Source organism: Hemiscyllium ocellatum, chromosome 6 (assembly GCF_020745735.1).
Source record: "Hemiscyllium ocellatum isolate sHemOce1 chromosome 6, sHemOce1.pat.X.cur, whole genome shotgun sequence".
Taxonomy (NCBI): domain Eukaryota; kingdom Metazoa; phylum Chordata; class Chondrichthyes; order Orectolobiformes; family Hemiscylliidae; genus Hemiscyllium; species Hemiscyllium ocellatum.
This window is the reverse complement of record NC_083406.1, coordinates 2393178-2465266: the sequence shown is the minus strand read 5'-3', so window position 1 is coordinate 2465266 and position 72089 is coordinate 2393178. Positions and strand designations below refer to the sequence as shown.

Below are 72089 nucleotides of genomic sequence, written 5' to 3'. Positions count from 1 at the left end.
GGCCAACATGGTCCCAATTGTTAAAGTTCTGTTGAGAATGTAACTTTAAAATATTCTGGGATTTACATATAGAAGAACTGAAACCAACATGGTCATTCTAAAAAATGAGAGACTTAATATACAATCCAGGTCTTTTTCACAGTATAATTTCAGTTACATCACACTGTAAACTTTTGCTATAAATTCTGCGTTTTACAATTGTGTACACCACGACCACTTGGTGAAGGAGCAGCGCTCCGAAAGCTAGTGCTTCCAAATAGTGTGGTTTTTAACTTTGTTCACCTCCACCTGCATTCAAAATCATTCCTGTAACCTACAATCATCATCTTCACTATCAACCACTTGAACAAACTTGGTAAAAACCAAAAGAACTGTGGATACTGTGAATCAGAAGCAAAAACAAAAGTTATACACCAAGCTTGTTAGCAAAAATAAAAGTTGCTGGAAACGCTCAGCAGGTCTGGCAGCATCTGTGAAGAGAAATGAAAGTTAACATTTTGCATCCAGTGAGCCTTCCTCAGAACTGAGTTAACTTTGATTTCTTCCACAGATGCTGCCAGAACTGCTGAGCTTTTCCTGCAACTTCTGTTTTTGCTAACAAGCTTGGTGTATAACTTTGCCCCTACACTTTCATCAATATGATTTATGTATTTAGCAAAGGCATTTTACACATACGTGAGGAATAAGAGAATGATCAAAGAAAGAGTAGGGCCGATCAGGGATAGCATCGGGAACTTGTGTGTGGAGTCTAAGGAGGTAGGGGAAGCCCTAAAATGAGTTTTCTGCTTCTGTCTTTACGAAAGAAAAGGACCTTGCAGTGAATGAAACCTTTGAGGAGCAGGTGAGCATGCCGGAACAGACAGAGATGGAGGAAGCTGATGTGCTGAAAATGTTGACAAACATTAAGATTGACAAGTTGCCAGGGCCAGACCAGATTTGTCCTCGGCTGCTTTGGGAAGCGAGAAATGCGATTGCTTTGTCACTTGCGAAGATCTTTGCATCCTCGCTCTCCACTGGAGTCATACCTGAGGACTGGAGGGAGGCAAATGTAATTCCTCTCTTCAAGAAAGGAAATAGGGAAATCCCCGGCAATTACAGACCAGTCAGTCTCACGACTGTCGTCTGCAAGGTGTTGGAAAGGATTCTGAGGGATAGGATTTATGACCATCTGGAAGAGCATGGCTTGATTAAATGCAGTCAGCATGGCTTTGTGAGGGGCAGGTCATGCCCCACAAATCTTATTGAGTTCTTTGAGGATGTTACTAGACAAGTTGATGAGGGTCAAGCAGTGGATATGGTGTATATGGACTTCAGCAAGGCATTTGATAAGGTTCCCCATGGTAGGCTCGTTCAGAAGGTCAGGAGGAATGGGATAAAGGGGAACTTAGCTGTCTGGATACAGAATTGGCTGGTCTACAGAAGACAGTGAGTGGCAGTGGAAGGAAAGTATTCTGCCTGGAAGTCTGTGGTGAGTGGTGTTCCACAGGGCTCTGTCCTTGGGCCTCTACTCTTTGTGATTTTTATTAATGACTTGGATGAGGGGATTGAAGGATGGGTCAGCAAGTTTGCAGATGACACAAAGGTTGGAGGTGTCGTTGACAACATAGAGGACGGTTGTAGGTTGCAGCGGGACATTGACAGGATGCAGAGATGGGCTGAGAGGTGGCAGATGGAGTTCAACCTGGATAAATGTGAGGTGATGCATTTTGAAAGGACGAATTTGAAAGCTGAGTACGGGATTAAGGATAGAATTCTTGGCAGTGTGGAGGAACAGAGGAATCTTGGAGTGCAGGTACATAGATCCCTTAAAATGGCCACCCAAATGGACAGGGTTGTTGAGATAGCATATGGTGTTTTGGCTTTCATTAACAGGGGCATTGAGTTTAAGAGCTGTGAGATCTTGTTGCAGCTCTATAAAACTTTGGTTAGACCCGCACTTGCAATACTGTGTCCAGTTCTGGTCGCCCTATTATAGGAAAGATGTGGATGCATTGGAGAGGGTTCAGAGGAGGTTTACCAGGGTGCTGCCTGGACTGGAGGGCTTATCTTGCAAAGAGAGGTTGACTGAGCTTGGACTTTTTTCATTGGAAAAAAGAAGGAGGAGAGGGGACCTAATTGAGGTATACAAGATAATGAGAGGCATAGATAGAGCCGAAAGCCAGAGACTATTTCCCAGGGCAGAAATTGTTAACACGAGGGGTCATAGTTTTAAGCTGGTTGGCGGAAAATATAGAGGGGATGTCAGAGGCGGGTTCTTTACACAGAGAGTTGTGAGAGCATGGAATGCGTTGCCAGCAGCAGTTGTGGAAGCAAGGTCATTGGGGACATTTAAGAGACTGCTGGACATGCATATGGTCACAGAAATTTGAGGGTGCATACATTAGGTTTACCTTACATTAGGATCGATGGTCGACATAACATTGTGGGCTGAAGGGCCTGTTCTGTGCTGTACTGTTCTATGTTCTAATAAGGGTGCCAATGCTGATCCACATGGTACAACGCTGGACAGCAGCTTCCAGTCACTCAAACAGCCTTCACCATGACCTGTTGGATTAGTCAGGCAATCAATGATTACAAGGAGAAAGCAGGAGAATGGGATTGAGAAACTTACCAGCCATGATAGAATGATGGAGCAGACACGATGGGCTGAATGGCTTAAATCTGCTCTCAGGTTTCACGCTTGCTTGAGCTTGGTATCAAAGTCGGGAGTGTGGTGCTGGAAAAGCACAGCCGAGGAGCAGGAGAGTCAGGAACTTCCTGATGACAGGCTTATGCCTGAAACGTCAATACTCCTGCTCCTCGGATGCTGCCTGACCTGTTGAGCTTTTCCAGCACCACACTCTCGACTCTGATCTCCAGCATCTGCAATCCTCACTTTCTCCTGAGGTTGGTATCAGGTGTGAGGTTTTGTTTACTAAATCTCAGTTCCTCAGATGGTCAGAAGCTTCTCTGGAGATGGTGTTCCATTTCATCACTGGCTCTGCCCTCACTTTCAGCAGTTGCTGGAGCCCACAGAAATTGATGCTCACTCTTCAGAGCCTCACTCTGGAACATGATAGTGCTGTTAGAGAGCCTTTCTCTTCCAAATGTTTATTCTAAGGCTTTGAGATCTTTCACATGTCTCCTCTCTTGTTGTTATACTCTTTCTCTTGTTTTTCTTTCTCCATCTCTGTCTCAGTCCAGAGTCACTGACTATGACTCTCTCCGCCCTTCAGGCACCCTGCCTCTATTCCTGAAATGTCGATTTTCCTGCTCCTCGGATGATGCCTGACCGGCTGTGCTTTTCCAGCATCACTCTACTCCCTGACTGAGAGTCAGTAAATCTATTCAAAGCAAAGTCAGTTCCTTGTATTTAGGTGTTAAACCTGGTACAGTCTATTCTGCTAGTACACATGTTTCTTCAGTGTGAACAGGCTTTAATATGCTTGAGGAATTAGACCATTATTTGTAGAATATGAATTTTCCTACCTGTGTTTCTATTACACGATTCCAACACCATTAGTTTAAAAGGCAGTTATTGCACACAAATGGGACTATCGCGTTACATCAGAACTGACTGTATCTATCATGGAAGTCTTTGATAATCAGGCCAGCTGTTTTAATCATCAAACAAAACTAGGGGTAGATCGATTATTCTATTTTATTTTGATGTAAAGAAGCATTCTAAAATGTATCTATCCTATAAAATGTTACACTGATAACACACTACGACTGCTGGATCCTAGGCATTGATACTGATGGACATTGTAGACTTTAAGCAGAGTGCACTTATTGCCTTTTGTGCCTTCAATGTTTCTTGATATTGGTATTCAGCATTGAAGAGTATTGAATCATCAACTAACTTGGTCGGTGTAAGTAATCATAAGGAGGTTTCTTTGTCTATGTTCAACCTCATACCATGAGGTCCATGGAGTCCAAAGGAAGTGCTGAGTATTCCCAGAATGTTACTTCCTAATTCGATCTAATTGCAATGCCATCTCGGGTTAGTTGGTGGTGCAGAGTATATTCAGGGACGGTGTGGGGAAGGTTGCTGAAAGGTCTGAGAAAACTTCAGATGAAATAAATTTAAACCGTCAATCAACCTTTCCTTCCATGTTCCAAATTATTGTATTCACACTTGACATTTTTATTTCATTATTTTTGTGAATTTCATGTGATTTAAAATGATATCTCTTTCAATTTAGGAGCCAACATTGTAACGGCAGAAACTACGACCCAGACACCAGACACACCTGCCACCCAGACACCAGACACACCTACCACCCAGAATCCAGACACACCTACCACCCAGACACCAGACACACCTACCACCCGGACACCAGACACACCTACCACCCGGACACCAGACACACCTACCACCCAGACACCAGACACACCTACCACCCAGACACCAGACACACCTACCACCCAGACACCAGACACATCTACGACCCAGACACCAGACACACCTACGACCCAGACTCCAGAAGAGACTACAACTGAACAGCCACAGACGTGTGACCCAGATCTCTTTGCAGATGCTGCTACTAAAATAGCATATAAATTACTTTTATTCAAGAATGGGTAATTATCATACTTCCTAAATCCATCTGTTATTTTTACAATTTTTATGTGATACACATCTGAATGAGAATCAGACTCAGGTGGTGATTTTAACTTCCAGCAGAGAGCAAGCTGATCTTGCTTTCTCAGCAGCAGGACACCACACCCCTGGCAGCAGCGAGGAGTAGTGGGCAGGGGCATTATCGTGTGTGTCTGTGTGTCTGTGTGTGTGTGTGTGTGTGTGTGTGTGTGTGTGTCTGTGTGTGTCTGTGTGTGTGTGTGTCTGTGTGTGTCTCTGTGTGTGTGTGTGTGTGTGTTTGTGTGTGTGTGTCTGTCTGTGTGTGTGTGTGTGTCTGTGTGTGTCTGTGTGTGTGTCTGTGTGTGTGTTTGTGTGTGTGTGTCTGTGTGTGTGTGTCTGTGTGTGTGTCTGTGTGTGTGTGTCTGTGTGTGTCTGTGTGTGTGTGTGTGTGTGTGTGTGTGTCTGTGTGTGTGTGTGTGTGTGTGTGTTGGGGCAGTGGGTCAGGTGAAGATCACGGCCTCAAAAGAGGTCACGAGAGGTTGTCTTTCTTTGTAATATAGGAGTATTGCTGGCTCTCCAGCATCTCTTACCCATCCCTAAATGTCCTTGAGAAGGTGATGGTATGTTGCCTTTGAACTGATACAATCATGAAGGCTGTGATTGTGGCTACTGTAGGTATTGTGCTGCCCATAATCTGTGCTACCTCTGGTTAGCCAAGTTGAGATGGGATTTGCTGAAACAAAAAACTCAAAATAATAATTAGAAACTCCTGACTAAGACGTTTAGATACAGAACTGGCTCAAAGGTAGAAGACAGAAGGTGGTGGTGGTGGAGGGATGGTTTTCAGACTGGAGGTCTGTGACCAGTGGAGTGCCACAAGGATCGGTGCTGGGTCCACTGCTTTTCATCATTTATATAAATGATTTGGATGCGAGCATAAGAGTACAGTTAGTGAGTTTGCAGATGACACCAAAATTGGAGGTGTAGTGGACAGCGAAGAGGGTTACCTCAGATTACAACAGGATCTGGACCAGATGGGCCGATGGGCTAAGTGGCAGATGGAGTTTAATTTTGATAAAGTGAGGTACTGCATTTTGGAAAAGCAATTTTTAGTAGGAATTATATACTTAATGTTAAGGTCCTAGGGAGTGTTGCTGAACAAAGAGATCTTGGAGTGCAGGTTCATAGCTCCTTGAAAGTGGAGTCTCAGACATGGTAGTGAAGGAAATGGTTAGAGCATCGAGTATAGGAGTTGGAAGGTTATGTTGATCTGTGCAGGACATTAGTTAGGACACTTTTGGAATGCTGCATTCAATTCTGGTCTCCCTGCTTTTGGAAAGATGTTGTGAAACTTGAAAAGGTGCAAAAACAATTTACAAGGGTGTTGCAAGGGTTGGTGGATTTGAGCTACAGGGAGAGGCTGAATAGGCTGGGACTGTTTTCCCTGGAACGTCGGAGGCTGAAGGGTGACCTTACACAGGTTTATAAAATCATGAGGGGCATGGATAGGATAAATAGACATTTTCCCTGGAGTGGGGGAATCCACAACTAGAGGACATAGGTTTAAGGTGAGAGGAGAAAGATTCAAAATGGACCTAAAGGGCAACTTTTTCACGCAGAGGGTGGTGTGTGTATGGAATGAGCTGCCAGAGGAAGTGGTGGAGGCTGGTACAATTGCAACATTTTAAAGGCATCGGGATGGGTATATGAATACGGTGTTGCACTGGAAAAATCACACCAGTACAGGCAGCATGTGAGGAGCAGGAGAATCGATGTTCGGGTAGGATCCTTCATCAGGCTCTGACTCTGACTCCCCAGTATCTTGAGTCCTCACTATCTCCGGGGCATATGAATAGGAAAGGTTTAGAGAGACATGGGCCAAATGCTGGCAAATGGGACTAGATTCATTTAGAATATCTGGTCAGCATGGATGAGTTGGACCAAAGGGTTGGTTTCCATGCAGTGTAACTCTGTGAGTCTATGACTCTATGGCTCCAAGTTTACAATATTGCTATACATAGCGAGCACAGATATTCTTCCCCCTTAAAGATCAGTTGAAGGATATTGAAGTCATTCCTGATTATGTAGTGATGGCTCAGAGTTCCAGCTATCAACAGAAATATGGAAAATTAGCCCATCACATCAGGTTAAACGTCAATGCAATTTTTTTCATTGTTTTGCAGGACCGTTAGAATTCCAAAGTATGGGATAGTCTCAGTTGACAAACTGTGGCCACGAATCAAGTCAAACATTGATGCTGCTGTGACTATCAGATTACGCACACGGAGATTCAGAAGACGGGCAATGAGATTATTTTTGTTTACAGGTGACACATTTCCTGTTGATTTTTTTGTAATGAACCTATTACCATGCCAGGAATATTATAAAGTCTCTGTTGCATAGTAGTCAGACATCGTGTAAAGATGGTTTACAGTTTTATACAGAATTTTCCTAAATTATGCATTATAGCTGGATCAAAGCTTGCTGTAGTATATGCAGTTAGTTTGACTTTTACCTTCATTGTTGAGTTTATATGTAGTTTGGATTGTAACTTACTGGAGCAAGGAGAAGATAATGGGCAATTCTCCATGTTTAATATCATGATGGCAAATCAACTACAAGCAGAAATCAGAGTCAATACTTCAAATCACTTCCCTTCTGGGCAGAGAAGATTATTTACAGAATCATAGAGTCTTAAAGATGTACAGCCCAGAAACAGACTCTTCTGTCCAACCCATCCATCCCAACCCAATCTCATCCCACCTGCCAGCACCCGACCCATATCCCTCCAAACCCTTCCTATTCATATACCCATCCAAATGCCTCTTAAATGTTGCAATTGTACCAGCCTCCACCACATCCTCTGGCAGCTCATTCAATACGCGTACCACACTCTGCGTGAAAAAGTTGCCCCTTAGGTCTCTTTTATATCTTTCCCCTCTCACCCTAAACCTATGCCCTCTAGTTCTGGATTCCCCGACCCCAGGGAAAATACTTTGCCTATTTATCCTATCCATGCCTATCATAATTTTGTAAACCTCTATAAGGTCACCCCTCAGCCTCCAACACTCCAGGGAAAACAGCCCCAGCCTGTTCAGCCTCTCCCTGTAGCTCAGATCCTCCAACCCTGGCAACATCCTTGTAACTCTTTTCTGAACCCTTTCAAGTTTCACAACATCTTTCTGATAGGAAGGAGACCAGAATTGCACACAATATTCCAACAGTGGCCTAACCAACGTCCTGTACAGCCGCAACATGACCGCCCAACTCCTGTACTCAATACTCTGACCAATAAAGGAAAGCATATCAAATGCCTTCTTCACTATCCTATCTACCTGCGACTCTACTTTCAAGGAACTATGAACCTGCACTGCAAGGTCTCTTTGTTCAGCAACACTCCCTAGGACCTTACCATTAAGTGTATATTTTGATTAGCATTGCAAAAACAATGATTACAATGTCAAAAGTGTGCCTGGACTGAGTTTAATGATCAAATAATTTCCAAATCTGTCAAGATCATAAAAATAGCTCGGGCATATGAAGCTAGTGATGTGAAGTTAACAACCACAAGACATGAATTGATCAGCAAATTCTGGAGATCGAATTGACAAAAAAACTAAAGTTTTGGAACAATGAAAGGTCTCTCCATCACCGTGAAAACTATGAAGGCCAAAGTGCAGAGTTCCAGCCCCAAACATGGACCACCATTCTTTGTCCAGGATGAGAATAGGAGTGGGCCATATTTTGTTCCTTTGTATTTTGTGGAGGTATTCCTCCATATCGATTAGCAGCTGCCTGGGGATAATTGAGGTCACTATTTAAGGTATAGTCCCATAAGCAGCTGAATCATCATCTGGCAGTGATTATGAAAGCATGTGACCTTGTCCTGCACAGTTCAAAACATGCGACCATGTCCCAAACAACGCTTTCAGCCAATAATGGTGCACTCGCAGTACACTGACCCCAATGTGTGACAGCAGTCCAGTGACAGAGCTTCAGTGGAAATGGCTGGAAACATCTCCCTTGGTGCCTCTGTTGCTGCGGGTAATTATAGGTGACTGTTTCACAGCTGATTGGTTCAAATCCCCTTTTCCCTCACAGGCATGTTACACTTATGCCACGTTTCAAACTAATGTACTGAAACCCAAAATATTATTTTGTGTAAGGCATCAGTCTTATTGTATTTGAATGAATCAACACTAATTTCCTCCATCAGCTCCCTAACAACTCTGTTCCACTTGCTGACACTTTCACACACAGTGCAAATGCTGAAGACAAGATCAAAGACTGATACACAACCATCTCTGTATAAATAATCAGCAACCAAGGTTGCCAGAGACAGTCTTGCTGATTTATTTTCCCATTATCATGGAGAAGGCATTGAACCACATGGATATTGCTGAATGCACAGGCATTTTAAGAGAGTTTATTAGTACATATCAAATTATTACAATTATCTTCCAGTCATGATTTCAAAGTTATGATTTGATGTTCCTCCTCATAGTGAATTATTATATCAGGTATGCCAAATATTTTGAGTACAATAACAGCCCATTGACACTAGTAATCAATGTGAGTTGATTTGTGTTTGAGTCTGAAATGTAGACCACTTTGTAATCTCTGTTTTGCGATAAGATGGGGTGATGGGTTTGACCAATCATTTTATGCTTATATTTTAAATAAATGCTGTTCATTATGCAGGATCTCAATACTGGAGTTCTAGATGGCATTTCAAATTCCCAAGAAATATCACTGATTTTGGTTTTTTACCAAATGTTAGTAAAATAGATGCTGCATTGTCCTTGAGAAAGAGAATACTGTTCTTTGTAGAAGATCATCTTTGGAGGTATTGGCTTTTTATAAAATAATCCTCAACCAGTTTTCTGATGCTTTTGCTGTGCATTTTGCCTGGAAGGCAAACATTACAATATTTTTGTGCTTTTTTTTAGTTTTAACATACGTACCAAACAAATGACCAGCAGCTCTCCAAGATTAATAGGTGATGTTTTTAAAGGGATTTCCAATGTTGATGCAGCTTTTCGACGTGGACGTAAGTTTGATTTATACACCAGCCACAATCGGGCTGTAATGTTCAACACTGATTTTGTAGATAATCTCCTTGGAACAGTATTAAGATGGCAACTGCATGTCACTTGGTACTTTAGTTTTGTCTCTTCCTGGCTACGTTCTTTAAGCTAAACCAAAAGGACCTGAAATAAATAATGCAATTTGTTTTCCTTATCTGCATATCTCTGAATTCTTTGCATGTAATTGTGAACTTCCAAACTGGGGACCTCTGGTCCTAAACTCTTCATCTTCTTGATTTGTATTGCTTTCAATTCTCAAATGAATTTGAGACCAGATGAAGTAGCCAGACGTTCTGTCAATAAAACAACTGAGATTTCCTCAGCGACATCTGAAACATAAATCTTGGCGTGGGCTTCGTTAGGGAGAATAGAGGCATAAGACTAATTTATAAATGGGGAAAGTCTTCAGATATCTGAAGTGCAAAGGGACTTGGGAGTTTTATGGTTATCATGTGAGTTCAATAGGCAGTCAGGAAGGTAAATGCAATGTTAGCATTAATTTTAAGAGGGGCGAGAATACCAGAACAACGATATACTGCTGAGTCTGTATAAGGCTCTGGTCTGATGACATTTGGAATATTATGAGCAGTTTTAGACCCCATATCTCAGGAAGGATATGTTGGTGTAGGATGGGGTTCAGAGGAGGATTACAGAAATGACCTCAAGAATGATGCACTTGGCTTATGAGGCGTGGTTCATGTTATGGATGTAGTTGGGAGTGTCTTACCCCTTTAAGGATCAGGTGATACAGAGAGGGACTAGGGGAGATGGTTGAAACCTGACTGTGAAGCTGAGAGCATGCGCAATAAAGTATTCCTCATTCATGTTTACCCTCCATCTACGTTGTTGCGGAGGAAGGACATCACGCAGATTTTGGAAATGGCATGGGATTGTGGAGGTAACATGGAGAGAGGTCGATGTGACGGCACATAGGCTGTGGTCAATACCAGTGAGGAACAGTCAGAGAGAGAGCAGCTAACAAGGACAGTGTTCACCAAGGGGACTCCAGCTGCAAACTGTTTTTAGACTTGAGTGTCAGAGAAACAAAAGGGTGAGTGAATTTGGCGTGATGGGGCTGTTTGGCGTGATGGGGCTGTTTGGCGTGATGGGGCTGTTTGGCGTGATGGGGCTGTTTGGCATGATGGGGCTGTTTGGCGTGATGGGGCTGTTTGGCATGATGGGGCTGTTTGGCGTGATGGGGCTGTTTGACGTGATGGGGCTGTTTGGCGAAGAGACAGTAAGTTGATTTGAACTTGGAGCATTCTTAAAGTTGAGTAATGTGGCTGAAGATATAGTGGTGCCAGTTTTCAGGAGTACTGTTGGGAGTATGCATGAGCGAGAGTCTCTTGCCCAATTTGTGGCCGGCTCAAATGAGAATTGCAAATTCAGAGGATTCCTCCAAGATTCCTAGCTGGCTATTTTCAGCCTCACATCCAATGGAAGCTACCAACAAGGATATACCTGCATTTGAAGGCAGTTTTCAAAATTACTGTCTCAATGGAGTCAGCTGCCAGCAAAGCAGCACTGCTGAGTGACAACACCTGGGACTAAAATTGAATTGAATTTATTGTCATGTGTCCTGAGGAACAGTGAAAAGCTTTATCTTGCGAGCAATGCAGGCAGATCACAGGGTTATATCGCATAGATAGTAAATAACAGGTAAACCAAAACACAGGTACAGGCGAATGTAAAGAGTTTGTGAGTCCATTCAGTATTTTAACAACAGTAGGGTACAAACTGTTACGAAACCGGCTGGTGTGTATGTTCAGGATTCTATACCTTCTCCCCGATGGTAGAGGTTGTAGAAAAGCATTGTCAGGGTGGGATGGATCTTTGAAAATGCTGGCGGCCTTTCCTTGACAGTGGGCCTGGTAGATGCAGTCTATAGATGGGTGTACAAAATACTGGATACTTGAGACAGTGCAGTAACAAACATTTGAATGTCATCGCTGATATGGTAAAGTGGTCACAAAGAGTCAATATACTGAAGTTGAGAAGCCCAGTGCCACAGGTGAAAGCAAGTGGGCCATGTTGCATGAAATTGCCAGGTACAACTCAAGCAAGACAAGAGGTATCTAAAGGAGAGAATTCAGAGGGCAAGGCACGAGATACACACCACCAGCTGAGCTGACTGGGTGTTAGCTGTGTCTGTGGGAGAAGCAGATGGCTCAAAGGTGGCAGAGTTTCAGTTAAACATCCTGTCAGTTGTGGGCTGACGCTGTTTGTTTCTCAATCATTCCCCAATTAGACAGGAACATAGTAAAGGTGGAAGTGGATACAGCTGCAGGGGTGTCTCTGATTCCCGAATCGATACTTAGGAGAGGTTAAAGGCAGTGCCAGGAAGCATGCCAAGATTACACTGTGGGCATACATTCAACAAGTGGTGCTACTGAAGGGATCAGTGTGCAGGACTGTCTCTGTACAGTGTGAAAGGGGATTACCCTGCATTTTTCAGATGTTCCTGAATACAGAAATTGGTGGACTCAAAAACAAGTTTGCAACAGCTTTTGGATGGGTATAAATCTCTCTTCAAGGGAAACCTGGGGGAAATGAAAGGGAAAATACCATTATCATTACATTATAATCATGATTTGGAGATACCGGTGATGGACTGGGGTGTACACAGTTAAAAATCACACAACACCAGGTTATAGTCCAACAGGTTTAATTGGAAGCACACTAGCTTTCGGAGCGACGCTCCTTCACTTGACAATCACCTGATGAAGGAGCGTCGCTCCGAAAGCTAGTGTGCTTCCAATTAAACCTGTTGGACTATAATCTGGTGTTGTGTGATTTTTAACCCATCACATTATATGAAGCGTGCGTCAATTACAAGAACAAATGTAAACTCCCAGATCAGCTGGAATTTGGCATCTGTTTGTTTTGAAGGTTTTCTCTGGTTTATTCATTCATGAATGTGGGTGTCACTGGCTCAGCCAGCATTTATTGCTCAGCTCTAGCTGCCCTTGAGAAGGTGACGGTGAGGATCTGATTTCTTGAGTTGCTGCAGTCCATTTGGTGTAGGTAGATTCACAACACTGTTGGGGAGGGATGATTTGGAGGTGCCGGTGTTGGACTGGGATGTACAAAGTTAAAAATCACACAACCACCCGATGAAGGAGCAGCGCTCCAAAAGCTAGTGCTTCCAAATAAACCTGTTAGGAAGGGAGTTCTCCTGGTCACCTGCCAGAGTTATAACACAACAATGATGAACCTCACAATGATATGTGGTTCCCATGTTTTAAGCAAATATTTACATTTCTTTTCCATTTGACAGGGAAACTTTACTTCATAAGTGGACCTTCTGTGTTCAAATTCAGGGGACGGCGATTGGTCAGGCAATTTGAACCACAACCCTGGCTAAACTGTGAATAACTGACCTGCCTTTCTCCCAGACTGCTGGGGTCCAACACTGAGAATGTTGTTTCAAGAACATAGAAATATAATCATTGGTATAAAATGAAATTAGCTACTCGATGAAGTTTAACCACTAACTCTTTTCCAACAAACCATTGCATTTTAGTTCGTAATTAATTAATTAACTGATTTAATTGTTCAATGTAATGCATAACTTGTACTAAAAGAATTCTGGATTAGTGGTGCTGGAAGAGCACAGCAGTTCAGGCAGCATCCGAGGAGCAGTAATAGCTTTTATTCCTGATGAAGGGCTTTTGCCCGAAATGTCGATTTACTGCTCCTCGGATGCTGCCTGAACTGCTGTGCTCTTCCAGCACCACTGATCCAGAATCTGGTTTCCAGCATCTGCAGTCACTGTTTTTACCTGTACGAAAAGAGTACTGTACTAAAAGTGGTCCGAAAAGACCACTCCCTCCGTGACTCCCTCGTCAGGTCCACACCCCCCACCAACCCAACCTCCACTCCCGGCACCTTCCCCTGCAACCGCATGAAATGCAAAACTTGTGCCCACACCTCCTCCCTTACTTCCCTCCAAGGCCCCAAGGGATCCTTCCATATCCACCACAAATTCACCTGTACCTCCACACACATCATCTATTGCATCCGCTGCACCCAATGTGGCCTCCTCTATATTGGGGAGACAGGCCGCCTACTTGTGGAACATTTCAGAGAACACCTCTGGGACACCCGAACCAACCAACCCAACCACCCCGTGGCTCAACACTTTAACTCTCCCTCCCACTCCACCGAGGACATGCAGGTCCTTGGACTCCTCCATCGCCAGACCATAACAACACGACGGTTGGAGGAAGATCGCCTCATCTTCCGCCTAGGAACCCTCCAACCACAAGGGATGAACTCAGATTTCTCCAGTTTCCTCATTTCCCCTCCCCCCACCTTGTCTCAGTCAAATCTCTCGAACTCAGCACCGCCTTCCTAACCTGCAATCCTCTTTCTGACCTCTCCGCCCCCACCCCACTCCGGCCTATCACCCTCACCTTGACCTCCTTCCACCTATAACATCTCCATCGCCCCTCCCCCAAGTCCCTCCTCCCTACCTTTTATCTTAGCCTGCTGGACACACTTCCCTCATTCCTGAAGAAGGGCTCATGCCCGAAACATCGAATCTCCTGTTCCTTGGATGCTGCCTGACCTGCTGCACTTTTCCAGCAACACATTTTCAGCTCTGTACTCAAAGAATGTCAATTTGACACTTGAGTATTCCAAGTATCTCAACATAAATGATCAATGCATGCAGTTTGTTTTAAGGTGAATGTTTGTGTATCATTTTTACATAATTATGGTGAAAGCAGAATATTCAGATTTTGGGGAAAATGTTGCTTTTTACTAACTCATCAGTTCAGTGCACTTATATCCCACTACAATGTACCAATGTATCCTGTTGAAAATAAAGTATGCATTAAAAGACACAGTGATTTTCATTTGTCTGTGCATCAAGGCAGAATTTAATTTGAACTCTCACTAATTCTTAACACAATAAATTGTGAGAGAGGAATTAGGAAACAATTCATCATACAGATGATAGCCGAAGTATGAAAACTCCTCTTAGAAAATAAAACTTATGCAAGCTTAATGATGATTTTCAACTGTATGTTCACATCTGTCTTAAATTGTGATCTCATAGAGCGCTACCATACTTCAGCTGACATCTAGAATTCTCTTAGCAAAATTCGGCATAATGTCCCCGCTCTTGTATTCTATGCACTGATTAAGGAGACTATTCCATTCTTCATTAATAGCTCTACACCGGTCCTACTACCAAACTGACTTAGCTACATATAAATCCAGGTCACCCTGCTGCAACATCCCCTTTAGAATAGTACACTTTATAAGGTCAGGCATAGTGGTTAAGCACAGAGACATTAGGCTGGAGTTGTATGAAACATTGATTAGGCCAAAGCAAGAATATTGTGTGAAATTCTGGAATTTACATTATAGGGGAGATGTGATTGCTCTGGAGAGAGTGTGGACCAGGGTGTTGCCGAGTCAAGTTTTAGTTGTGAAGAGAGATTGGAGAAACTGGAATTGTTTTCCTTGGAGTACAGCAGACTGTGGAAGCACGTGTTTAAGATGGATATGATGCAGGATAGACAGGAAGGAACCTTTCCTTTTAGTGGAGGGATCAATTTCTCACAAGGAACGGGAGGTTTAGATGCTTATCCAGAGGTTGGGGGAAGCTAGAACTCACGGTCTGTAAAGCATGGCAGATGGAAGAAGCATTTAGATGTGCACTTGTTATACCATGGTACACAAGGCTTTGGGCTAAGTGCTGGGGAAATGGAATTGGAATAGTTAGGTGATTGTTTTTGACTGGTGCAGAATTGTTGGGCTGAAGGGCCTGTTTCAGTGCTGTAAATCTCTGTGACTCCATGATACGATACCAGGAAGGCAAGGATTGCAGGGCAAACTCCTGGGGAGTTCCAGTTAAAAACCTCCTTACTGACCAAAAAATACCTATTAATTACAAATCTCTGTTTCCTATCTCTCAGTCAGTTTTACATCCACATTTCTACATCCACAATGACCCTTTAACTTTCCTACAAGTCTGTTGGTTGGCAGTACATTGAAGGTTTTTTGTAAATCCATGCGCACCATATCAATAGCATTGACCTCATCAATTCTCTGTGAAACAGCTTTGAAAAAACTCCAGAAGTTCATTCAACACAATTGTCCTGAAGACCCTGTTTTACACAGAGTGTATTGTGTTTGGAATGAACTGCCACAGGAGGTATAGTTAGTAAGTTTGCAGATGATACCAAAATTTGAGATGTACTGGACAACGAAGAAGGTTCCCTCAGATTACAATGGAATTTTGATCCGATGGGCCAATGAGAAGTGGCAGATGGAATTTAATTTAGATAAATGCAAGGTGCTGCATTTTGGGAAAGCAAATCTTAATAAGAACTTACACACTTAATGGTAAGGTCCCAGGGAGTGTTGTTGAACAAAGAGACCTTAGGGTGCAGGTTCATAGTTCACTGAAAGTGGATTTGCAGGTAGACAGGATAGTGAAGAAGGTGTTTGGTTTGCTTTCCTTTATTGGTCAGAGTATTGAGTACAGGAGTTGGGAGGTCATGTTGCGGCTGTACAGGACATTGGTTAGGCCACTGTTGGAATATTGTGAGCAATTCTGGTCTCCTTCCTATCGGAAAGATGTTGTGAAACTTGAAAGGGTTCAGAAAAGATTTACAAGGATGTTGCCTGGGTTAGAAAAAGTTACAAATCACACAACACCAGATTATAGTCCAACAGGTTTAATTGGAAGCACTAGCTTTCAAAGCGCTGCTCCTTCATCAGGTGGTTGTGGAGTGCACAATTGTAAGACACAGAACTTATAGCAAAAGTTTCCAGTGTGATATAACTGAAATTATACAGTGAAAAATCCCTTGATCGTTTAAGTCTCTCATCTGTTAGAATGACCATGATAGTTTCACTTCTTTCATATGTAAATCACAAAACCTTTTTTAAAAGTTACATTCTCAGGTTACAGCTACCTGTGTTCCCTGTCTGTGCCATAATGTTTAGACTGATTTTAATCTAAAAAGTGAGTTAGCAGTGTCTTACATGGATTCATGCCGTTTTTAAGCAAAGTACACTGTAATTCTGCAAGTACAAGTTCACCCCACAAACATATAGGGGGGTGTGTGTGTGAGAGAACATGTAAAGGGGGCATCCTGTGAGAGGATGCATATGTGAATTTGCGGGGGGGGGGGGGAGCGGGGTGTGTCTGGGGTGGGGGGTTGTGGGTTTCTGTGAAAGAGTGTATATGTGCATGTCAGTGTAAAGTGTCTAAGTCTGTGAATGTGTGTGTGTGTAGGAGTGTGTGTGTGTCTGTAGGTGTGTGTGTGTGTGTGTGTGTGTGTGTGTGTGTGTGTGTGTGTGTGTGTGTGTGTGTGTGTGTGTGAATGTCTGTGTATAGGAGTGTATGTGTGATCGCACGTGCATGTGTGTGTGTGTGAGTGTGTGTGTAGGAGTGCCTGTGTGTGTATAGTGCAATGTTGGTCACCTGTAATGTGACATGTCCCGGTTGAGGTCCTCCCTATGGGTACCGAACTTAGCTATCAGCCTCTGCTCGGCCACTTTCCTCTGGTGCCTATCCCGAAGTCCGCCTCGGAGGATGGTCACCCGAAGGTCCGAGGCTGAATGTCCCGGACCACTGAAGTGTTCCCCAACTGGGAGGGAACCCTCCTGTCTGTTGATTGTTGTACTATGCCCATTCATCTGTTCTGTTGCCTCTGCTCGGTTTCCCCAATGTACAATGCCTCCGGGCATCCTTGCCTGCAACATATAAGATAGACAACGTTGGCTGAGTCACATGAGTACCTGCCATGTACAAGGTGGGAGGTGTCCCTACGTGTAATGGTGGTATCTATGTCCACTCTGACACGTCTTGCAGCGTCTACCATGACAGGGTTGTATAGAGTGTCCTGAGAGCCGGGCAACTTGCTACGAACAACGATCTGTTTGAGGTTTGGCGGTTGTTTAAAGGTGAGCAGTGGAGGTGTGGGGAAGGTCTTGGCGAGGTGTTCATGCTCATTGATAATGTGTTGCAGTCACGAAGAACGTGGTGTAGTTTTTTGGCTCCTGGGAAGTACTGGACAACGAAAGGTTGGAGGCTTTGAACTATTGGGAGAGACTGAACAGGCTGCGGCTGTTTTCCCTGGTGCATCGGAGGCTGAGGGGTGACCTTATAGAGGTTTATAAAATTAAGACGGGCATGGATAGGGTAAGTAGACAAAGTCTTTTTCCTGGGGTCGGGGAGTCCAGAACAAGAGGGCATAGGTTTAAGGTGAGAGGGAAAAGATATAAAAGAGACCTAAGGGGCAACTTTTTCATGCAGAGGGTGGTACGTGTATGGAATGAGCTGCCAGAGGAAGTGGTGGAGGCTGGTACAATTGCAACATTTAAAAGGCATCTGGATGGGTATATGAATAGAAAGGGTTTGAAGGGATATGGGCCGGGTGCTGGCAGGTGGGACTAGATTGGGTTGGGATATCTGGTCGGCATGGATGGGTTGGACCGAAGGGTCTGTTTCTGGGCTGTATATCTCTATGACTCAAAGCCTCTCTGAAGTGGTGGGTGTGGGTACAGTTACAATGTTTAAAAGATATTTGGATATGTACATGGTTAGGAAAGGATTGGAGGGATAGAGGACAAACACAGGCAGGTGGGACTAGTTTAGTTTGGAAACATGGTTGGTGTGGACTGGTTGGACCGAGGGGTCTGCTTCTGTTGTTGGATGACTCTATGTCAGTCCTGTCATCCCGGGAATGAATGTGATAATGCTTGAACAAGTAAGTTCCAAGGCTGAGTGAGCGTGGCTTCGGTTGCAGTTGCATGGTTTACCAAACAAAGGCCAGACGTTTTTCTGGCTGATCAAATAAGAAAGCCGTCTCAGCAGATCCACCCAGTCTGGGCAGAGGGATCACCATGGTAACATCTCAGACAGACCCAACCAGCAGAGGCACAGGAATGCCACTGATCTGCTGTACTCCACAAGGGTAAGTGGCACCAACATCTCTCTGTCAGAAGGCCACCAATCTGCCATTCACATGAAGGTCATCAAGAGCGATTGACTGCAAATGTGAGGATCTCGTACCTCCTGGTGAGTCAGAGAGTTTACAGCCATCTCATCCTCACAAACGATGAGCCTTTGCTGCCCTCTATGCTCTGACTGGTGGTATCACATCACTCTTGCAGGTCTCAGGGTCAAGGAATGCTGCTGGATTTGCACTCAGATCTGCACTTGATTGTACTTGCGATGTGTTTTCATCCTCAATGGCAAGGCAAGTGGAATGAAGGGCCACAACCTCATTCCAGGCCTCCCATCCTTTCAAACATGAAGCTCTTCAGCCACGTCCTGAAGCAGACTCTGCCCTGATATCAGGAAGCACCGACAGGGAACAGGAGCATTAAACAGACATTCCAGGAGTCAATAGATATAGAGCTGGAAAAGCACAGTAGGTCATTTAGCATCCGAGGAGAAGGTGAGGCAACACTGACCTTCCTGCTCCTCGGATGTAGTCTGACCTGCTCTGCACTTTCAGCTTCCCATCTATTGGCTCTGACTTCCAGCATCTGCAGTCCTTACTGTCTCCAAGACATTGTAGTAGCTTCTTCTCAGACACTCCAAAGGGCCCTTGCTCTTCCAGCTGCCCCCTCCCCCACACTGTGATCCTAATCTCTGCTGGAGATCAAAGCCAAAGAGTGTGACCCTGGAGGAGGAGGATGAAGTAGCCGGAGGCATCTGAGGTGGAGTGTGATCATGGGACAGAGTTATTATCGCACCATGTACCCCCTCTAGCCTAGGTCCTTCCTGGTGATGTACTGGGGACGAATAGCAAGGAGAAACATTCAGGCAGCACATTTTGCAGCAGGGCGTTATTTTGTCATGTAAATTCCACACTTCTGAAAGTATTTATTCACATCCACTGTTTTACCTTATTGTCCCAATAAGACCAAGCTGAGTTAATCAATGTGGAAAATGTGCACTATTTTGGACCAGCAAAGAATATGTTTCATTCTAATTGGCATTCATTGGTTTGATCTGTCATAACTAACAAAGTGGGAGACTCTGTATATATTCTCATCTATTAGACAATTGGAATAATTTTGTCTCCAGCAGCATATTTTAAATGATGTGGCAACTGGCAATGCTTATGTTATTCCACATAACATTAGAAACTGATTGAGGTCATGGTATTGAAGAATCCAACAAATAGGTTTCTTAGAGATATCCTTATAAACAAACATTACACGGTTTTCAGACACCAAGGGTCTGGGCTGATATGAAGTTGTTTTTAGATTAGATTCCCTACAATGCAGAAACAGGCCCTTCGGCTCAACCAGTCCACACCAACCCTCTGAAGAGTAATCCACCCAGACACATTTCCCTCTGTCTAATGCATCTAACACTATGGGAATTCACTTGACCTGCACATCCTTGGACTGTGGGAGGAAACTGGAGCACCCGGAGGAAACCCGCACAGAGAATGTGTAAACTCCACACAGTCACCCAAGGCTGGAACTGAACCTGGGACCCTCGTGCTGTGAGGCAGCAGTGCTAACCATGGAGCCACTGTGCCGCCAGGCTACAACAGAGAAGCATACTTTGAGTTGTGTGTCATGGTTCCATTGATCACAATAAAATCTCCAAATGAATCAAGCAGAGTGAACATGGCTTCATGACCAGGTATGATTACATCCTATAACATTGGAGATGGTCTATTGGCATGGATAAAGGCAAGACAATAGACAATAGGTGCAGGAGTAGGCCATTCTGCCCTTCGAGCCTGTACCACCATTCAATATGATCATGGCTGATCATCCTTAATCACTATCCTGTTCCTGCCTTATCTCCATAACCCTTGATTCCACTATCCTTGAGAGCTCTATCCAACTCTTTCTTAAATTAATCCAAAGACTGGGCCTCCACTGCCCTCTGGGACAGAGCATTCCACACAGCCACCCCTCTCTGGCTGAAGAAGAATTGGCTCATGGGCAGGAAATAGCGACTGGGGGTAAGGATCCATGACCAGTGCAGTTCCACAGGGATCAGTGCTGGGACCACAACTGTCTTAACTGGAACACTGAGCTTCAGCAGCTTTGTCTTCAGCATTGGAGACTGCGGGCTCTGGGAAATGGTGCAGTGGGATTTTGAAGTGGGGGCAGCAGGACTTCAAAAGGACTATAAGCATTGACCATGAAGAGTGTAATAAGAGTTGGGGTGGAGAGGGGGAAGTGTCCGCAGCCAGGAGTAAGATTGCTTCAAAGGGGAGGGAGTGCAGTGCATGATCCCTCTAGGCATGGTCATGGTGTATGCTAGGGTCTGGGTGGAGACATTGAGAAGGGTGAATCCTGTGGAGCTGATGGATGGCCAGTTTCAAATGAGATGTCGATGTCTAGGGCATCTCTAACCTGGTCAGGAAGATGCTAGAAGCTTCTAACAAAAGATTGCTCACTGTCACTTTCTCTCACGCTGGAAGCTGAAGAATGTAATTAGAAGAAAATGGCTGTGAGTGGATGGGTTAAGTGTCTCAACCAGAGAGGGGCTACAGCAACAATGACAAAGGGACTTTTAAAAGGGAAACAACAGAGATCATCAGCCTATCAGAGGGCCAGAATACCCACTGTCTACTTCCTGCTCTTCCCCTAGCATTGTCTCTCCTGACCCATGGAAGATCTGAACATCTCTGAACGGGTCAAAATATACAACAGTCCAGTACAGGAACAAGCCCTTCAGCCCACTATGTCTGTGCCAACCATGATGCCAGTCTAAACTAATCCTATCTGACTGCACATGGTCCATTTCCCTCTATTCCCTGCTGGTCATGTGTCTGTCTAAATGCCTTGTGTAGCTAATGGATCTGCTTCTACCACCTCCCTGGTAATGCAATCCAGGCACTAACCACTGTCTGCGTCAAAGACTTGCCTCACACATCTCCTTTAAACTTGCCCCCTCTCACTTTAATCCTATGCCCCTTGATATTTGGCATCTCTGCCCTGGGAGAAAAAAGACTCTGTCTATCCACTCTAGCCACGTCCTTCAATTTTGTGCAGTTCTATCAGGGTCGCCTCTCAGCCTCTGATGCTCTGGAGAAACCAATCCAAGTTTGTCCAACCTCTCCTTATAGCTAAGACATGTTCATCCAAACACCATCCTGGTTAACTCTTCTGTATCCTTTCCAAAACCTCCAAATCCTTTCTATAGGTTGGCAACCAGGTCCACACACAATACTCCAAATCTGGCCGAAATAAAGTCTTGTACAGCTGCAACATGGCTTTCCAACCTGGCTTTGAAACTCACTGCTGATTGATGAAAGCACATATTCTGGATACCTTCTTACCCACCTGATTCACTTGTGTTGTCACTTTCAGGGAGCTATGGACTTGGACCATTGATTAAAAGCAAATAAGGCATTGACCCATTGCAGACCTCACTTTCTCCTGCACTTCTTCCTCAGACAGCTAGATTCAGTGAGATGTTCAATAGATTGTAAAATCAGACTCTCTACATCTCCATTTCCTACCGAGGTGTCTCTCTGTGGGGCTGTTGAGGCCTGGAGGAGGATGCTTTGACAATCTCCTTCTCCGAGACCTCTGTACTCCCATTCTCCGAGGGCCAGAACATCGGATTCTTCCCAGCAAACCTTTCCAGGAGATTGGCAGAATCACCCCATGTTTTAGGACACTCTTTACCATGTTCTGTAAAAAGAAAAAGGGAGGGAAATGATGGAGATGTCAGCGAGTGTCACATCAGTCAGGGCTGGTGCATCTGAGGGCTGTGCTGAATCACTGAGGAAGCAACACAAAGGGCATATAGGATTAGCATGTGAGACACTGAGAGGATGAACTGAATCTGCTGCTGGCAACAGTGAGGCTGGTGGGGCATGAACCTTGGCAGGAGGTTTGTTCAGTGGCACTGACAGACTGAAAGTGAGGTGGCAGATAGAAGAGAGTGGTCTATCGCCTGGAGAAGCAGAGAAGTTCACTGACCATCCTTCTACTTTATTGACCATAAGTTTGTACCAAAAGGCAGTACTGACTCAGGTGGTGACCTCAGACCAGGTTGGCAGCATCTGCTGGTGCAGCCTCCTCTACCAGTCCTCCAGGAAGAAGGCAATCAGCTTTTGCACTACCCTATCCAGCAGGACACGGAAGTCCCTGAGAGGAGCATGCTCCCATCTTCCATTTCTCCACAATATTCCAATTCTGTCGATCAACTTATAGGGCAGCTTTGGAATGGCAGTCTTTATCCAGATGCAATGCTGTGTTTTGAAGATGGCACAGGTGCAAGGGATGCTGGTCTTTAGATTGATAGCTGATGAGTAGCAAGTTGTTCTGGGAATGGTACATGATAAAATGGGGCAGAAATTAGAGATAAGAAATGAGGTTAGGGCAAGGTAGGTAATTAATAAGGTCAGATAATTAACTCAACACAACTCGGACTTAGCCAAAAGAATCTATGATTCAACCCAATTTTCCCCTTGTTGAGAAGTCTCGAATGAGGGAATGGGATTGGATAACAGGAGAAATGGCTTTTAAAATGGTGATTAGGAGAATGTTGTTTTTCCCACAGAGGTGTGACCCTGTGAAATTCTCTTCCCCAAAAAGCAGTGGAAGATGGGTCATTGAATTTATTCAAAGTTGAAAATCACACAACATCAGGTTATTGTCCAACAGGTTTATTTGGAAGAACTAGCTTTCAGAGCATTGCTCCATCATCAGGTGGTTGTGGAGTATAAGATCATAAGACACAGAATTTATAGCAAATGTTTACAGTGTGATGGAATTGTTTTTATACATTAAAAAAGACCTGGATTGTAAAAGTCTCTCATCTTTTAGAATGACCATGTTGGTTTCAGTTCTTTCATATGTAAATCACAAAACGTTTTTTAAAAGTCACATGTGGGCGGCACGGTGGCACAGTGGTTAGCACTGCTGCCTCACAGCGCCAGGGACCTGGGTTCAATTCCCACCTCAGGCGACTGACTGTGTGGAGTTTGCACATTCTCCCTGTGTCTGCGTGGGTTTCCTCCGGGTGCTCCGGTTTCCTCCCATAGTCCAAAGATGTGCAGGTGAATTGCCTGTAGTGTTAGTGAAGGGGTAAATGTAGGGGAATGGCTTTGTGTGGGTTGCTCTTCGACGGGTCAGTGTGGACTTGTTGGGCCGAAGGGCATGTTTACACACCAAACGTAATCTAATTCTCAAGTAAACTTCAACAATCGGTATCACATCAGCCCAGATTATGTATTGAAGGTGTAAGGTGCCCTGTATGAGGCTGTCTGTGCTACAATGGTTAGACTGATTCTAATCTAAAAAAACGGATTTACAGAATCTAACATGGATTCATGCGGTTTTTGAGCAAAATAAAATGTAATTCTGCAAGTACAAAGTCACCCCACAAAAGTATATGTGTATGTCTACATGTGGGTGGATGTGTGTGGGGGTTATTATGAGTGTCTGTGAGAGGGTGTGTATATGTTTGTGAGCGTGAGTGTAAAAGGATATAAATCTGTGAGAGAGTGGAAGTGCATGTGCGAGTTTATGAGAGAGGGTCTGCGTAAGTGTGTGTGTGTTTGTGTGTGCATGTGTAGGAATGTCTATGTGTGTGTGTGAGTGTACGTGTGTGTGCACACACACGCATGCATCCATCTGTCTGTGTGTGTGTGTGTATAGTGCAATAAGGTCACCCATAGTGTGACATGAACCCAAGGTCTCGGTTGTAGCCATCCCCATCGGTATCGAACATGGCTATCAGTCTCTGCTCAGCCACTTTTCATTGTTGGCAAAAGTGAGGACTGCAAATGGTGGAGATCAGAGTCAAGATTAGAATGGTACTGGGAAAGTACAGCAGGTCAGGCAGCCAGGAGCAGGAAAACCGATGTTTCGGGCAAAAGCCCTTCATCAGGAATAGAAGGGGGGAGCCTCCAGGGTGGAGAGATAAATGGGGCTGGGGAGAAGGTAGCAAAGAGTACAATGGGTGGATGGACGTGGGGATGGAGGTGATAAGTCAGAGAGGAAGGTGGAGTGGATAGGTGGGGAGGAAGATAGGCAGGTAGGACAGGTCATGAGGGCGATGCTGAGCAGGAAGTTTGGAGCTGAGGTAAGGTAGGGGGAGGGGGAAATAAAGAAACTGCTGAAATCCATATTGATGCCCTGGGGTTGAAGTGTTCCGAGGCGGAAGATGAGGCGTTCTTCCTCCAGGCGTCTGCTGGTGAGGGAGCAGCAGTAAAAGAGGCCCAGGACCTCCATGTCCTCGGCAGAGTGGGAGGGGGAGTTGAAATGTTGGGCCACGGGGCAGTGTGGTTGATTGGTGCGGGTGTCCTGGAGATGTTCCCTAAAGCGCTCTGCTAGGAGGCGCCCAGTCTCCCCAATGTAGAGGAGACCGCATCAGGAGCAACGGATACAATAAATGATATTAGTGGATGTGCAAATAAAACTTTGATGGATGTGGAAGGCTCCTTTAGGGCCTTGGATAGAGGTGAGGGGGGGAGGTGTAGGCGCAGGTTTTACAGTTCCTGCAGTGGCAGGGGAAGGTGCCAGGATGGGAGGGTGGGTTGTTGGGGGGCGTGGACTTGACCAGGTAGTCACGGAGGGAACGGTCTTTGCGGAAGGCGGAAAGGGGTGGTGTTTTGATGTTTTGCTCTACCTTGTGGGTACGGCTGATGAATCTGGCATTTACATATTTCCTGACGGTTTGAGCATACATGTCAAGCCCAGGGCAGCAGCATTCCAGTGGGATTCAAGTTGACTCCTTCTTTGGTCACTCCTCTATGGATCCAGTTTCAGTTTGACAACCTGTTCTTCATCCAGACACGTGGAACAGCCATGGGGACTAAATGTGCACCCCAATATGCACAGGCTTGAACAAGTCTTCTTCTCTATGCAGGATCTCCAACCGACATTGTACACCAGGTACATTGATGACATTTTCTTCCTCTGGACCCATGGCGAGGAGTCACTGATAAAAGTACACAGTGACATCACCAACTTTCATCCCACCATCAACCTCACCATGGTCTACTCTCGACCATCTGTCTCATTCTTGCTCACATGCGTCTCCATCAAGGATGGACACCTCAGCACAACACTCTACCGCAAACCCACAGACAACCTCACAATGCTACACTTCTCCAGCTTCCACCCAAAACATATTAAAACAGCCATTCCCTATGGACAAGCCCTGCGCGTACACCAGATCTGTTCAGATGAGGAGGAACATGACAGACACCTGGAAATACTCAGGGATGCCCTCACAAGATCGGGGTATGATGCCCAACTCACCGACTGCCAGTTCCAACATGCCAAAGGAAGGAACTATAATGACCTCCTCAGGAGACAGACACCTGCTGCAACCGACAGGGTACCCTTCGTTGTTCAGTATTTCCCAGGAGCCGAAAAACTATGCCATGTTCTTCGTGACCTGCTGCATTGGGGAAACCGAGCAGAGGCAACGGAACAGATGAATGGGCACCGCACAACAATCAACAGACAGGAGTGTCCCCACCCAGTCAGAGAGCACTTCAGCAGTCCAGGACATTCCACCTCGGACCTTTGGATGACCATCTACTAAGGCAGACTTTGGGACAGGCAGCAGAGGAAAGTGGCCGAGCAGAGGCTGACAGCTAAATTCGGTACCCATAGGGAGGGCCTCAACCGGGACCTTGGGTTCATGTCACACTATAGGCGACCCTATTGCACTATACACACACGTGCACACACCCAACCACGTGCACACACCCAACCCCATGCACACACCCAACCACATGCACACATACACATATAAGTTTGTGTGGTGAATTTGTACTTGCAGAATTACATTTTATTTTTCTCAAAAACTGCATGAATCCATGTAAGATTCTGTAAATCCATGCTTTTAGATTAGAATCAGTCTGACCATTGTGGCACAGACAGCCTCACACAGGGCACCTCAAACCTTCAATACATAATCTAGGTCAATGTGACACCAATAGTTAAAGTTCACCTGAGAAGGTAAATTTTTTAAAAAAGTTTTGCGATTTACGTATGAAAGAACTGAAACCAACATGGTCATTCTAAAAGATGAGAGACTTAACAAACCGATTTTTTTCAACAGTCTCTTTGGGAATTTAGAACAATGGGAATGGAGGTGAGGGCAGTGGAATGTTCCTCCTGCAGAATGTGGGAGGTAAGGGTCACCAGGAGTGTCCCTGCTGACTGCATCTGCGGGAAGTGCACCCAACTTCAGCTCCTTGAAAACAGCGTTAGGGAGTGGGAGCTGGAGCTGGATGAACTTCGGATCATTTGGGAGGCTGAGGGGATTATTAAGAGAAGTTACACGGAGCTCGTCTCACCTCAGGTACAAGAAGGAGGTTACTGTCAGGGGATGGAAAGGGAATGGCAGGCAGTGCAGGGATCCTCTGTGGCCACTCCCCTCAACAATAAGTATACCGTTTTGGATACTGTTGGATGGGAGTGGGGGACTTACCAGGGTAAAGCAGTGGGGCACAGGGCTGTGGTACAGAGTCTGTCCCTGTTGCTCAGAAGGGAAGGGAAGCATTAGTCATTGGGGACTCCATAGTTAGGGAGACAGATAGGAGGTTCTGTGGGGACGAGAGAGACTCACGGTTGGTGTGTTGTCTCCCAGGTACCAGGGTTCGTGATGTCTCTGATCATGCTTTTGGGATCCTTAAGGGGGAGGGGGAGCAGCCCCAAGTCGTGGTCCACTAGGCACCAACGACATAGGTAGGAAAAGAGATGGGGATTTAAGGCAGAAATTCAGGGAGCTAGGATGGAAGCTTAGAGCTAGGACGAACAGAGTTGTTGTCTCTGGTTTGGTGCTTGTGCCACGTGCTAGTGATGCAAGGAATAGGGAGAGAGAGGAGTTGAACACGTGGCTACAGGGATGGTGCAGGGAGGGAGGGGTTTGGGATTCTTGGATAATTGCGGCTCTTTCTGGAGTAGGTGGGACCTCTACAAGCAGGATGGTCTTCATCTGAACCAGAGGGGTACCAGTATCCTGGGGGGGGATATTCGCTAAGGCGATTGGGGTGGGTTTAAACGAATCCAGCAGGGGGATGGGAACCGAGATTGCAGTTCGAGTATAGAAAAGGTTGAGAGTAGGGAGGTCTGAAATCAAGTTTCAGGGACACAAGATGGCACCAACAAGCAAGAACGTGGTTTGAAGTGTGTCTACTTCAATGCCAGGAGCATCCGGAATAAGGTGGGTGAACTTGCAGCATCGGTTGGTACCTGGGACTTCGATGTTGTGGCCATGGATAGAGCAGGGACAGGAATGGTTGTTGCAGGTTCCGGGATTTAGATGTTTCAGAAAGAACAGAGAAAATGGCAAAAGTGGGGGAGGTGTGGCATTGTTAGTCAAGGATAGCATTACAATTGCAGAAAGGATGTTTGGGGACTTGTCAACTGAGGTAGTATGGGCTGAAGTTAGAAACAGGAAAGGAGAGGTCACCCTGTTGGGAGTTTTCTATAGGCCTCCAAATAGTTCCAGAGATGTAGAGGAAAGGATAGCAAAGATGATTCTCAATAGAAGTGAGAGAGACAGGGTAGTTGTCATTGTGGACTTCAACTTTCTAAATATTGACTGGGAACACTATAGTACGAGTACTATAGATAGGTCAGTTTTTGTCCAGTGTGTGCAGGAGGGCTTCCTGACACAGTATGTAGACAGACCAACAAGGGGCGAGGCCAATTTAGATTTAGTACTGGGTAATGAGCCTGGCCAGGTGTTAGACTTGGAAGTAGGTGAGCACTTTGGTGATAGTGATCACAATTCTGTTGTTTACTTTATTGATAGAAAGGGTTAGGTGTATACCACTGGGCAAGAGTTACAGCTGGGGGAAAGGCAATTACGATGTGATTAGGCAAGATTTAGGAAGCATAGGATGGGGAAGGAAACTGCAGGGGATGGGCACATTAGAAATGTGGAGCTTATTCAAGGAAAAGCTCCTATGTGTCCTAGATAAGTACGTACCTGTCAGGCAGGGAGGAAGCTGTAGAGCGCGGGAGCCGTGGTTTACGAAGGAAGTGGAATCTCTGGTCAAGGTGAAGAAGCAGACTTACGTTAGAATGAGATGTGAAGGCTCAGTTAGGGCGCTTGAGGGTTACAAGGTAGCCAGGAAAGACCTAAAGAGAGAGCTCAGAAGAGCCAGGAGGAGACATGAGAAGTTGTTGGCGGATAGGATCAGGGTAAACCCTAAGGTTTTCTATAGAAATTTAAGGAATTAAAGAATAACGAGAGTAAGATTAGGGCCAATCAAGGAGAGTAGTGGGAAGTTGTGTGTGGAATCAGAGGAGATAGGGAAAGCACTTAATGAATATTTTTCGACAGTATTCACTCTAGAAAACGACAATGTTGTCGAGGAGAATGCTGAGATACAGGCTACTAGACTGGGTGGGATTGAGGTTCACAAGGAGGAGGTATTAGAAATCCTGCAGTGTGTGAAAATAGACAAGTCCCCTGGGCTGGATGGGATTTATCCCAGGATCCTCTGGGAAGTCAGGGAGGAGATTGCCGAGCCTTTGACATTGATCTTTAAATTGCCATTGTCTCCAGGAATAGTGCCAGAAGACTGGAGGATAGCAAATGTGGTTCCCCTGTTCAAGAAGGGGAGTAGAGACAATCCAGGTAATTATAGACCACTGAGCCTTACTTCAGTTGTTGGTAAAGTGTTGGAAAAGGTCATATGAGATAGGATTTATAATCATCTAGAAAAGAATAATTTGATTAGGGATAGTCAGCACGGTTTTGTGAAGGGTAGGTCGTGCCTCACAAACCTTAGAGTTCTTTGAGAAGGTGACCAAACAGGTAGATGAGAGTAAACTGGTAGATGTGGTGTATATGGATTTCAGCAAGGCATTCGATAAGGTTCCCCACAGTAGGCTATTGTACAAAATGCGGAGGAATGGGATTGTGGGAGATATAGCAGTTTGGATCAGTAATTGGCTTGCTGAAAGAAGACAGAGGGTGGTGGTTGATGGGAAATGTTCATCCTGGAGTCCAGTTACTAGTGGTGTACCGCAAGGGTCGGTGTTGGGTCCACTGTTGTTCGTTATTTTTATAAATGACCTGGATGAGGGCGTAGAAGGGTGGGTTAGTAAATTTGCAGATGACACTAAGGTCGGTGGAGTTGTGGATAGTGACAAAGGATGTTGTAGTTACAGAGAGACATGGATAAGCTGCAGAGCTGGGCTGAGAGGTGGCAAATGGAGTTTAATGCGGACAAGTGTAAGGTGATTCACTTTGGTCGGAGTAACTGCAATGCAAAGTACTGGGCTAATGGTAATATTCTTGGTAGTGTAGATGAGCAGAGATCTCGGTGTCCATGTACACAGATCCCTGAAAGTTGCCACCCAGGTTGACAGGGTTGTTAAGAAGGCTTACAGTGTTTTGGCCTTTATTAATAGAGGGATTGAGTTCCGGAACCAGGAGATTATGCTGCAGCTGTACAAAACTCTCGTGAGGCCACACTTGGAGTATTGTGAACAGTTCTGGTCAATGCATTATAAGGAGGATGTGGAAGCTTTGGAAAGGGTGCAGAGGAGATTTACTAGGATGTTGCCTGGTATGGAGGGGAGGGCTTATGAGGAAAGGCTGAGGGACTTGAGGCTGTTTTCGTTAGAGAGAAGAAGGTTGAGAGGTGACTTAATAGAGACATATAAGATAATCAGAGGGTTAGATAGGGTGGACAGGGAGAGCCATTTTTCTCAGATAGTGATGGTTAGCACAAGGGGACATAGCTTTAAATTGAGGGGTGATAGATATAGGACAGATGTCGGAGGTAGTTCCTTTACTCAGAGAGTAGTAAGGATATGGAATGCTTTACCTGCAACGGTAGTAGATTCGCCAAGTTTAAGTACATTTAGGTCATCATTGGACAGGCAAATGGACGTACCTGGAATAGTGTAGGTTAGATGGGCTTCAGATTGGTACGACAGGTCGGCGCAACATCGAGGGCCAAAGGGCCTGTACTGCGCTGCAATGTTCTATGTAAACAATCCAGGTCTTTTTTCAATGTATAAAAACAGTTCTATCACACTGTAAACATTTGCTATAAATTCTCTGTCTTACAATCTTATACTCTACAACCACCGGATGAAGGAGCAGCGCTCTGATAACTAGTGCTTCCAAATAAACCTGTTGGACTATAACCTGGTGTTGTGTGATTTTTAACTTTGTACACCCCAGTCCAACACCGGCATCTCTAAATCAGAATTTTTTTCAAGCCTGAGTTAGATTTTTGACAGCCAGAAGTTATAGGAAACTAACAGAACTGTACGATAGATACAACAACCAGATCAGCCTTGACCTTCTGAAATGGGAGCAGTCCTAATTACTGAATGACCAGTTCCTGCTCCTCGAAGTTAAATTGCAACACCCTGTACTTTCTGCTAATAAGAATCAAGACTTAACAAAATTAGTCCTTTAATCTTTTAAACTGATTTTGTTTTATTTAAAACGTGGTTTATAGTTCTACATTTGCAAAGCTCATAATGTTTATTCATTCATGCAGAAAGAAGGCTAATTGCTGTTCTCACGTCACTGTTAATCAACTGTTAATGTAACCACAGAACTAAAGTTAGACAATGAAATAAATATTACATAACCTGGCTCAATTCCAATAGGCTGAGACTTTCCAGTACTGGAGGAAGCATGTGCAATGGCAGAGGGTTCATTTAATTGGGTGAGGTGCAAAAAGAAAATGTGTCTTTGAGATAGACGTTAGTGATGATGAACATAAAAATTAGGAGCAGAACTGGATCATTCAGACCCTTCGACTATTTAAACAGGATCATGGCTGAGCTGTTTCTGCTTTAAATTCTATATTTCTATTTACTCCCAAGAGCCTTTGCTCCCTTACCTTCCAAAAATCTATTGTTCTACATTTTAAAGATATTCAATTACCCTATCTCCACTGCCACCATATGATAATAAAAATAATACTTCTGAAGCAGAGCTTTCCAAAGTCACGCAACCCTCTCAGAGAAAAAATCCTTGTCCCTTATAAAAGGGTGAACCCTAATGTTAAAGCTGTTCCACCTCGTTCTGCATCCTCAAGAAAAAATGCCCTCCCAACCGATTAAGACTTTCCAGCCATTGGAGGATTTGAACAGGTGCAAGTGTAATCAACTGTACGCAGACTACAATCAGAACATTGACTACAATCAGACTACAATCAGACTACAATCAGAACATTGACTTAGGAGCCTGCAGTCTTTGTAAACAGGAAAGGACTCACTTCCATTAATGTGCATGTCGCCTATGGCCAGAGCAGGTAAATAATGCAGGGATGTGCATGTTAACTTGTTGAAAAAGACAGCCTCCTCAAGCCCTAGTTGATGACACATGCCATATTCTGAACATCCCTCAATGAGTTCAGGTAAACTCGTGAATCTGTCTAATTGTTCTGTTCTGAAGAGCAGAATCAGATGATAAACTGTCAGTGATGAAACCTATCAAGGAAACAGCTCACAGAAAAACATCTGCAGATCGTGGGCCAAGGACTGCCTTCGGTCACCCTGCACAGATAATTCCATACTTGTGGTAAACAGCCTGAAATGGAGAGGAATGCCCAATTCATATCATCTTATAAAGCTGCAGTATTAATGAGCACTATGACTCAGATCAGATATTCATACCTCACTGTAATTATTATTGGGACATTGCAAAACTTTTTTTTAATGCAGTGACTGAGTTGCTGTCAAGGGAAGTCATGGAGGGTACGTCAAACCACCAAGACCACTTTGGCTGACAATACTGCGTTGCACTAAGTGGTTGGTCCAGGTATCCAAATCTCTTTGTGACGAGGCATCTGTAGTGGTACGATGGCTCATGTGGAGGTTAGTGCAGTGCCCGCTTGGTACTGCTCATGGGTGCTGACCAGTGCTGAGAGGCCAGGCTGTCTTGGTCTGATGGGAAAGAGGACCTCCCTCCTTGCCAGTTGCCTGGGAGCATGAATCCTCGTGAGGCTTTGTCGAACCTTGGTGCTAACTTGTTCCTGTTCTGTGACATCTCCAGTAGTGGAGGGGCCAATAAATACAGGCTCCTCCATCGGTTCTGGTTGGTGATGAATGAAGAGGTGCTTGGGTGGCCTTAAAGTATAACCTTCAACCCTGAAAAGTCCTGATGAGGGTGAGAACTTATGCCCAGCCAGTGTATATGGAATTAGAGTTTAACCTGGGCTACAACTTGTTGAAATCATGTTAAGCAACAACTCAGTCACTGCATTAAAAAAAAGTTTTGCAATGTCCCAATAATAATTACAGTGAGGTATGAATATCTGATCTGAGTCATAGTGCTCATTAATACTGCAGCTTTATAAGATGATATGAATTGGGCATTCCTCTCCATTTCAGGCTGTTTACCACAAGTATGGAATTATTTGTGCAGGGTGACCGAAGGCAGTCCTTGGCCCACGATCTGCAGATGTTTTTCTGTGAGCTGTTTCCTTGATAGGCTTCATCACTGACAGTTTATCATCTGATTCTGCTCTTCAGAACAGAACAATTAGACAGATTCACGAGTTTACCTGAACTCAGATGGGAATTAACCTGCACTCTTGGTGTTCTTCAGAACAGTATGCTGGTATTCTAATCAACTGATCTAACTGGCACCATATCCCACACAGTAAACAGCTCAAATGAAAACAATGTTCCTTTACCTTCTTGCACTTCCAATTGGCTTAATGTCCTTTTTGTCAGCTGGACTTCCATTGTCTACAGACCAGTCATCTAAAAGAGGAACTGAGGTATGTACAAAACTCAAATATTTTAAGATAATCCAATACAATTATTTGTGGAAGATAGCCAAGAACACTAAGTGCTTATGACATACCAGAAGATATTCATGTTTTGTTTTATACTTGTTTTGTTTTCCTTGAAGTATTTGATTCAGCATTGCTAGTAACAACATGAAATATGAAGCATTAACCTCACTAAAACATGAAGTTAAGACAGGAGTGAACCAAGCTGCAGTTTTGCGATAGTGTGGACATTATGAAATTATCCACAGCTATTGTTTGTGAGAACTGCAAGTAATGATCTTTTGTTCATATTGCCACTGAAATGAATTTCTAGTCATTGGTGTAATAGGCAGCACATTCAAACACACCATTCATTCTAAACTCTCAGGAGCTTACTATAACATTTAGTTCAAACACATTCCAGTCTAAACATGGAGATATTTATCCTCAGCTCTTCACACTCTGGTGTTATGGATGGGGATGTCTGACTAAATTGGAAACAGCAAGTAGCTTTCCAAATTGGGTAAATATCTTCCCCCTTGGTCTCCTTGCTCCTGGGTTTTGTTTTCCTTATATAACATTGTTAGATTTCCTCCTCTCTTCTCCCTGATCTTGCATTAAAGTTGTACTTTCACCCTTCTGTTCTTTTTAATGCATACTGTGAGAGTGCAGATAAGTGGAGCTGAGTCCCCGAAAGGATCAGCAATGATTTTATTAAAGATGCCTACTCCTGCTCCTCGTTCTTATGTTCTTATATTCAAGGACTATGGCTCATTTTTAGCTGGTTGTGGTACATTCAGTTACAGCAACAGGTTAAAAAGAGTCTCCAGCTGTCCCTTCACTGTACCCAACCTGTGGATTTTTCTTATGAAGATCTCTCTCCCTAGCCTTCAATTGTTCCAACTGAAAATGTATTTTACTTTAACTGTTAGCCTCTCACCAGTAGCACTTTGATTGTTTTAAAGTCAGTTTCACTGTGGATTATGTGTCCGTACTTCATCAGTAAAAATGTTTTCTCACTCTTCCCAACCTCACTAACCATTTTGTCAAGTAAATGGGTCTGAGACCCATACTTCAGAGCATTTTTACCACACATTCCTTCAAATTAGTTAATCCAGATCGAACAATCATTGCTGTGTACTTACATCAGTAGCCCAACGTCATGTCATGCAATCTTGACTTTCTGGTGATCTTTGCCAGAAGGATTTCAAAGCTCTTGAGTCACTTTTAGATTAGATTAGATTACTTACAGTGTGAAATAGGCCCTTCGGCCCAACAAATCCACACCGACCCGCCGAAGCGCAACCCACCCATACCCCTACATTTACCCCTTACCTAACACTACGGACAATTTAGCATGGCCAATTCACCTGACCCGCACATCTTTGGACTGTGGGAGGAAACCGGAGCACCCGGAGGAAACCCACGCAGACACGGGGAGAACGTGCAAACTCCACACAGTCAGTCGCCTGAGGCGGGAATTGAACCCGGGTCTCTGGCGCTGTGAGGCAGTAACTAACCACTGTGCTACCTTGCCGCCTTACCTTTTGTGGTAAGGTACTTCTTTAGATCTGTATAAAAATACAAAAATAAAATCCACTGTGGTTCTGGAAGAAGTCCCATGGGTTAATAATGTCCACACATGTCTGCAAATTAGAAAGATCCAAATTTTAGTCCTGTTCAAAATCACACATCAGAGAAATGTGGTAAGGTTTAAAAAATGGACAAGGCCCAAATCAACAGGTGATACCATGTCAACCTTTGTTTCAGGTTTTCTCTCTTATCTTTTGTTTACAATTTCATTTTTGGAAAAACGAGCATACATGTTCACCTGGATGTCTGTCAAACTTCTGTTTGTCTGTATGTTTTGAGAACAAGTTTTGCACAGCACAACACAATATGTTAACACCATTTCCAAACTTTCGTCTGATTTTTTGATCTCTTTCTCAAATCAACTTTGAATCTTTGATGTTTCGGAACAACATTGTGCTTTAGCTAAGAATATAAGATGAGCTCTCCCTTGTAAATTCATCCCAATGTTCACTGGGGACCTTCGGAACCTAACTGGGCAATGACGACTTGTGTCAAATTGTGAGATTTTCTCGAACTATGCTGCTGGGTTGCTTGATATCTTTTCTGTCTCAGCCCTAACTCTGCCCCAGTGGCATTGAACTCCAGCTTCACCTCATTGTATTGGAGAGGTGGAGCCGAATGCTGAGGATTTCCAGCCACGTTCCTGCACCAGCTGGAATTGCCCACATCAACTCAGGAAAGTTGAAAGCTTCTTTTCCGAAACAGCAATCACAACTCTCTGCTGTTTGCAAATTTCTGTCTGATGATTTCTTTGTTCGTTTCAATCCCATCCATATTCAAATCAGTGGCAAGGGACCTCAATACTGAACCCTGCCAATGGAGATTGGTGACGAGCCATTTGTGAACACGGAGTAGGGATGCTGGATACGATTTGCAGGGAAGTCAGCTAGAATTAATTACTGGAGGCTTCCATTATCAACAGGACAGAAAGTTGATCTCTAAAGCCCATTATATTTAAGTCAAGACACCATCTCTCCCTGGAAACCTGTAGGAGTCATCACAAACTCTGGATTGTGGGTCCCAGCACAGCAACTGGCAAAGACCACAGACTGATCCTCATGCTCTCTATTGCTGCCTCTAGTCTCTGTACCCTGGAAATTCCAAAAACTACAAATACTGGAATTCTATCTGGGAAATATGAAACACAAAGTGAACACAGTTTTAAAGAGGACCCCAATTTTCAACAATAAATTGCATTTTGAATGTGCAGCAGTTCTATCTACATTACTTGGCTTTAAATCTATTGTTTTCCTGTTTCAGTCCACAATCGAAAGCACAGAGTAAGAAAAGGATCTGGTCTTTACGCCATTTTAACCGATGGTGTCTAGCAGCTCTGGAGCATTCAGTAGACAGAAAACACCCTCATTAATAATTCAATACCACGTTCCAATGGTGACATTTGAAACATTATCAAAGTTATCACCAACTCCCTGCTGTGTCTCAGCACCAGCATTGAGTTCAAAGGTTTTTCGACTCTTCATTCAGGCTGAGTGTAGATCAGGTATTTTAGTTCCTTTTTTTTCACAGGATGTGGGGGCCAGGATTTTTTTGCCCATCCTTAATTGCCCAGAGGGTAATTCAGAGACAGCCACGTTGCTGTGGGTGTAGGCCAGACTGGGTGACGATGGAAGATTCTCAAAACCATGTTCCCAAAATATTAGCCTGGGGCTCAGGTTTACTATTCCAGTGACATCACCACTATGTCAGCACCACCACAAACACTACCTTATGGAAAAACCAGAGATTGTCAGTCCTGAGGATTTGCAATCTGAAGGAAGCTGTTGAACATACAGTGAAGTTATCAACAAAATTGCAAACTGAATCCAAACCTGGCAGATAGGAAACTGGGGATGGCCGAGAACTGCTTCGCTGATTGGAAGCCTGTGACCAGCAGTTTCCCACAAGGATTGATGCTGGGAATCTGGCGGTTTCTTATGTATTTTAAAGACTTGGTTGTGAATGTGGAAGACATAATTAGTAAATTGTAGATGACAACCAAATTGTTGATGGTGTTGATGGTGAGGAGGTTGGACTCAGCCTCCAGTCTGATATTGATCAGCTGGAAAATTGGTCAGAGCAATGGCAGATGAAATTTAATCCCGATAAGTGTGAGGTGGTGCATTTTGGTTGGTGTAATATGGTAAGGACATCCACAACAAATGATAGATCCCTCAGATGTATTGAGGAATAAAGGGACCTTGATTTATAATATACATAGATCTCTGAAGGTGTCATCACAGGATGAAGAAGAAGGAAAATGAGATGCTTGCCTTCATTAGCTTGGGCACAGAATACTGGAACGAGGAAGTCTTGTTACAAACTTTATAAAACATCGGTTAGGTCACAGATGGATTACTGTGTGCAGTTCTGGTCATCACACCAGCAGAAGGAAGTGATTGATCTCCTCTATATTCTCTCCAGTACAAAGTTTGGGAGAAGATTTGTAGCTCGGGTGCTTGTTGTTGTGGTTCTGTTCGCCGAGCTGGGAATTTGTGTTGCAGACGTTTCGTCCCCTGTCTAGGTGACATCTTCAGTGCTTGGGAGCCTCCTGTGAAGCGCTTCTGTGATCTTTCCTCCGGCATTTATAGTGGTTTGTTTCTGCCGCTTCCGGTTGTCAGTTCCAGCTGTCCGCTGCAGTGGTCGGTATATTGGGTCCAGGTCGATGTGCTTATTGATTGAATCTGTGGATGAGTGCCATGCCTCTAGGAATTCCCTGGCTGTTCTCTGTTTGGCTTGTCCTATAATAGTAGTGTTGTCCCAATCGAATGACGGTCATCCTGGACAAAGCAGAGTACATCCAAAAAGCGCAACAACTACTTGCAGATACCAACACCTACCAAAAGAGGGAGTTTGACCCCACCCCACAGCTCACCAATAGGATAAACAACACACTGAGGACCGACCCTCCGAAGCGCAACCCACCCACACCCATTCCCCTACATTTACCCCTTCACCTAACACTAGGGGCAATTTAGCATGGCCAATTCACCTAACCTGCACATCTTGGACTGTGGGCGGAAACCGGAGCAAACCCACACAGACACGGGGAGAATGTGCAAACTCCACACAGTCGCCAGAGGCTGGAATTGAACCCAGGTCTCTGGTACTGTGAGGCAGCAGTGCTAACCACTGTGCCACCGTGCCCCCCGTAAACACAGTGATAACTGTGGGCCATCTACAAAATGCACTGCAGTACTTTACCAAAGCTACTTGAAGATTTCCTTTCTAACCTGTGACCTTTACTACTTTGAAGGACAAGAACAACAGATACACTCAAATACCACCACTTTGACATTCCCTTCTGAGGCACACATCGTCCTGACCGCAAAATATGTTGCAGTTTCTCCATCATCCTTTGGTCAAAATATTGGAACCTCACTCTGAGCAGAATTGTGGATTTTCCTACACTCCAAGGATTGCAACAGCTCACCATCACCTTCTTGAGAACAATTCAGGATGAGCAGTGAATACTGGTTCATCCAGTGACATCCCATTGCAAGAACAAATAAAAATAATCTTCAAACAGCCATGGTATAACAATGAGGCAGGTAGATTGTCTTTTATTGAAAAGTGAAAAATGACTTTTCATCTGAAATGGAGTGAACTACTAAAACATTAAATCTCAAGAATCTCCTTTCAAAACTGTTTTGCATGGTCATTGGTTTGCCAATTAGATATTTTAAAAAGTCACAATTAGTTTTTCTTTTATAAAGGTTCTTGATGACAATAAAGGAACAGGAATGAATTAACGTCACTTGTAATCAACTTTTCTCATCCATCTAGGAAGCACGGAAAACATATCATCTTAAAATAACTCGAAGCCTGGTCGATGGGACAATGGGTTTACATGAAGGCCCACGATGTGGTGTGGCTGTTACCAAGAGCGTCAAAGTTACTCCACATCAATACAAGTTTGAAAAATACAGCATCACCTACAGGTATAGATCTTGTCTATGTGACACGTCCTGTTCATTCAGTTACATTGTTCAGCCTTAGGGGAATTATCTCAATTGAAAACATCTTGGCTATTAATTATTTACTGTGCGGATTTAATTTCCCTCCATCTCGGTTGGAAAGGTTGATTAGGTACAGCTCAGTACAGTCAGAATCCCTGAACTATGTTCCAATTGCTCAGATGTTGGTCACTTTGCTTGGCAGATGATAAAAAGACTGCTCTCCAAAATCATATAGCAAATTGTAAATTGCTGGCCTTTTAAGGGTACATTAATTTGTTAAAACTGCAATCACCTAAATTATTTAATAGTACTTTGACAGTGGTGTGACTGTCGATATTATTGCTTATTCTTGCTAATATTGATATTGGTTTCTTTTTAACAATGGTACTTTGACAGTTCAACAATCCTAATAAGTGTGTGTAAGCTTTTGAAAATTCCGACCTACTAAAGGCATCATACACCTACACCCTCCCACCCAACCACTGCCTCAAAGTGCAATGAGACCATACCCACAGCATCTCAGTTCTACAAAAGATACCCTGACTATACAAAAATAAACTCACGGGGACAGCCCCACTCTGTCTGATCTGTCCATTCCAGATTCTACACATTGGGGATTTCAAAATGGGATTCAAACAGAGAGAGTTGACCATGTAAATGACCAGCCATCTGTCCCAAAACATGCTGCTGTGAAAGTCTGAGATGATGCTGCAAGGATATGACCCCTGGTTTTCAGCAATTTCATGTTTTTGTATTTGCCCTGATGAAAAGCTTCCTCAAGCATTGAGGGAATCTGAGCCGAGATTGAATCACCAGAGCTACAAAGAAACCAGAGCCTCGGAACTGTGTTACTGTTAGATTCTGCTTATGTTTCAATGATTGCAACTTCTAAAGAGCAGTCTGCTTGACAGTTAGTAGAGAAATCCCATTGAGCAAATTGTCGGTGTCAGGGCTTAAAGGATGAACGTTGATTTGTAAAGACTACAGTGGAAAACTATGGTGCTGGAAAAACACAGCTAGTCAGGCAGCATCTGAGGAGCCTGAGAGTCAATGTTTCAAGCTTAAGCTCTTCATTAGGAATTGTAATGACTACACCTGATCTCCAATCGGAAAGTGATAATGACACTTAAAATGTGCACAGTGACAATGACCCATTCTTGCTGCTGAATCTGGAAGAATCTGTAACAGCTAACCCTCAGCCCATGATAATTAGATTGAAGATCTGTCTGTGACAACCACCATCTTTGTCAGAGGCTGTGACAGAAATGGGCAGATTGAAGAAGCCACACCATATCAGGGACTCAAGGGTTACAGGGAAACTGTGGGGATGTGGAGGTGAGGAATACTGGATTGGCTGAGAGCCTCAGAATAGCAGAGCAAGATCGAGGGACCAAATAATCACCTCCTGTTCCTATTTCCTACGTTGTTGTGGTTATGGGACACAGACAGATCCGTCAATGATTGCCAGGTGATCATTGTCCAGAGATTTGTTTTGGCTGCTGTTGTTTCTATACAATTGTTGAGGTATCTGTCATTTTCATTACTGACCATTGCATGTGCCAGTTCCTGGTTGGAAGGTTTTCTGAAGGACAGTATAAATGGGATGTATATAGAACAGTAACAATACAGGTTCACACACAAGATGATCACCATCCTCAACTAATGTCAGAAGAGAAAATTAGTGCATTTCTCTACAAATGGTCCAGTGAGCTTGAGACTGAGATAGTGACATATGCTTGACATGAAGCCTGAATGTGTCTGAGTGTCACTTCAAGGAACCTGACTGCTTCACTGCTCCTTTACTGTTGTTGGAGCAAGATCTTGGAATTGTCTCCAGAAAGACCTTGTTGGTATTCCGGCCCCACAGAGACTGCAGTGATGCAAGAAAGCAGCTCATTTTGTCAGGGCAGGCAGGGGAGGTCAGGAAATGCTGAATACCACGGCCTTGACTGAATTTTTAAAAATATGCTGAGGTGCTTTCTGAAGGGTAATAACTGATCTCAGAAACAACTGCTTGTGATCAACACCATGATTCCCTTCTGTAGTGGTTGGAAAAAGGGCCTGGTGGATCTCACTGACTACACAATCCCTGATTAGGGTTTGTTAACCTGGACCAATCAGGGAGCCCTGGCTGACCAAGATAGCCATTTATTTTTGCACTTCAGTCTCACGTTCCTGATCTTCGGGCACCTGGTACAGAGGAGGGAGGGCAGGTCTGAAGACCTCCTTGTGGGTCTGCTCCTGGGCCTGGCCAGACTGGCCATAAACAGGTCCAGGCAGCGGGCCGTGGAGGGGGTTGTGTGGGCCGACTTCCTGCCCCTCTTCCGCGGTTACGTTAGGGCCCGGGTGTCCTTGGAGAAAGAGCACGCGGTGTCCACCAACACCCTGGAGTTGTTCAGGGAGAGGTGGGCGCCACAGGGAGTGGATTGCATCATTTCCCCCACCAACCCTATTTTGATTTAGTCCCTGCCCTCCCCTTCACTCTGATCACACAGCATTGCCCTTTGATGTGAAGGGCACTGCTTGTCACTGGCCACCGAGTGTTTTTCTATCTTCCTGGTGGTGGAAACTGAATAAGGATTCGTGCATCTTGTGTCTCTCACTGTGTCTCACACCTGCACACACACACCATGGGAAAAGAATAAAAAGTCTAACCATCTATTTTGATTTAGTTCCTACCCTCCCCCTTCACTTTCCTCAGGTAAGCCTTGCCCTTATTTAGCTTTGCTTGTTAATGTCGCTACGTGGTGTTTTCCTAGTGGTGGCAAATGTAGAATGAAGTTCTTGCACAATGGTGTCATTTGACTGAGTCACTGCATACTGACCCATGGGCAAAGCCGGTGGATTTGAAACACCAGTGCCGGGCCTGGTGGCAGTGCGGGGAATGAGTGGAAGAAGAAAACACTACAACAGGAGATTCAGGGAGTCTCCTCAGCCCCTAGGGCCTGGCTCTAAGCTAGCTGGTCAGAGTCCATGTGTTGTGCACACGTAGATAAGCAGGGACTTGGTGATGGGATACCAGCCACTGTGCAGTTATTCCATCCACAAAGTGCTTAGGAAAGTTATGTATTGACTTTATCTTTATACAGTGTAAAGGAATATACAACTGACTTACCACGGAGAGTTGTGGATGAAGTTCTGAAGCGGGCTTTTGAAGTTTGGAGTAACGTCACTGCATTGTCATTTACAAAAACAACAGCTGCAGCAGACATTGAAATTACCTTTGGTTCTGGAGGTATGTTCAAACATTTAACCAATGTCATAAATGTAAACAAAGGCATTAAACATCATGCAATGGCCCATGCTTTAACAGTCCACCTCAAACCCGACTCTGCATCTTCCCCAGCAGCGCGAGAGGTGCTAGGGGCTTGGGTAAATTGAGAACATTAATAAATGGTTTCCTAAGGGGCTCCTACAGCCAGCACCGGGATTATACTTCCAGAGCAGTGTGTATGCTCTCATTACCTCCTGGCTAGGCTTGAGCAGGGGGCGCTTCCCTCTTCATACCCACATCCCTTTCCCTCCAAGCCAGAATTCTCCTTCTTTAGCTTTCCTGCCTGGTCCATGTGAAGTGGCTGACTCACCTTCCTTTGTTGAAAGCCTTCCTCAGGACTGCTGCAAGTTAAGCAGCAGTCCCAGCTTCTGATCACAGCTTACTAAATTTCCCAGTAACTGCAGAAGATGAGACTTCCTCTTGGAAGGATGTGGAGGTTCATCCACAAGCCAATTAAGGATCTGACATCTGTGGAAAGGGATGTGGGATATATTGGCCAAATAGAGGGAAGCTTTTATTCATTTCCAAGTTAAAAGAAATCCTGGGGCAAAATTTAGACCATGAATTCAAATCCCAGCTCAACCACTGCAAATTTAAATTCAATGTATCTGATTGTCAACTGATATTACCAAAATATTTTTACTTCAGGGTCAAATAAGCAGTTATCATATTTTTATCTGTAGTTGTCAATGAGTATTTCCTGACAGATTTGGTTATATTACCTTCTAGATCACGGTGATGCTTTTCCATTTGATGGACATGGTCATATTCTGGCTCATGCCTTCCCTCCTGGACCAGGCCTTGGAGGAGATGCTCATTTTGATGAGGATGAAACTTGGGTAACAGGAAGTAACGGTAAATGTTTTTCATCACTCATTGAGTTCACTTGCTCATGGCAAACACCGACTGCTGCTCCTGCATCTTCAAGTTTTGCCAGGAACAGATTATTTTCTGGATGTAGGTTTCCTCATTGAGCTGGAAGGTTCATTTTCAGATGCTGTGTCACCATTCTGGGTAACAGCTTCAGTGAGACTCCAGCTGAAGCAATGCTGATGTTTCCTGCTTTCTATTTGTGTCTGGGTTTCTTGTGGTTGGTAATGTCATTTCCTGTGGTGATGTCATTTCCTGTTCTTTTTCTCAGGGCATGGTAAATCAGGTCCAAGTCAATGTGTTTGTTGTTAAAAATCACACAACACCAGGTTATAGTCCAACACACTAGCTTTCGGTGCGACGCTCCTTCATCAGGTGATAGTGGAGGGCTCGATTGTAACACAGAATTTATAGCAAACATTTGCAGTGTCATGTAACTAAAATTATACATTGAAAAATTGATTGTCTGTTAAGCCTTTCATCTGTTAGAATACAGTGATAGTTTCACTTCTTTCATGTGTAAATCACAAAACCTTTTTTTTTAAAGTTGCAGTTACATCACACTGTAAATTTTTGCTATAAATTCTGTGTTACAATCGAGCCCTCCACTATCACCTGATGAAGGAGCGTCACTCCGAAAGCTAGTGTGCTTCCAATTAAACCTGTTGGACTATGACCTGGTGTTGTGTGATTTTTAACTTTGTACACCCCAGTCCAACACCGGCATCTCCAAATCATGTGTTTGTTGATAGAGTTCCGACTGGAATGCCATACTTCTAGGAATTCTTGCATTTGTCTCTGTTTGACTTGTCCTAGGATGCACGTGTTGTCCCAGTCGAAGTGGTGTCCTACCTTATCCATGCTTAAGTTATCGAACTGACCCTTAACAGACTCTCGAAAAGCCGTCTTAGTAAGAGGATAAAATTACAACTTCCAAGATGTGGACAAGATGTCTTAGCAGTATTAGAAACAACACTGAAAGACAACCAGTTCTCAGTAGAACCCTAGCAAACTATCAGACAGGCAGTCACTCCCACATTAAGCAGGAAAAAGGAAGGAAACACAATCAATACACAAGGAAGGAAAGCACTAGAAAGACTTAAGAAAGAGAAAAACATTGTTATCCTACCTGCAGACAAAGTATGCTTTATAGTCATTTTAAATCAAAGAGACTATATTGGGAAAGTGAACATATTACTTGCAGATGCCAACAAGTGACGATAGACCCGACCCCACAACAAGAGAACCAAATCACAGCCTTACTCAAAAACCTTCAGAAATCGGGAAAAATAAATAAGACCGACTTCCAAAAAATGAAACCAGATGGATCCAACACACCACGCTTCTATGGATTACCCAAAATTCACAAACCAAGACCACCCCCAGACCCATAGTCTCGCTACCTGGAACACCAACTTACAGATTAGCCAAGGAGCTACACCATAGACTAGAACACTTTGTAGAAGATACTCCATCCACTCTACTCAAGATTTCTTGAGGACCATCACAGACACTAAGACAGAAGAAGATGAAATAATGGTCTCCTTTGATGTAACAGCCCTGTTCATAGAACACAGAACAATACAGCACAGAACAGGCCCTTCGGCCCTCGATGTTGCACTGACCTGTGAACTATTCTCAGCTCATCCCCCTACACTATCCCAAAATCATCCATGTGCTTAGAGTCATAGAGTCATAGAGATGTACAGCATGGAAACAGACACTTCAGTCCAACCCGTCCATGCCGACCAGATATCCCAACCCGATCTAGTCCCATTTGCCAGCACCTGGCCCATATCCCTCCAAATATTCATATGCCTTTTAACTGTTGCAATTGTACCAGCCTCCACCACTTCCTCTGGCAGATCACTCCATACTCGTACCACACTCTGCAAGAAAAAGTTGCCCCTTAGGTCTCTTTTATATCTTTCCCCTCTCACCCTAAACCTATGCCCTCTAGTTCTGGACTTCCCAACCCAGGGAAAAGACTTTGTCTATTTACCCTATCCATGCCCCTCATAATTTTGTAAACCTCTGTAAGGTCACCCATCAGTCTCCGATGCTCCAGGGAAAACAGCCCCAGCCTGTTCAACCTCTCCCTGTTGCTCACATCATCCAACCCTGGCAACCTCCTTGTAAATCTCGTCTGAACCTTTTCAAGTTTCACAACATCTTTCTGACAGGAAGGAGACCAGAATTGCACGCAATATTCCAACAGTGGCCTAACCAATGTCCTGTACAGCCACAACATGACCTCCCAACTCCTGTACTCAATACTCTGACCAATAAAGGAAAGCATACCAAATGTCTTCTTCACTATCCTATCTCCTGTGACTCCACTTTCAAGGAGCTATGAACCTGCACTCCAAGGTCTCTTTGTTCAGCAACACTCCCTAGGATCTTACCTTTAAGTGTATAAGTCCTGCTAAGATTTGCTTTCCCAAAATGCAGCAGCTCACATTTATCTGAATTAAACTCCATCTGCCACTTCTCAGTCCATTGGCCCAGCTGATCAAGATCCTGTTATAATCTGAGGTAACCCTCTTCGCTGTCCACTACGCTTCCAATTTTGGTGTCATCTGCAAACTTACTCACTGTATCTCTTATGCTCGCATTCAAATCATTTATGTAAATGACAAAAAGTAGAGGACCCAGCACCGATCCTTGTGGCACTCCACTGGTCACAGGCCTCCAGTCTGAAAAACAACCCTCCACCACCACCCTCTGTCTTCTACCTTTGAGCCAGTTCTGTATCCAAATGGCTAGTTCTCCCTGTATTCCATGAGATCTAACCTTGCTAATCAGGCTCCCATGGGGAACCTTGTCGAATGCCTTACTGAAGTCATATAGATCACATCTACCACTCTGCCCTCATTAAACTTCTTTGTTACTTCTTCAAAAATCTCAATCAAGTTTATGAACATGATTTCCCACGCACAAAGCCATGCTGACTATCCCTAATCAGTCCTTGCCTTTCCAAATACGTGTACATCCTGTCGATCAGGATTTCCTCCAACAACTTGCCCACCACCAACATCAGGCTCACTGGTCTATAGTTCCCTGGCTTGTCTTTACCGCCCTTCTTAAACAGTGGCACCACCACATTAGCCAACCTGCAGTCTTCCAGCACCTCACCTGTGACTATCGATGATACAAATATCTCAGCAAGAGGCACCGCAATCACTTCTCTAGCTTCCCACAGAGTTCTCGGGTACACCTGATCAGGTCCTGGGGATTTATCCACTTTAACCATTTCAAGACATCCAGCACTTCCTCCTCTGTAATCTGGACATTTTGCAAGATGTCACCATCTATTTCCCTACAGTCTATATCTTCCATATCCTTTTCCACAGTAAATACTGATGCAAAATATTCATTCAGTATCTCCCCCATTTTCTGTGGCTCCACACAAAGACCACCTTGCTGTTCTTTGAGGGGCCCTATTCTCTCCCTAGTTACCCTTTTGTCCTTAATGTAGTTGTAAAAACCCTTTGATTCTCCTTAACTCTATTTGCCAAAGCTATCTCAAGTCCCCTTTTTGCCCTCCTGATTTCCCTCTTAAGTATACTCCTACTTCCTTTATACTCTTCCAAAGATTCACTCGATCTATCCTGTCTATACCTGACATATGCTTCCTTCTCTTTCTTATCCAAACCCACAATTTCTTTAGTCATCCAGCATTCCCTATACCTACCAGCCTTCCCTTTCACCCTGACAGGAATATACTTTCTCTGGATTCTTGTTATCTCATTTCTAGAGGATTCCCATTTTCCAGCCGTCCCTTTACCTGCGAACATCTGCTTCCAATCAGCTTTTGAAAGTTCTTGCCTAATACCGTCAAAATTGGCCTTTCTCCAATTTAGAACTTCAACTTTTAGATCTGGTCTATCCTTTTCCATCACTATTTCAAGTCTAATTGAATTATGGTCACTGGCCCCAAAGTGCTCCCACATTGACACCTCAGTCACCTGGAGAAAGTGAGGTCTGCAGATGCTGGAGTATCAGAGCTGAAAATGTGTTGCTGGAAAAGCGAAGCAGGTCAGGCAGCATCCAAGGAACAGGAAATTCGATGTTTCGGGCATAAGCATAATTCCTGATGAAGGGCTTATGCCCGAAACATCGAATTTCCTGTTCCTTGGATGCTGCCTGACCTGCTTCACTTTTCCAGCAACAGATTTTCACCTCAGTCAGCTGCCCTGCCTTATTTCCCAAGAGCAGGTCAAGTTTTGCACTTTCTGTAGTATGTACATACGCTTATCTAAGGATTGTTTAAATCTCCCTAATGTGGCTGAGTTAACTACATTAGCAGGTAGGGCATTCCACGCCCTTACCACTCTCTGAGTAAAGAACCTGCCTCTGACATCTGTCTTAAATCTATCACCCCTCAGTTTGTAGTTATGCCCCCTCGTACAAGCTGATGTCATCATCCTCGGAAAAAGACTCTCACTGTCTACCCTATCTACTCCTCTGATCATCTTATATGTCTCTGTCAAATCCCCTCTTAGCCTTCTTCTTTCCAATCAGAACAGACCCAAGTCTCTCAGCATTTCCTCATAAGAGCCTCCCTCCAGACCAGGCAACATCCTGGTAAACCTCCTTTGCACCTTTTCCAATGTTTCCACATCCTTCCTGTAATGGGGCGACCAGAACTGTACACAATATTCCAAGTGTGGCCGTACTAGTGTTTTGTATAGTTGCAGCATGATATTGCGGTTCCGGAACTCAATCCCTCTACAAATGAAACCAAACACACCGTATGCCTTCTTAACAGCACTATCAACCTGGGTGGCAACTTTCAGGGATCAATGTACATGGACTCCAAGATCCCTTTGCACATCTACACTACCAAGAATCTTTCCATTGACCCAGTACTCTGCCTTCCTGTTATTCTTCCCAAAGTGCATCACCTCACATTTAGCTGTATTGAACTCCATTTGCCACCTCTCAGCCCAATTCTGCAGTTTATCCAAATCCCCCTGCAACCTGTAACGTTCTTCCAAACTGTCCACTACTCCACCGACTTTCGTGTCATCTGAAAATTTACTAATCCATCCACCTATGCCTGCATCTAAGTTATTTATGAAAATGACAAACAGCAGTGGTCCCAAAACAGACCCTTGTGGCACACCACTAGTAACCGGACTCCAGGCTGAATATTTTCCATCAAGAACCACACGCTGCCTTCTTTCAGAAAGCCAGTTTCTAATCCAAACTGCTAAATCACCCTCAATTCCATGCTTTTGCATTTTCTCCATCAGCCTACCATGTGGAATCTTATCAAAGGCTTTACTGAAGTCCATGTACACCATGTCAATTGCCCTCCCCTCATCTACATGCTTGGTCACCTTCTCAAAAAACTCAATGAGGTTTGTGAGACATGACCTGCCCTTGACGAAACCATGTTGACTATCTGAAATCAAATTGTTGCTTGCTAGATGATTATAAATCTTATCTCTCATAATCCTTTCCAAAACCTTTCCTACAACAGAAGTAAGGCTCACTGGTCTATAATTACCTGGGTCATCTCTGCTGCCCTTCTTGAACAAGGGCACAACATTTGCAATCCTCCAGTCCTCAGGTACTAAACCTGTAGACAATGAAGACTAAAATATCAAAGCCAACAGCTCTGCTATCTCCTCCCTAGCTTCCCAGAGAATCTTCAGATAAATCCCATCCGGCCCAGGAGACTTGTCTACTTTCACACCTTCTAGAATTGATAACACCTCTTCGTAACTAACCTCGGTCCTTTCTCGTCTAAAATCTCGTACCTCATTCTTCTCCTCTACAATATTCTCCTTTTCCTGAGTGAACACCGATGAGAAATGTTCATTTAGCACCTCTCCGATCTCCACAGGGCCCACTCTCAACTTCCCACTTCTGTCTTTGGCTCTATTCCTATCCTAGTCATCCTTTTATTCCTCACATACCTATAGAAAGCTTTAGGGTTCTCCTTTATTCTATTTGCTAAAGACTACTCGTGTCCTCTCTTTACTCTTCTTAACTCTCTCTTTAAATCCTCCCTAGCTGATCTGTAACTCTCCATCGCCTCATCTGAACCATCTTGCCTTATCAACACATAAGCCTCTTGCTTCACATCAATCAGCATTAACATGGTCAAGGAAACATTGACTTACACTCTTAGAAGACCCAAAGATACATGCACCAAACACCACCAATTACATCAGCAAGGACAGTATCATCAAGCTAGTGGACCTATGCCTTACCACCTACTTCACCTTCAACAACAAAACCTACAGACAAACCAATGGAACACCAATGGGATCTCCGATATCAGGGTTCTTAGCAGAGGCAGTAATGCAGAGACTTAACAAACAGTTCTGCCAACCAACCAACGTAAACTTTGGGTCTGCAACATGGATGACACCTTTGTCATCACTAAACGTAACAAATTAGAGGAAGCCTTCAAGACCATCAATAATACCCTTACTGGCATAAAATTCACTAAAGAGGAGGAAAACAACAACAAACTGCCATTCTTAGATGTCACAGTAGAGCGAACAGCCAATGGGGAACTTCAAACCAGCGTCTACAGGAAAACAATACATACAGACCAAATACTGAACGGGTACCCAATGAACACAGTCCACTGATTTCTCAGCAACAAACACAAACACAAACAAGCAGACAAAACACGTCCAGAAACCCGAGCCACTCTCCCCTACATCAAAGACATCTCTGAAATGACTGCCAGCCTACTCAGACCCCTTGGCATCATGGTAGTCCACAAACCCACCAACACACTAAAACAGCAGCTAATGAACCTGAAAGATCCCATACAGACAACAAACAAAACTAATGTCATTTACAAATAGCTTGAAAGAATTATAACAAACACTACATTGGACAAACAGGCAGAAAGCTAGCCACTAGGATGCATAAACATCAATTAGCCACAAAATGACATGACCAACTCTCACTAGTATCCTTACATACAGATGTGGAAGGACACCACTTCGACTGGGACAACACATCCATCTTAGGACAAGCCAAACAGAGACACGCACAAGAAGTCCTAGAAGCATGACATTCCAACCAGAACTCTATCAACAAACACATTGACTTGGACCCAATTTACCATGCCCTGAGAAAAAGAACAGGACATGACATCACAATAGGAAATAACATCACCACAGGAAATGACATCACAAATCTAAAGAAACCCAAATATATAAACAGGAAACAGGAAACAATAGCAGTGCTTTGTCCAGAGGCTCACTGAAGATGTTACCTAGTCTGAAAATGAACCTTCCAGCTCAGTGAGCAAATCTACACCCAGAACCTCAACCTGGGCTACAAATCTGCTCAAAAGTTGCTAAGATTATTTGCTGTGTGAGTGGATTTGATTTGGGACTTTAAATGGTGACAAATTGAATAGTGACACATTACAACCTCTCATGGAATTATGCATGAGCAATAATCCTTCTTTCTTAAAAAGTACACTAAGATTATATGAGCTGCAAAGGGCACCTGGATTCTAAATCAGGAAACCTTTGATTTTTCAGATGGTCATATTTCACAGTCCATGCCCATAATGGTCAGATTCTGCATTAGAAATGCTTATTCTATAGGATGTAGGTTTGCTCACTGAGCTGTAGGTTTGATATCCAGACGTTTCATTACCTGGCTAGGGAACATCATCAGTGGGGACCTCCAACTGAAGCAAAGCTGTTGTCTCCTGTTTTCTATTTATATCTTTCTCCTGGATGGGGTTCCTGGGGTTTGTGGTGATGTCATTTCCTGTTCATTTTCTATGGGGTTGATAGATGGCATCAAGATCTGTGTGTTTGTTTATGGCATTGTGGTTGGAGTGCCAGGCCTCTAGGAATTCTCTGACATGTCTTTGCCTAGCCTGTCCCAGGATAGATGTGTTGTCCCAGTCAAAATAGTGGTTGTTTTACCTCCGTGTGTAGGGCTACGAGGGAAAGAGGGTCGTGTCTTTTTGTGGCTAGCTGGTGTTCGTGTATCCTGGTGGCTAACTTTCTTCCTGTTTGTCCTATGTAGTGTTTGTGGCAGTCCTTGCATGGAATTTTGTAGATGACATTGGTTTTGTCCATGGGTTGTACTGGGTCTGTTAAGTTTGTTACTTTTTGTTTGAGAGTGTTGGTGGGTTTGTTTGCTACTACGATTCCAAGGGGTCTTAGTCTGACTGTCATTTCTGAAACTTCTTTGATGTATGGTAAGGTGATTAATGTTTCTAGCTGTGTTTGATCTGCTTGTCGTGGTTTGTTCCTGAGGAATCTGCGCACTGTGTTTTTTGAGTATCCGTTCTTCTTGAATACATTGTATAGCTGGTTTTCCTCTGTTTTCTGAAGTCCGTCTGTGCTGCAGTGTGTGGTGGCTCATTGGAATAGTGTTCTGATACAGCTTTGTTTGTGTGTGTTGGGATGGTTGCTGGTGTAGTTGAGTATTTGGTCAGTGTTTGTCGGTTTTCTGTATACGCAGGTTTGTAGATCTCTGTTGTCCTTTCTTTCGACTGTGACATCCAGGAATGCGAGTTTGTTGTTGGTTCCTTCCTCCTTGGTGAACTTTATGCCTGTGAGGGTGTTATTGATGATGTTAAATGTCTCTTCTATCTTGTTTCATTTTGTGATGACAAAGGTGTCATCTACATAGCGGACCCAGATTTTTGGTTTGATGATTGGTAGGGCTGTTTGTTCTAGCCTTTGCATTACCGCTTCTGCTATGAATCCTGATAGCGGAGATCCCATGGGTCTGCTGTTGGTTTGTTTGTAGATTATGTTGTTGAAGGTGAAGTGGGTGGTGAGGCACAGGTCCACTAGCTTCCTGATGTTTTCGTTGGTAATGTGATTGATGGTGGTTGGGGTGTGTGTGATGGTCTCTTCTAAAAGTGTGGTAAATGTTTCCTTTGCCAGGTCGATGTTGGTGGAGGTGAACAGTGCTCTTACGTTGAATGAGGTCATTGTTTCATCTTCCTCTATTTTGGTGTTTTTGATGATTTTTAGCAATTCCTGGGTGGAGTGGATGGAGTGCTGTGACTCTGCTACTAGGTATTTCAGTCTTGTGAGTAGTTCTTTGGCCAGTCTGTAAGTTGATGTTCCGGGCAGTGAGACTATAGGTCTGAGGGGGGCTCCTGGTTTATGGATTTTTGGTAGTCCGTAGAATCGTGGGGTGTTGGTCCCATTGGGTTTCATTTTCTGGAATTCCATCTTGTTTGATTGTCCGGAATTGAGTAATTTTCTTCGGAGATATGGAATTTCGTTTCCTAATTGTGGGGTCGGGTCTAGCGCCACCTGTTGGTAGGTGTTGGTGTCTGCGAGTAGTGCATTGACTTTCCCTATGTAGTCCCTTCTGTTCAGGATGACTGTGAGCCGACCCTTGTCTGCAGGTAATATAACGATGATTTTGTCTTTTTTGAGGTTTGCTAGGGCTTTCTTTTCTTGTGTGTTCAGTTTGTTTCCTTCCCTCTTTTGGCTCAGAGTAGGTGCAACTGTCTGTCCGATCGTTTGTTGTGTTTCTTCCGTGAGGTTGTTGTCCTTCAATATGGTTTCTAAGGCCGCTAGGAAATCCTTCTTGTCAGCGTCTCGGTAATTGAAATTTAATCCTTTGACTAGTACAGCTTTTTCTGTGTCTGATGGGGTCCGGTCTGATAAGTTCTTTATCCATGCCTCTGTGTTATCGGCTTTGTCTTTGTTTGTGAGTTTGTCAAGTTTTTTCTTGACAAACCAACAGCAGACCCATGGGATCTCCGCTATCAGGATTCATAGCAGAAGCGGTAATGCAAAGACTAGAACAAACAGCCCTACCAACCATCAAACCAAAAATCTGGGTCTGCTACATAGATGACACCTTTGTCATCACAAAACGAAACAAGATAGAAGAGACATTTAACATTATCAACAACACCCTCACAGGCATAAAGTTCACCAAGGAGGAAGAAACCAACAACAAACTCGCATTCCTGGACGTCACAGTCGAAAGAAAGGACCACATAGAACTACAAACCTGTGTATACAGAAAACTGACAAACACTGACCAAATACATAACTACACCAGCAACCATCCCAACACACACAAACGAAGCTGTGTCAAAACATTATTCCAACGAGCCACCTCACACTGCAGCACAGACAAACTTCAGAAAACAGAGGAGAACCAGCTATATAACCTACTCAAGAAGAACGGATACTCAAAAAAATACAGTCCACAGATTCCTCAAGAACAAACCATGACAAGCAGACCAAACACAGCCAGAAACCCTAACCACCTTACCATACATCAGAGAAGTTTCAGAAATGACAGCCAGACTAAGACCCCTCGGAATCCTAGTAGCACACAAACCCAACAACACTCTCAAACAAAAACTAACTAACTTAAAAGACCCAGTACAATCCATGGACAAAACCAACATCGTCTACAAAATTTCATGCAAGGACTGCCACAAACATTATTCAGGACAAACAGGAAGAAAGTTAGCCACCAGGATACATGAACACCAGCTAGCCACAAAAAGACACGACCCCCTCTCCCTCATAGCCCTACACACGGAGATAAAACAACTACTATTTCAACTGGGACAACACACCTGTCCTGGGACAGGCTAGGTCACCACAAACCCAGGGACCCCACTCAGGACAAACATATAAATAGAAAGCAGAAGACAACAGCTTTGCTTCACTTGGAGGTCACCACTGATGTTTGTCCTACGTAACGTTTGTGGCAGTCCTTGCATGGAATTTCGTGATGACGTTGATTTTGTCCATGGGTTGTACTGGGTCTTTTACTCTCTTCAGGTAGAATAACATACAAAACCACACAGACAGATTTAATATCAAAGCACAGGCAGCTTTTGATTGTATTGCTGTTCAAGTCAAAGATCAAAGTGATGTCTGTTCTACTCGATTTATGTGAGGACTGATCTTTCCTGGACCAATCATTGATGAATGTTGACCGAGTACCAAGATGTTGCAAGACTCAAAAGTGCAAAAGTCAAAAGATTAATTTCTAACTTGAAGGAAGATTTCCAGTTGCAGCCCAGGATCATTCTAGAAAATCTTCATACATTTGTGTATTCCTTAGAAACCTAGAATCAAAGAAACTAACTTCTGCTAGATCCTATGCCTACGCCAAAGCCAACTCAAGGCCTGCTTTGACAAACCAGTTTTTCAAATATGTAGCCACCTGGATCTAAACTAAGCAGTCACCAATCTCCAGCGGAACAACTGTCCCCACTCAAGAAAACAACATTCCACCACTTCAAGGCTGACAGGAATGGACTCCACGCAAAGACAAATTTGGAAGTAAAGGAGTACATGTGGAAAGGGAAAAGCCATGGTATCCGATAATGTGTTGATGATCATATTGTGGCAGGAAACAGAAAGCTTAGGGTCAAATGATCTGGACTCTGTTTCAGACGTTTGGCATTTTGCAATTTACATTATTGTGTAGTGATTGATTTGTGAGCTCAGCTGGATATAGATTAAAAGTGTTATTTGTTTATTTTCACTGTTCTGCTCAGTTTCTAGTTCATTTGAACTGGGTGAAGTTTGAAACAATAGAGATTTGTGACCTATAGGAAACATATTAGTGAAAAGCTGAAGTCTGAGGTATCATCGCTGTATAATTCTTAACTTGTCATTTTAAAATCAATTTCAGTACCAACATGTTTGATTGACAAAAGAATTAAGATACCATGCAAATAAATAATGAAATATTTTGACTAATAATGATATTTTTCATAATGTTTTAATTTATTTAGGAACCAACTTGTTCATTGTTGCTGCCCATGAAATTGGACACTCTCTGGGGCTCAATCATTCTGAGGATAAAAATGCTTTGATGTATCCCAAGTATAAGTATGTGGACATACGCGGGTATACGCTTCCAAGTGATGATGTGAAAAAAATCCAGTCATTATACGGTACAAGATTGACTCATGTTTATGTGGTGTTTTTAATCTAATCAGAATCAGCATATTGCTGCTTAAGTGAGATGAGTTTGGGTGAAGTGATAAGTTATAATTCCAGTCCAGCCAGAAACAGAACGAAAAAGACAGGGCAGGTCTCAGATGAAATTCCAGAGCATAGAACCTTTACTGCAGAAGGCATGGGAGCGAATTGTAGAGGGATTAAAATTTGGAATATTAAACAAGCAGAATTGTGGAAGTAGAGATGTCCAAGAAGAAATGTGAAAGATTGGAGCTGGAACGCCGTCAGGAGATTTGAAAACAAACCTGAGAATTTAGAAACTAATGGATTGCTTAATTGGTCAGTGACTGCATCAAAAGCTATTGCCCCTCCTGTCTGTTTATTCCCTCACTGAGTACAGAACCTTTTAATTCTGAATTTTATTGTCTAAAATATCTTAAGATTTTCTTTTCCATCCCTCTTTCAAATTTTAAAATCAGGTCAAATTCATTTCTAATTAATTCTTTCACATGACTCAGTATCAACTTACTTTCTGTTTTGCAAATTTGGAGGTAAAGGGGTTCCATTGATCTCTTATGCAGTGGAAACTATGGAGGAACAGCGTAAATATTTTTTGCTATAATTTTCCTGAGGTTTCAGCAATTATTTCTGCTAAATTAAACAGGGTGATATCGAGAAATCCTATGGAAATTCCATTTCAAAACTTATGGAACAGAAGAATAATTATAATTTTGCATGTGACAAAATATTGTGCAACTCCCCTACTCTCAGCATTTCCCAGAATTAATTATTGACTTTCTTTCATAAAAATATGTTCTTAAAGTGAAAATATAAAAATCCAATTTTCCTTTCCCAACATCCCAACATTAATATAGCCTTGTGCCATCTTCAATTTTTGAAATGAATTTAAAATATTGGTCAGCCTTTCCTCCAGTACCAAATTGTTGGGTTTATATTGCAATAATATTGCCCTTTAATTCCATGTTATTTATAAGGCTGTGTTTGTGCCCCTGGGAGATAGAGATGCACACTTGCACTTGCAAAGTCAGATTGTTGCACTAAACTTGCATCACAGATAAATCTGTCGAATTGTCAGACTGGTGTATACTGTATAAATGATTAATATTTATAGATACTGGACTGTGGACAATTTGTCGAAATGAAGATGCAGTGTGATTGTTTTGGGACTGCGGAGAAACATAGAAAATAGGAACAGGAGGAGGCCATTCAGCCCCTTTCTCCCAGCTTTACCATTCAATATAATCATGTCTGATCATCCAACTCAGTCCCCGGTTTCACTTCCCTCCCGCCCCCCACATTCTTTGATCCCTTTAGCTCTAAGAGCTATATCTAACTCCTTCACGAAAACATTCAATGTTTTGGCCTCATCGGCTTTCTGTGACAGAGAATTCCACAGGATCCCAACTGACTGGTTAAAAAATTTGTACTTGTCTCAGTTCTGTATGGCCTATTCTGTATTTAATTTTGCCTTGATTTATTACTGTCCCGTGTACGACTGTGCAGTGAAAAATGTTATTTTGGGTGCTATCATGTCTTCCATAAGTGCATTAGGATAATAGAATAGAACGCAGAATATAGTGCTACAGCTACAGAGAAGGTGCAGAGAAAGATCAGCTCTAACACAGATCTGTTCATAATTCTGATTACAGAGGGGAAGAAGCTGTTCTTAAATCTGCTGGTACCCTTTTTCCGACGTTTGTACCTTCTGCCCGATGGAGAAGAGTATAGGGGAGGGCAGGGGAGTCTTTGATTATGTTGGCCGCTTTCCCGAGGCAATGGGAAAACTAGGCGGAGTCAATGGAAGGAGTATCCTTCAACTGTGACCCCAGGGTCTGGGCTGCCTAGTCATCATGAACATTTATTCACCCTGTCTAGTCTTGTTAGAATTGCATAGATTTCCATGAAATAAATCCCCTTCAATTTTCTAAACTCCAGTGAATATAGTGCGAACCAATCCCAGTCTCTCCTGGTACATCAGTCCTGCTATCCCAGGAATCAGGTCGGTAAAACTTTGCTTCACTTCCTTAATAGTCAGCATGTCCTTCCTCAGATAAGGAACTAAAACTGCACACAATACTCCAAGTTTTTGTTTTATTCATTTGTGGGACTTGGACATCGCTGGCTGGACCATTTGCCCTTGAGAAGGTGGGAGTGAGCTGCCTTCTTGAATCACTGCAATCTACCTGCTGTGGGTTGACCCACAATGCTGATAGGAGGGAATTCCAGGATTTTAACCCAATGACTGCAAAGGAATGGCGATTTATTTCCAAGCCAGGGGGTGAGTGGCTTGGAGGGGAACTTGCAGATGGTGGTGTTCCCAAGACCCATGCCCTTGTCCTTCTGGATGGAAGGAGTCGTGGGTTTGGAAGGAGCTTTCAAAGGATATTTGGTGAATTTCTGCAGTGAATCTTGTAGATAGTACACACTGCTGCCAGTGATGAAGGGATTGAATGTTTGTAGATGCGGTGCAAATCAAACAAGTTGCTTTGTCCTGGATGGTGTCGAGCTTCTTGAGTGTTGTTGGAACTGCTCCCTTCCAGGAATGTGGGGAATATTCTAACACACTGCTGACTTGTGCCGAGTAGAGGGTGGATAGAAAATGGAGTGTCAGGAGGTGAGTTACTGACCTCAGTATCCCTCTGACCTGCTCTTATAGCTATTGTGTTTATGTGGTGAGCCCAGTTGAGTTTCTGATCAATGGTAACCCCAAGGATGTTAATACTGGGGAATTCAGTGATGATAATGCCATTGAATGTCAATGACCGTCACCAATAGGAGACCCTCTAACCACCGCGGTTAGAGAGTCTCTTATTGGTGATGGTCATTGTCTGGCATTTGTGTGGTGTGAATGTCACTTGCCACTTGTCGGCCCAAGCCTGGATATTGTCCAGGTTTGTGGCATTTGAGCACGGACTGCTTCAGTTTCTGAGGAGTTGCGAATGGTGCTGAACACTGTATAATCATCGGCGAACACCCTCACTTCTGACCTTATCTCCGGAGGGCAGAGCATTGAGGAAGCAGCTGAAGATTGTTGGGCCTAGGACACTACCCTGAGGGACTCTGGTAGAGATGTCCTGGAGCTGAGATGACTGACTCTACACGACCACAACCACCTTCCAGTGGGTCAGGTATGACTCTAACCAGGTGTGGTCACACCAAGGCTCTGTAGAATTGCAGCAAGATACTCCTGTACTCTCACTATGAAGGCCAACATGCCATTTGCCTTCTTCACCACCTGCTGCGTTTGTATATTTACTCCCAAGGACACCAGGGTCTTACAGCATTTCCCCCTTCCCCTATCCCTCACCATTCAGAGAATGATCTGCCTTCTTGTTTTTGCTACCAAAGTGGTTAACCTCACATTTATCTAAATTATACTGCATCAGCCAATAACATAGAAGTGAATGATGACCCTAATCATAACATGAGCTAGAGGAAAACAAAGTTCTGACAACTGTTAAACTATTAACAAGATTCAGTTGATGTTATACAGACCATTTACAAATGCACATGAAATCTGTATATGCAAGTGCAGGTGCGTATAGAGAGCTTTAGAAGATTCACTTGAGTTACAAACCACTTCATAATTAAAAGCATATATTTTTAAATTTAGGACCACCAGTTATGAGCACACAAATGCTTGGCCAGACACCAACTCAGAAACAAACACCAGGCCAGACTTTAACAAAAGAAGCATTGGTGTGTGACCCAGATGTGTTCATGGATGCTGCTGTTAAAATAAACAGAACTGTTTTATTCTTCAAGAATGGGTAAATATCATACTCGTGAATTTGTCGTCTCAGTTTAAAAATCAGCATTATTAGTTGCAGTCTGCATGGCAACAGCTGTACCAATCAGATTCACTTCACAACCAATAAGCACTCTCCTCTCAAGAAATATGAATATTGGTTCTCTCTTTGAATTGGTATTCATGCAAAAAGTCCTGATGATTGCAAAACAAAGATGTTTTGACAAAATATGTACTTTACAATAATACTCAAATTCTGTATTACCAAGCAACTACTTTCAGATTCCAATGGGTCGATGATATTCCAACTATTTTGTTAGTTTGCTCACATTACTAGTCATTTAATTTGTTTCTTTTCATGTATTCCTTCCCTGACCGAGCATTCTCAAAACAAAGTAATTAGCAATGAAATCAGATTATTTTATCTGAAACGGACTAATTAGTGGGGTAATAATTCTATGTGCAAGCATATAATGAAAGCTCGTGACTAATGTAGCAAGCACAGCAATTCCTCCATAAAGATGAATGAAAGTATATTGAGATAGTTGCTTGTTTGGCACAAATGACTGAGTGCTCTAGCTGTCAACAGAAAAGTAGAAAATCATCCCATCAATCATGTTAACCACTGATTATTGTTCATTGTTCTTCAGGTTCTACAAGACTGCAGGGTCTTCAAAGATAATCCCAGTGGACAGCACTTGGCCAAGTATCCCATCAAACATTGATGCTGCTGTTGAGTACAGCAGGGATCCCCACAGGAGAAACAATGTTGTTTTTTTCACAGGTTACACATTCTTATGTATTTTTACAATAAGTCTGTTGTAGCACATTTTTCTAGTGCACAGTGCTGAGACACCAAATATAGTTTGTGCAGAATTTGTTTTCAAATGAAGCAAAATGCATGGGCCAAACCCTTGCTACAGAATGTGCACAGCTTATTGGGCTTTAGCTTCACTCTTCAACTTAGAATAATATGAATTGTAAATTGCTAGGAATGGCAGCTCAGAAAGTGTGGCAAGAATTACAGGCCTTTGTGAGATTTACAGTTTTTAACATCATGAAGAAAATGTAAAACAGGCAGGAATTCAACAGAGCTTCAACAATTTAAATTGCCCCTCTCTGGACTGGACAGATCAATTTTGCATTGGCAATTACCATGTGTTAGAAAAGAACTTGTGCTGTTCATTATGAAAACAGATTTTCTGCTGTGGGTTTAATTGTCAATTAATACACACATACTGCAAGTTTTTAAGAAGAATGGGGACTGAGAGTGAGATAAATTTTACTGTATGTGAAGAAGCGAATGGCAAATGGCATGATTTATGCAGCAAATTGTGGAGATTCAGTCAGTGCCCTCTCTAAATCCCCTCAACAGCTGATAGATGTGTAATTTGCAGGCCTTTAACTCCTCTGTGACCTTGTCAAGATTTAACACTATTACTTTTTCACAAATGTCCTCCTGCAACACAGAAAACGTACTTCCACTAACTCTGTATCGACACAAGAAACTTTGAATTTCCTCATCTGTAGGGTAGATAATATCTTTTAAATGGAGAAACTGGCAATGGCATTGCTGGTTAGGGCTCTCCTCCATGAGGATAAACACAGGATTGTCTCAGCAAGGGTAAGAGAGGACAGAACCTGGACCCATGGAGACTAAAATCGTGTACCCAGCTCCCCGTCAAACCGATGACAGCACACCGACAGGAAGGCAGGTCTCTCAGGTTACAGTGTCAGTATCAGGAAGTGTTCTCCAACTTTTTGCCGGCCAAATTGTGCAGATTCAGTCCCCTCTTTCTTCCCAGATATTTTACGCTTACCACATGTCATGTCCCAAATTAATGTATCCCAAGAATCAATTTTGACCATGCTGATTTATTTTGTAATTTATTTTGGAGTAGTTGTTGAGGAGAAGTTGTTTGAACCACTAGGAGAGGCAATAGCTTTTGGTGGTATTTTTGGTGGACTGTTAATCCAGATTCTGTTCTGGGGACCCAGGTTCAATTCCTACTCTGACAGACGGGAACATTTGAATTCAACAAAAGTGTGGAATTAGGAGCCAAATGATGACCATGAAACTATTGTTAAGTGTCAGAGAAAACCAGAGCTGGATCACTAATATCCTTTAGGACAGGAAACGACCATCCTTCCCTGATCTGGTCTACATGTGACTCCAGACAAAGTACTGAAGGTCACGCAACATCCAAGGAGCAAGAGGTCAATGTTTCAGGCAGGACTGGGCCCAGTTTGATCTGCTGTGCTTTCTCCTACACCACACTTTACCGACTCTGACGCTCCAGCATCTGCAGTCCCCACTATATCTCCATGTGACTCCAGACCCAAAACAATGTGGTGGACTTGTAACTGCTCTCTGGGAAATTAGGAATGAGAAACAGACCAACATAGGCACACACTCAGACACACACACACACACACATACACACACACATAGACACACACACACACATAGACACACACACATAGATACACACACACATACATAGACACATACATAGACACACACACACATAGACACACACACATAGATACACACACACATAGACACACACACACACATAGACACACACACATAGATACACACACACATAGACACACACACACACATAGACACACACACATAGATACACACACACATACATAGACACACACATAGACACACACACGCATTGACACACACATAGACACACACAAACAGACACACTCATTGACACACACACACATACATAGATACACACACACATCGACACACAAGACACACACACGCATAGACACATAGACAGACACATAGACACACACACATAGACACACACATAGACACATGCAGACACACAGATAGACACACACACACACACAGACACAGACACGCATAGACACACACACATATACACCCATGCGCACACACATATATAGGCACACATACACACAGACACACACACATAGACACACACACATAGGCACACACACATACATAGACACACACACATAGACACACATACACATAAACACACACACAGACACACACAAACAGACACACACAAACAGACACACACATTGACACATACATAGACACACACACATAGACACACATGTGAATAGACACACACATAGACACACACAAACATACACACATACATAGACACACACACATAGATATAAACAGACACACACACGCATAGACACACGCACATAGACACACACACATATACAGACACAGACACGCATAGACACACACACACATATACACTCATGCACAGACACATACATAGGCACACATACACACAGACACACACACACAGACACACACATATACACACACATACACACACACAGACATAGTCACACACACACATAGGCACACACATACATAGACACATACACATAGAAACACACAGACACACACATAGACACACACAGATACAGACATGCATAGACACACATACATATACACACATGCACACACACATAGGCGCACACACACACAGACACACACACACACATATAGATACATACATGGACACACATATACACACACACATGGGCACACACACGCAAACACACACATTGACACACACAGACACATAGACACACAAAACAGACACATACACACATACAGACATAGTCAAACACACGCATAGACACACAGACACACACACACACATATAGACACACACGCATAGACACACACACAGACACACACACATACATAGACACACACACACAGACACACACACACAGACACACACATAGACAGACATACACATACACGTAGGCACACACACACAGACACACACAAAAAGACACATACACACAGACACACACACATACATAGACACACACACATAGACACACACACAGACCCACACAAGGACACACATACACATACACGTAGGCACACACACACAGACACACACAAAAAGACACATATACACACAGACACACACACATACATAGACACACACACATAGACACACACACAGACACACACATAGACACCCATACACATAGACATACATATAGGCACACACACACACGCACACACACACATAGACACACACACACAGACACACTCATAGACAGACACACTCATAGACAGACACACTCATACAGGCACACACATAGACACACACACGTATACACACACACACAAAAACACACACACAGACACACACAGAGATACACATACACACACACATAGACACACACACACATTCCCACACATACAGACACACACATAGACAAACACACGGACACACATACACACACAGACACGGACACATACATAGACACATACACAGACACACATACACACATAGATACACACATAGACACACATATACACACGCACACACACACATAGGTACACACACAGACAGACATAAGCACACGGATAGACACACACACACACACAGACACACTCACATGCACACACATACACACAGACATAGACACACACATACAGTCATAGTCACACGCACAGACGCACACACGCAGACACACTCATAGACGCACATATACACACATATAGCCACACACACACACACACACATACATAGACACACACAAACAGACACACACATCGACACACACACACATAGACACGCACACACAGACACACACAGTCACACAAGCAGACACATACAGACACACACAGACACACACGCATAGACACACACATAGACACACACAAACAGACACACACGTAGACACACACGCATAGACACACACATAGACACACACACATACACATCGACACACACAGACACACACATTGACACACACACGCATAGACACACACACATAGACACGCACACATTGTCACACACAGACACACACATAGACACACACACACAGACACACACACGCATAGACACACACATTGACACACACAGACACGCACATAGACACACACACACAGACATACACACACACACACACATAGACACACACACATTGTCACACACAGACACACACATAGACACACACACACACGCATAGACACACACATAGACACACACACATTGACACACACACACAGACATACACACATACATAGACACACACACACACACATTGCCACACACATAGACACACAAGTCCGAAGAGAAAACTTTGCAGAGTGTTAATATTAAAATAATTGCATCGGGGTGGTGGAGTTGACTGAATTACCTTTGCTCCATATGGTGGATAGATTTCAGGCAAATCCTCATTAGGGACATTTTGCAGGTGTTAGCTCTGAGGGGGTTAGAAGGCCCTGGCTGCTGGTTCAAATGAGAATGAGTACAAAGATCGTAGAAACCATCAGCCCCAGTAGAACCAGAGCTGAACACAGCAATCGATTCTTCTGGCCAAGCTGGTAGAGTCTGGCTCTTTATTGACAGCTTTACAATCTTTTTGGTGTCTACAGTGAAAAATAAAGACTAATTCTGGGAATAGAAGGCCTTTGTAATTCCTGCCTTGAAAGGCTTGCTAATTGCAACATTTTAAGTTTACGGGTGCAGAGTCCAGTTTTGCCCCATAGTTTTTTAAAATCCACAAATTATTTATTCACAATAAGTTAAATTAAATTAAATTATTTATTCACAATAAGTTGGTTTCACTGAGAGTGTACCTGCAATATAAAGACAACACAACACAAGTTTATCAGGAAGTTAAAGTCATAACCATTGTTGATCTTCTAGCATATAACAACAGGCATGAGAAACATCAAAGTAAAACAAAGAGCTGCAGCAGGAAAAAAGCAAAAAACTACATGAGGGGAAGGAGTAAGCGTATCACAATTTTACGCAACTCACTGCGATATAAAACTGATAGAATGCTTGGCCAATAATTCTGTGATTACTTTTAAAGTAATATGCTGTTTGCCTTTCAGGACATCGATACTGGCATTTCACTGGGAAACTTCTAAAACCTGGGTTCCCAAAGAACATCTCTGAACTTGGTTTTCCAGATAGTGTTAAGCAAATAGATGCTGCATTGAGAGTTAACTTGGACCGGATAATATTCTTTGTGGGAGATCAGTACTGGAGGTATGTGTGTTCGGAACTTTTCGGGGACATTTAAGCGACTGCTGGACATGCACATGGACAGCAGTGAGTTGAGGGGTGCGTAGGTGAAGCTACTATATTTTACATTAGGATTAAATCTCAGCACAACATCGTGGGCCAAAGGGCCTGTTCTGTGCTATATTTTTCTATGTTCTATGTTCAATGTTTTCAGATGTTTAACCCAACATCTGATGTTTTCACAGCTGTGCCTGCACTAGTTCTATTTTCTAATGTCACTTTCTGCCCTTTCCCCATTTCTCTGCAAATCATTTCAATTTAATCATTCTTCGCCCAATTGAACTCGCCTCCACCATATTTCCATGTAATACATTCTGTATCCTAATGACTCACTGGGTGAAAACCTTTTCTTTCACATTATAAAAACCAAAAGAACTGTGGATGCTGTAAATCAGAAATCAAAACAGAAAAGTCTGGAAGAGCTCAGCAGGCTGACAGCATCTGTGGAGAGAAAGCAGAGTTAACATTTAAGTCAGGTTCTGACAAAGTGTTACTAGACCCAAAATGTTAGTTCTGATTTCTCTCCCCAGATGCTGCTGGACCTGCTGAGCTTTTCCAGCAATTTCTGTTTTTGCTTCTTTCACATTTCCCTTTCTTTTGCATGTCACCTGAAATCTATGTTTTCTCAATCTTTCTTTCTTTTTATGAGTGGGCACAACTTCTCCCTTTGTACTGTATCTAGCCCACTCATGATTTCAAATTTCCTTTAAGTCTTCTTTTACCAAGGAGAACAATCCCAACTTCTTCAACCTTTTCCCATGGAATGATAATTAAAAATCACTGCGCTCTCTCCAAACATGTTTCCTACAATGGAGCACCCACAACTGTACACAATACTCCAGCTGAGGTTTAACAAGGGTTTTATACATATTCAACATCATCTCCTTGCTCTGTACTCTGTATAACTATTAATAAAGCTGAGGACACTGCATGTTTTATTAATTGCTTTCTCCACCTGTCCTGTCACCTTCAAAGATTTGTACGTGTATACACCTGGTGCCCCTGCTCCTGCACCTCCTTTAGAATTTTATTTTCGATGTTAGTGTTTGTGGTGTGTGCTGTCTTCAGATCACAGCGCACTGTGACATGTAATTCTTTTTAGTTATAATTTAGAAAAAAACCAAATGAACAGCAGAAGCCCAAGATTAATAACCGACACGTTTTCAAACATTTCAAAAGTGGATGCAGCTGTTGAGCATTTTGGTAAGTGTCCACTTATTAAAAGAAAATAAATTACTGTGTAATAACAGCAACATTTAAATAATAAGATAAATCTGTAAGATTCAGGTAGATGTATTGGTGGTATTTAAAAAGTTAACTTCTTTAATTCAGAACCTCCCAACTGAATGAATTTCTTCACCTTAAGAATCTCAGGACTGTGTAAAATGTCTAGGAACACAGAGCACAGTATCTGACATGGAGAGCAGATTAATTATTTTCCGGGGAAAATCCGGCATTGTCACAGTTCAGGGACTCTGATTGCGTTAAAGCAAGGTCCCAGTAACAGGGCTTCACTAAATCAGCCACAAGTCACCTTTGAGGGATACAATTTTGTCTCTCTTTTTTAAGAATTTGTGCTTTTTAAAGGACTGGAGATGAGCTTTCCACAACAGAATCATTGCATATTTAGCATGATTTGCCAGTGTATCACAATTCAAATGGGTCACCTTCACATTTCTCTGGCATACTTCAGAGACATATAAATGAACAGAGGAATGATTCTAATATACAAACTGAAGAATGGACACAGCTGTCAGGAGTGGTTTCAACACATGATTAGCAAGGGAATCATGTTGTTTCCATGAGTAATTTTTGAGCAAGTGAATTAGATCATAATAAACATTGGAGGGCAATTTTGATGGCGTAGAATTCCTTTGGTAAACTCTGATATTTGAGTCTTGCAGGTGGGGGGGGGGATGTTTTGTTCAATATGGAAGTGTTTCTTGTTTTCAGCCAAAGCTATCACTTGCTGGTAAACACCACTTCAGAAGTTTTCTGAAATTTATTTTACTATAAGTGTGGTCAGAGCAAATCAGGGGAAGGTGCAGAAATCTCTCCAAAACTGATCACACATTTTGCTCAGGCCATTTTAACACAATTTCTGTCCAATTTAGTAATTCAAGAAAAATCGCGGAAAAGGGCCCACATGGCACAATATGGCTATTAATCTCGAATTGCAGTCATTGGATCTCTCTCTCCAACTCTGAGCTTGCTGAATTTTGTAGGATCACCAGAAAAGCAATAGCTTTAAGATGGGGCAAGTTGACATTTCCTCAATGCATCTGCAGCATGGCCTGTCCCCTTCAGTCAGGACTATTGTCTGCCAACAGTTGGAGCTGAAGAGGAGAGAGCAAGTCTATCACCAATGGATTCCCTCCACTCAGTCTCCTAGTGCAAGGAAACCAATCGAGAACCAATCAATACTTTCCATTGTAGAGTTTCTGAAGCCTAAGCTGTTGATTCATTGGTTGCATTTTCATCAGTGAGTCATACAGTCATACAGCACAGGAATAGAACCTTCAGTCCAACTCATTTTCACTGACCACACTTGCTAAACTGATCAAGTCCCATTTGCCAGCACTTGGCCCATATCCCTCTAAACCCCTTCCTATTCCCAAACCCTCCAGATGCCTTTTAAATAATGCAAATGTACCAGACTCCACCACTTCTTCTGGCAGTACATTCTGTACACGTACCAGCCTCTGTGTGAAAAAGTTGCCCCTCGGGTCCTTTTCAATCTTTTCCCTCTCACTTTGAACCTCTACCCTCTAATTTTGGACTCCCTTCCCCTGGCTATTCACCCTAAGCATGTTATTTATTTTGTAAACCTCTATAAGGCCACCCCCTCAGTCTATGTGCTCCAGAGAACACAGCACCAGCCTGTTCAGTCTCTCCCTATACCTTAACCTGGCAACATCCTTGTAACTTTTTGTTTTCTGAAACCTTTTGAGATTCACAATATCTTTCCCATAGCAGGGAGACCAGAACTAAACACACTTTTGTAAAAGTGACCCATCCAATGTCCTGTATGTCTGCAACATGACCTCCCAACTCCACTGTTCAATACACTGACCAATAAAGGAAAGCACTATCCCATCTACCTGTAACTTTCAGGGAACTATGAACCCGCACTCCAACGGTTCTTGGTTCAACAACAGCCCCCAGGACCTTACCATTAAGTGTATAAATCCTGCCCAGATTTGCCTTTCCAAAATGCAGCACCTCACATTTATCTAAATTAAATGTCATCTGCCACACTTTAGCCCATTGGCCCATCTGACCAACATCTTGTTGCACTCCAAGGTAATCTTGTTTGCTCTCCATTATACCTGTAATTTTGGTGTCATCTGCAAACTATATGTCCTATGCTCACATCCAAATCTTTGACATAAATGAAGAAAAGCAGTGGATCCATCACTAATCCTTGTGGCACACCACTGGCCACAGGCCTCCTGTCTGAAAAGCAATCCTTCAGGACCACCCTCTGACTCCCACCTTCTAGCCAATTTTGTATCCAATTGGCTGGCTCTCCCTGGATTCCATGTGATCTAACCTTGCTAATTAGTCCGCCCTGCAGACAGTGTTATTGAGAGAGGGCCAAAGTGTTAAAAGAGCCACTTCTCCAATGAGAAGTTAAGTGCTTGCTCAGATGGATGGATCTGATTTCAGAGCTTTATTTTGAAGAAAAGCAAATTCCTGTGACCTGGCCAACATTTCCTTTCAAATGATATCACAGAAACAAACTTCTGTTCATGATCACGTTGCTGTTTCTGGGGACCCTGCTGCAGCCAATTGAATAAGGCAGTTCCCACAATGCAACAGAGACGACACTGAAGAAAACTGACTGTTGAAGCTGGAGGTTAATGAGTTGTGGAGTTCCCCAGGGCTACCATTGGGGTCCTTGCTTTTCCTGCAAAAGGCAGAAATGGTCTAGAGCTTGGGTCACAGGGAATTAATTCCCAATTTGTGGGAGGACTGTTCACCATGATAACGACAGTTTGGAACTTCAAAAGGTGGAGTGGATGGAGATGTGGCAAATGAGCTTTAATCTCGAGAAGCATGAGGTGACACATTTTGTTACAAAGGACATAAACAGCCAGCCTGTGAAAGGATGGGCAGGGGCAGACAGACCAGTGTATTGTGAAACAGTGGTAGTGCCACTATTCCTGGACTTGGAGGCCCAGGCACAAGTCCCACCTGCTCCAGAGGTGGGTAATAAATACATACATCCATTAAGGTGGCTGGACATATGATGAAAGCAGTTAATAAACCATATAAGATTTTAAGCTTCATTAGTAGGGGCTTGGAGTAGAAGAAAAGGGAGGTTTTTGATGAACTTGTATCAGAGACTAGTTTGAACTTATCTTGAGTACAACTGGACCCACAGCTCCACGTCTGGAGGATTGAAATGAATGTATGGAGGAAATGCAAAAAAGGTTCTGAAGAATATCTCCAGGAATGAGAACATTCAGTTATGAAGATTGATTGGCATTGATTCCCTTTGAGAGAAGTTTAAGAGGATTGATTGAATTTCTCAAAATCATTTGGGTTGTGGATAGAGTGGACAGGGAGAAACTGTTTCCATTCCAAACAGGGTGAAGAGCCAGAGGGCAGAGATTTGAGCTGTTTTGAAAAAGAACTTTGAAAATAAATACTTTTTCAAACAGCAAGTTAGACAGAGTTTAGAATTCACTGCCTGGAAGTGTGGTGAATGCAGGTTTAGCTGAATTATTCAATTGTGTGCAGGAGATTGGCACAAAGTCAAAATGTTCAGACTCAGTAAATGGCCTTTACCTGCACCATGAGAATTGAAAAGGTGGGATGGCGATGTAGTGGGAATGTCACTCAATTGGGAATACGGAACCTCAGGGTGATATTTTAGGGACATGGATTCATGTGCCATCATACCAGATGCTTTTAGCAAGTGGGTTAAATGTTGTGGATGGGCCAAAGGGTCTGGTTCTGTGATGTTTACCTCGAAACCAATTATTTTCTGCTGCTCCCTTTCCTGACAATCACTGTGGCTCCCAATTCCATTATTTTGGGTGAGCATTGCATTTTATTTCTCTTGAAATATCAGTTTAGAATCCTACTCTAATATCTTCTCAGCCAGTTATGCAGGAATTCTCGACATAAGCAGTCCATGTTCCCTGTTCTGCCTATGCCTCCTTATCATCATTGATCTTGCATGAAGCGGCCAGATGTTTTGTCCACAATAAGGTCAACTCTGAACTCCCAGAGTCAGTAGGAGTCTGGCACCTCTCTGTTTCTAAGATATTTCACACTGCTGGAGTTATAACATGGATTGGATAGAACTCACAAGACAATGTGGCTGTTATGTTCTAACTAAATATTTAAGTCACTATTCTTCAATTTCAGGGACTTATTATCTCACAAGTGGACCTCTTATATATGAATATCGGGGGATGCAAGTCATAAATATTTTAAAACGAGACGGGTGGATGAATTGTAACTAAATGACCGTGTTTTGCTATAGCATTGTTGTTCTGCAACTCACACAGAATATTGCTTCTAGCGGATGGATTTGTTACCCTAAGTGTACAATGAAATCAGTTGTTCAACAAAGCTTAATCATTAATGTTTTTGTAATATAGCTCCTGTAGTTTAATTTGAAATTTTCAATCAGTTAGTGTAATTGCTCAATTTATTGCATTGTCTTTGATAACATTACTGTTAAATTAAAAAATATAAATATACTTTTTAGCCAATTTCAAGCTATGAATATCCTTTGCTGTTAGTAAATGCATTATCATTTATTATATATTTACATTGAAATCAGGTTCGAAGTTTCTGGTGTGTTGAGAAGAACTTCCTTTTTGCTCATGAATAACATCAATGCATTCTTGTTACAAATTTGATCTCAAAGATTTTATAAAAAATAAAGGACAACTTAATGGAAACAATTGTTGTCATTTCTGTGTGTGACAACATTGGATTTAATATGAAGAAAGACAAAATATCCAAAGAACTACGGGTGCTGGAAATCAGAAACAGAAACAGAAACAGAAATTGGTCGGTACAGTCAGTGGGTCTGGCAGGTGAAACTCTGTGTCCCTCCAGCATTCTCTGTTTTTGTGTCAGATTTCCAGTGTCCATCGTCCTTGTACTCATTTTAGTTCTTTGGCATTTTGCCCCAGTGATGTTAAAAGTGGCTACGCCATCTTGCCTTCACCACTAACCCACTCTAAAATCAACCAAACTCAATAAGCTTTAATATTGCACATTAATTAAAGGTATTAGAAGTATAAATCCTCAAGCTAGAGCTATAAAGCATGTAGAATAGAAATTTGATTGCAGTTTAGGTGAACATTTCAGGATATAACTATATTTTATTGTCTTGAACTGCCTTGGGAAATTTCAACTCTGGGCTGAATTTCTGCCTGTTCCATCAATGCTCACTTGACTTCATTTAAGAGACAGAATGAACTACATTTTTAGGTAGAACAAACAAGAATGTCAAGAAATGACCAAGGGCTGAATCTTACCAGGAATCAGCTTTTTGTCCTTTTTGCCTTGTTTCAAGGAGGATTTCTCACCCCAAAGGCCTATTGAGCTTTCTCGTACAATGAATTAAACTCCTCTCATGAAGAGAAATGAAAGCTGGATGGTAGGGAGGCAGAGATGCTTCAGTGTGGTTTAGACAGATGCAGTATAATGGGGATAAATGGGAAGTTGTCCACATTAGTGGCAAAAATGGGAATACAGATTATTACCTGACTGTTGATAGATTGGGAAATGGGAGATGCAAGGAGACCTAGGCGCAGGAAATGGTGACAAAGACAAATGGGATGTTGGTCTTTAAAGCGAGAGGATTTGAGTCCAGGAGCAGGGATATCTTGCTGCTATTAATCAGGACATTGATGAGGTCCCACCTGGAATATTGTGTGCAGTTTTGTTCTTCTTATCTGAGAAATGATGTTCGGACTATGGAGAGAGTGCAGTGAAGGTTTCCTGGGATGGGAGAACTGACATATGAGGAGAGACTGGATCGGTTAGGACTATATCCACTAGTGTGCAGAAAGAGGGAAACCTAATGGAAACCTGTAAAATTCTAACAGGGCTACATAAGGTAAATGGAGGAAAGACATTCCCAAAGACCAGGGAGTCCAGAATCAAGAAGAAAATCTAAGGATATTGGGGAGGCCATTTAGGACTGAGCTGAGGTGAAATGTCTTCACTCAGAGAGTAGGGGAGCCTGGGAAGTTCTCTGCCTCAGAAAGCAGGCCACAACATTGAATGTTTTCAGGATGGAGTTAGATAGAGTTCCTAGAGTTGAAGGGATCAAAGG

The 72089-nt window shown here is 43.2% G+C and overlaps 1 protein-coding gene across 1 annotated transcript; it reads left to right on the top strand.

Annotated features, from left to right (window-relative positions):
• Window positions 1-33280: 33280 nt before the first annotated feature.
• On the top strand, window positions 33281-70378 carry LOC132816341 (stromelysin-1-like). Its single transcript, XM_060825785.1, has 10 exons — window positions 33281-33335; window positions 38706-38860; window positions 41968-42113; window positions 42882-43007; window positions 54760-54921; window positions 58563-58719; window positions 59348-59481; window positions 64588-64744; window positions 65883-65983; window positions 70160-70378. Exons 2-10 carry the CDS (start codon window positions 38760-38762, stop codon window positions 70255-70257), a joined length of 1182 nt encoding a protein of 393 aa, XP_060681768.1. The 5' UTR covers window positions 33281-33335; window positions 38706-38759; the 3' UTR covers window positions 70258-70378.
• Window positions 70379-72089: the final 1711 nt, after the last annotated feature.

What these genes read in the sequence shown, in the direction of transcription:
- LOC132816341 (XM_060825785.1), top strand. Translation starts at nt 38,760, where the DNA reads ATGGGTTTACATGAAGGCCCACGATGTGGTGTGGCTGTTACCAAGAGC. An exon ending in GTGGGAGATCAGTACTGGAG is followed by an intron (nt 64,745 to 65,882) that starts GTATGTGTGTTC and finishes AATTCTTTTTAG; the next exon opens with TTATAATTTAGAAAAAAACC. An exon ending in TGCAGCTGTTGAGCATTTTG is followed by an intron (nt 65,984 to 70,159) that starts GTAAGTGTCCAC and finishes CTTCAATTTCAG; the next exon opens with GGACTTATTATCTCACAAGT.